At 42.5% G+C, this 72089-nt stretch overlaps 1 protein-coding gene across 1 annotated transcript; it reads right to left on the minus strand.

Moving 5' to 3' along the window:
• Positions 1-2100: 2100 nt before the first annotated feature.
• On the minus strand, positions 2101-33615 carry NUDT12 (nudix hydrolase 12). Its single transcript, XM_088477663.1, has 7 exons — positions 33547-33615; positions 30625-30820; positions 28706-29295; positions 15486-15653; positions 9696-9809; positions 6419-6618; positions 2101-2894 (listed from the first exon to the last, which is right to left on the minus strand). The coding sequence occupies exons 2-7, from the start codon at positions 30816-30818 to the stop codon at positions 2784-2786; spliced, it is 1377 nt and encodes a 458-aa protein (XP_088333789.1). The 5' UTR covers positions 30819-30820; positions 33547-33615; the 3' UTR covers positions 2101-2783.
• Positions 33616-72089: the final 38474 nt, after the last annotated feature.

The following is a 72089-nucleotide window of genomic DNA, read 5'->3' on the forward strand; positions in this document are numbered from 1 at the left end:
TAAATGTATTATTTAGATGTGATTTGCGCCATTTTGAGGGAAAGCTATTGTGTATAATGTCATAATGTCGAGGTTGCAGGACAAGATCATGAGAAATTTTCTGCCTTTATTAATATAATTGGTAGTTATAGTAAAATCCCGTTAACATATATATGCTGCAGCAAATCATTTCAGGCTACCTGACCCTTTCCTAGCCATTCCATAAGAACAAGTCAGAAGGCTTGATGAAACCGGGATGTGAATACCTGGAGAAACGCGTCAAGGTTTGCAGACGCTCAAGCTCGCAGCACTCCATCCATACTTTACTTCTATTTTCTGCTGCTCAGCCGAATATTATTAGAGACTGGTTGTATGGAAACCAGTGCTCCTGCCGCACAGCAGAGGCAGGACGTCTCACACAGCTGCGTACACACAGAGAGAAGTGCCCCGGCAACAGCCACACTAGCGCATCCGCAGCGGGCAGGATCCGAACGCACAGAAACTAGTGCACCGGCACCCGCTCCATGTGTATGTATGCACTGTACCCTGTGGCTGGGTATAACAGCAGCCCCAGATTAGATGTATTAGAATTCTGGGGATTGATTACCTATGAGATGGATTCTTACCTACATACCCACAACATAAAGGTTGTTTTTAAGTGTACCGGTATACTTTGAATACACAGTGATCGGCACCTGGATACAGGGAGGAGATCCTGCGGATGGTTTGTATATATTGATTGGCACCTGGACAGTGATCTATTACAGTATTAAGGACAATTGCTGCTACAAAGTAATATATGGGAGAAAGATTTTCTGGAGGTACTGTATCACATGCCCATACGTCAGATGACTATAGCAGTGCTTGAGTAATAGTGATCTTAAACTTCTGATTTAACTTTGTTGCTGAGCTTTGAGAAAACTATTGCACCAATTCTGAATATTAATTTTTTTCATTTTTTGTGTATAGTGATGTTATTAAATATTTTTTTAGATTTTATATTGTGTTCATTGCTTCAAACAAGCGTTCCATCTATTCAAATTGGATTGTGTCTTTTTAGCAGGTAGCAGACCCTGCTGGTGGAGCTGCCAGTTTGATTAAGCATTTATACTGAGTGGTTGATAAGAGCACCTGTCTTTTGTATGGTTTCATAACGTCGATATATTGAACAGGTTGGCATTTTGTCAGTGTAGACATTATAGTGGCGGCATAGTGAATATACCGCACCCCTTACATACCACACCCCTAAGCCAATAAGCCTTTACCACAGAGCTGTCTGATTGGCCAGCACATCTAGATCAGCATTACCACTTAATAATCAGTGTACTTTGTAGCTTTGTAACCTGACACATCAGCATTTTATTATGTTTGCATTAAACAACAATTTTATTTTCATTTGTTATGACAAGATGTAGTCAAAAGGTCAACGACGGCAATGTCATCATTTATCATATCGACACTACAATGTTGACAGTTATGATGTCGACATTGTTAAAATGTCAGCAGGCAATGTGTCAACAGGTGATATAAATATTCATAACACATGTGCAATGTCCATACGTAGAAAAAAGAAGAATTAAATCATGATTAAACAGAAGGTTTAAGATCTTACTTGCAAATAAACTCATTAAGCTTCATTGTATTTAAGTCTTATCTTATCGAACAAGCTTTAAGTAGTTTTAATCTATTGAGGCAATGTCTTCTTGTCCTATGCCTTTAATAGCAGGAACTTTAATTGATGATCAGAATGACATATTTCAAAAGAAACTGGATAAGCTGGGAGCTTCCTCTTGCAGTTTAAATTCATACCCTAGGTTTCCACAGGTATGAAAACTGTACCTCTGCTAGATGCAGGCTGCAGCAAAAGTAAAAATTGCACAGAATTCTTTTAAAAACTAATCTTTATCTCTCAGCACTATAGTCTTTACAGATTATTTTTTTTAACAGATATGACTGTGCCTCCATCATTCCCCAGGCCCGGGAAGAGCCATTCCGGGGCTCTTTACGGGCCTCGGGGCATAGCCTAATAGCGGGAGGTGTGGCCACGCCCCCCCCCCCCCCTCTCTTGGAAGGAAAAGTAAAAACATCCATCAGTGTGATCGCTCCCCCCCCCCCGCCCGCACAGGCAGAGGAGACTGCTGCTGCTGCTCACAGGTAAGAGGAAACGGGCCAGTGGCAGACATAGGCGCCTCCAACAAGCCTGGGTAGTTAGCACCCACTCCCGTCTCTGCTCCCCTGTCCTTATCTACCTACTATATTCAATGCCAGCTACAATACAAAGTGATACAGTAGAGTGAGCACAGGACTTTTACTTCTCATCAGCCTAACAAGAGACTTGCATCTGCTTTTCCTACCTCCATATTGTATGTTATATTTAGTATTTGGTGTACTAGCACATAATATAGAGGAAGGGAGAGTCAAGTGAATGATAGAGTTGTGAGTGTCTGCATCCAGTATATGGAAGATGAGGCCTGCTCATGTATTCCCTTCTGCAATGTTACGTCAAGGCCAGTGCTGAACAGGATACACAGGGAAGGTTTGGGGTACACGTGTCACAAAATACTATAACAGCCTTTGTAACACTGTGGAGTATTAGAACAGATAAGAAACTGTGCGTTGCAACTTGGGGAGCCAAAGCTGTACAGGCAGAGGATGACACAGTTGGGCTTAACATACAAGATGAGTGTAGTTGAAGTCATAGGCCATTTGCTTTGGACAATTTTCCGGATTCTTATTTTGCATGATTGATAATCAAAAGGTAATTATTCTAATATATATTAAAAGAACCCTCAGCTTTGATGATGCTATAAATTTGAATTCATTCCAATCCAATGCTTTATTAACTGGTGAGCGATAGCATGCCTTGGTGGCACAACCAGAGATTGCTGATTTCCTTGGATCAAAGCTTCTATGATCTAAAATAAAGAAAACAATATTAAAAAGGGTTTACAATGTAACTGTTGTATCCCTAAATCTGTCTCTGAAGGATAACTAGAGGTTCCAGTTTACTTATACTAAAGTCCCTATTACACTCTTTAGGTAGAATGGTAGCAGTACCAGAAACCAGTGTCATTCCCCAATTACTTGTCCTATTGGCACTTCTGATTGCTGTAGAAATAAGTGATCATGAGCGAGAAGTTATCGATGGCAGCTGATTGGAAAATATAGGCTAGTGTTGTGCTATCAGTGTTTGTAGGAGGATCCTTATTACTGCTTCTCCAGGGGTCTTTTAGTAATATGCAAAAGATGACTACATCTGCCTGACAGCACATCATTTGGCAAAATCACCAGATAGTGGACACATGACCAATAAGAAGAAAGACTGCGTGCATCTTCACCCCTCTATATTCTCAGACTGCTAGTGTGTGTTCTATATATTTACAAGGCTTTAGGATGGAGGACTATTATTGAATTAAGAACAAGAAACCAGCGCTCAAAGAACCTTAGTAAAAATAAAAAAAAAGTTAAAATGCATCTTGTTTTATTAAAGTAAATCTATATGAAAGAGATAGTAACTTACAGATGTGTCTTCATAAACCTAGCTTCAATACACGAGATGGCACGAGATGCTGGGCACAAGAGAGTGTGACTCTGCTAGCGTGGGACGGCTTTTTTGCTGATAAATGCATCTTAGTTGCAATGTGATGTGACCAGGATGCATCAGAACACTGGGCCTGATTCAGACCCGGTCGCAAGCGCTGAGCGCCCGCAACCGGGTCGATTGTGGCCCAGAGCGCATGCGCACGACGGAGCCGGCTCCGTCGTGCGCATGTGCGAGACTCGGATAGCGTCGGGCAATCCGTCGCTCCGGGTCTCGCACCAAAGGGTGCGTGCTGTCGATGTTGAGTGACAGCATACCCCCTTTGGTGGGCGGGCCGGGGGGTGGCTGCCCAGACGGAGGCGTTCCCATGAGAAAACCTACCGACTGCGGGCGGCCCCACTGACATCACAAGTGATGTCAGTGGTAGAGCTTTCGGCCACGAGACCCTACCACAAGGGTCTCGTCGCAAGCGCGATGGTCGCGATGGTCTTGACCATCGCGACCATCATCCTGGCCGCTCGCATTAGCTGTGGGTGGCAACCCACAGCAATGCGAGCGGCCAGGAGGCCGCTCCATAAAAAAAAAAAAAAGACGCCCTCAGAGCGTCCGGCTCTGAATCAGGGCCACTGTGCTGACTATAGAAAGCAAATGGAACTTGGTGTGGAAAAAGCAGCGCCCACTGCATAGTAGCACTTCGTATACAGATTCAGAGACTCAGTCGCACACAGATATACAAGTGTCCCATATCAAATAAGCACAGTCTCCTTGTGCATCCTAGTCAAATTACATTGCGACTTAAGGTGCGTATCCACTAGCAGAGAGTGGAACGACAGCACGATTACAACATTGTAATTGTACAGTCGTTCCTCTTCCCCTGCAGTGCCAACACTGAACACTATGTCGCTCAGTGCAGGCACCCGCCCTCATCCCTGAGCATGGTCAATCTGTCAGCAGAATGACCGGCATGTTCAGGCGATGAATGATGTCGGAAATGACCAGCGGGAGCGTACATCGCTGATCATTTCCGCCATTTTCATTCCCGATTGTGCATGATAATATCGTTATCGTTCAATTGCTCATTTTAATCGACAAGTGGATACACGCCTTAAGACATATTTTCGGGCGAAAAAGAAGTGAAAAGACACCCGGCGCTAACATAGTTGCACGGGACCTGGCGTGCCAAGAGCGGCAGTTTGGTGCGGCTGCAGCAAGAATGTATGAGGACACATCTGTAGCAATTTACGCTAGTGTCAGACATTTTAGCTATTGGCTTGTGTATTCATATGTTGAGCACATGTACAGAGATGCGCAGGCCATGCTAACAATGAATTCCCAGTGATAAACCTGACCTGATTACACATACAGTAATGGTGAGTTACCGCAGTCTTAACAAATGACTGGTCACTATGACAGGATATATCATGTTTAGCAAGTTGATTGCGATATATACTGTTCTTACTCACATGCATACCAGCGATTTTTAATGCCACTGCACCTGAATACTTACCTGCCAGGACAGCTCTTCTGATATAAAGCTAACAAGTAAAAAAAGTGACTTCCGGGTTTATGACCCGGAAGTCCTAATGCGCGTGCGCTGCCATCTGCCAGCTCATGCGCAAGAGGGAGAAGGATCCTCCACATCCCACTCTGGGGGTTTTTGTGGAAAGAAGCCAATAGGCGTCTATAGGCAACGCCAACTATTCAGCTTGCCGGCGCTTGCTATATATGGGAACATTGCAGCCCTATAGAATTCCATATGTAATGCGGTAAACCTAAAAGGCAGTTTTCTGAGGTTTTACCGTTTTTCCATGTTTGATACATCTCATCCTATTACTGCAATAGTGAGCTGAAGAAATCCAACCCATGTAACTGTCTTATTGGTCAGTGTAATAGTGGCGCGCAAGCAGTTCTGCAAATGCTGAGCGTATGCAACTCTGAGCAACTACGGGCGATTCACAGCCGTACGCAATTCAGTCTCATCAGCACTTGCAGTTGAGAGGGTGTAAGTGGGCATTCGCACCTAGGCTATGTCTTCTGAGGCCATGCTGTGGGCGTTTGGGCAGAATTGCGGGCTGTGCTGAGTTGATAGTATGCGGAGACCCACTTGATTTCAGATGGATCTCTTGTACCAGATGTAGGACAAATGGAGGGTGACTACTTCAAGCGATTGGAATGGGACAAAACAGACGTGTGCAACCCTGCAAATGGGCGAATATCCGCAGACAAAGCAGCCAATTACCTCCTATCTGTCATTTTTCTAGCAGTCTTTGAAATGACAGTTAGAAGCTGATTGAAGAAGTTGCCCAAGGCAAACCCCTTTATCTCTCTCCAAGATTTGAAACCTTTCCCCCCCTCTATGTGCTATAAAGGCTATATAGTTACAAATATAATATGTAACTAGCTGAGAAAAACTACAGAGATAAAAACTGCAGCTCCGCCATGTTTGGACATATATGCAATAAGTAAAACCATACATCGGCGCCTTTCGTACACATCTTCTTTTAAGCAACATTGAAACAAGCATTGATCAGACACCATTTTGTCGGAAGTGTTGAAGCAGTCACCAGATGAACAAAACATTGCCCACAGCCAAGCTTTCATTAAACTGACCTAGCATGTCTTGGCTTTGCGGTCCTGCTGTAATATTTCAGTTTACAAATACAAAGGGGGTTTTACACACTCCATCTAATCTCAAGAGCTTGCTTAGAAATAGATATGATTCCGATAAAGCCAATCTTCTCTTGGAAGCATACATTTTATGATTATAGTCATTTCAATGTATTTCAGTTATGGAATCTAAACATGGTCCCACAAGGCAAAGAAAGGCTGCGGTATTCCTGCACAACCAGAGTAATCAGGAAAGAATCAATACAAGGAGGAAATTAAATTGAACTTTACCTGTTCCCTAGTGAACCAACGAGCCTCCTCTATTTCAATCTTGTCGACTGCAATTTCTGTGGATATTGCGACGCCTAAGCAACCAATCATTAGGGAGGAGGGCATGGGCCAAGGCTGGCATGAAACATACTGAACATGCCCAACTTTAACTCCACTCTCCTCTTTCACTTCTCTCCGAACAGCGTCTTCTATTGTTTCCCCTTGGGAGAAGAGAGAGGTAACAGTGCCAGCTATCACATTTAGCAAAGTCAAAATATAACATGATTATGATCAGTTTTCATTAAAATAAAAAAAAAACAACCTAGAGCTGAAAAGCAGAATGTAACTAGTTAAATAAAACATTGGAGACAGAAAAAAAACCCAGCCTGCAGCCATTTTTTATTAAAATGAGTGAAATTTGTTTTCCGCTATTACATGAAACACTTCACACGGAAGGATGAGAATTGATGCAGTGACAGTTGTCATAGAGGAGCTGCAGACAAAGGATTTATGTTGCAGAGGAAGTAAAACCAAGTGAAATTTACCAAAATGCTATTAGGTTTCCCTGTGTATTATAACCAAGCATTGGGTATGCCTTGCGGTTATCACTGCCAGTGTGCTCTATTTTAATTTATTACATAGTACACTCCAGCACTTCCAGTTTTTGGGTAAATAAATATGTATGGATGATTACTCAGCATATATCTCTAGTCAATCAGCACTGAATATCTGGAACAAAACAGATTTGTATTGGGAAAAGAGCAAGGCAGGAATACAGTAGCTTCAAAAACATGCTGTGTGTTCCCATACTATGGATTAGCCTGGTGCTGTTTATTGGAAAATAGGGGGAACCCGACAAAGTTTTTCCCAATAATTTCCAATACCAGACCAGGCTCAGAAGTCCAGGGCTGTTTATTGGTTTGGGGGGGACCCCAAACATTTTTTTTATTTTATTCAACTAACCATTTTATCTCTTTGAAACACATCAAGTAACAGGGACATAGACATGGGTGCACAGGGAGCTGTTGCTAGGGCATGTATGGTAACGCAATCCGATCCTTTCACTTGATCCTGGTCATCTGGTCGGCTCCAATGGTTTTTAAACATGCTTAAAAACCAGGAGACCCAACGGCCAACCAGCCTACCAATATTGATCTCCGGGCCAGGCAGCTCAATACACCATCTGCATCACCTTTCAAGGGAACATGCCAGTTTCAGTTGCACTACCCAGAAGCCAGAGAGTTCATAGCTACTGCAATTGGGTGTGGAGGTGGGGCAGGATCTGGAGGGATCCCGTCACCGTTCACCGATGTGGCGGGACCCGGCAGAAACTGCAGGCATGGATCCTGGAGGATCCAGTCCCCGTCAGTCATTACTGCAGAGTTCGGCAGCGGGCGTAGTGCACAATGGCGGCATATTTCATTTTAAAAATAGCACCAAGAGCCGCGACTGTCTTGCTTGCGCCTCCGCTTTTAAAGTCGAATATAGCCACGGTGAGCCAATGGCGGCTCACTGCATCATCACCCACTTGAGCTGGCTAATATTAGCCAGCACGAGGCAGCGAATGGCAGAACGATGTCATGGAAGGAGCAGGCAATAGCTCTAGAACACATAAGATGCAGAAAGTCCTGGGGTGGAAAGGTCATGCAAAATAGCAGCTTAAAGGCTGTCGCCCACCAGGTAAAGGTGCTGGTCAATAAATTACTACAACAATCAGTTTTGGTAGTGAGTGATTGTCCAGAGAATCTGACACACATTTTATCAGCCAAATCTGGGGCATATATACCTCCCATCAACAACTTCCCCAGTGCTTTTTGTCACACAATATAGACAGATATAAATAATAACACAGCTTGGCAAGGCTAAGGCAACTTGGTATTAATGGATTACTGGATGGCTGCAGAGGGTATAATCACATATCATGGCAGTACACTGTAGGCACACTTGAAAGTAGCAGCCGTCTGAAGCACTAATACTTCAGCCTAGACCATAATGGAGGTGGTCTGTAGAGATATGGTCAGGAGGCTAGGTATGGCAGGTTCCGAAAATAATAGGACACTTTGGCAAGTCTAAAGCATTCCCCTTGGCCACCAGCTATATATACTATTAAACGGCTTAGTTCAGTCTGTGATGGATGTTTAGCTGTGACTGAGAGAGGTGGACAGCCGCAGAGGGCACCGTTTATGACACCACCGTTGCTCCTGAACCAAAGAAGGCCTGGTAGGGATGCTTAGTAGTTCACCCGGTTCTTAGCTGGGGCACCAGCAACCTTAAACCGCGTGCAAGCAGGTTGAGTAGTCAGACGGCTATCGCATCCTTCAAGCAGCGCAGGTCTGTCTGAGTAAGGATCTTTCAATAGCTTCAGTCAGGTAGGTGTAGGCATCTCCAAAAAATGGCGCCACAGCGTCTAGAAGCTGAACGGGTCCCCGTCCCCCAGGAGAAGGATTGGGCCGGAGCCGTTGTGGAAGGTTCAACGGGGTCCCTGAAAGCTCAGGCAGCGGATCCAGGTACTGTGAGCTACGCAGTGACCTCAGGCGGCAGATAACAGGACTCCGAAGCCAGTCTCCAACAGAGTTTTAGAAAACAGCATCCGTCATCTTGGGTTTGGAAGCCATTCCCCCTGTACACTTTCTTTTTAAAATACTTTATTTCGCTTTCTGTCTTTACATTTTAAATAACAGAAATAAAAGCTATGTTTTACCTTTCATTTTTAATGTTTCTATTTGCACTTTATTACCCCAATGACTGAACACCCCCAAAAGTTTTATTTTTTTTAAATGGTGACATTTTTACCTTACAACATCAACGGAGGAAATGGGGAAGAGTGATCAATTATCTTTATAGATTACAGAAATATGTAGTGTGTGCGGCGAAATATGCCAGAGGCTGGGCCCAAGTGTACATCTGATCTTCGGGGCATAAGGAACAGATGGGCATCCCGCGCTTGGAGCATTTGGAGGGCTCCAGACTGGGAGACAAGGGAAAACAGATGCTAGAAGATTAAGTCTCTGCTAGCAGGAGGAAACGATCTACAAGAAGACATCTTTCTCAGCTGCACAATCAGTTAGTGGACTGTGAAAGGAAACCAGAGAACCTAGATGAAACCTATGCAAAAAGGTGGAGCACGTACAAACTTTGCACAGATAGTACCCTCGATGGAATTGAACCCATGTCGTTTCACAAACAATGGCTGTTAGCAACATTTATTACTAAATCATAGCATAGTTTTAAGGAATATATATATATATATAGTATATAATGCCGTGAATATATGAGAACAAAATACATACATATTTACCTGGTTCTATAAATCCAGCTAAACAAGAAAACATGCCAGCGGGAAATCTCTTTTGCCTCCCCAACAGGCAGTGGTTTCCATCAGGATGAACTATAAGCATTATTACTACAGGATCTGAAGATGGAAATAAGAAAACAGATGAAGGAACAATAGCTTTATAAATCACTAATCTACTAAACATACCCACGTATGACTAGTATTTATTTAATTTTTTTTTAATTGTACTGTATGTGGGGAATATTTTGTAATTTCAGCAAAAAACTTGATACAAAGTGACTGAAGTGCAGCACAATATCCACTTTGCTCTTGCAGTGCATTTCGATTTGCGCATGTGCCTAATTTTCCGCCAGAGTATGGATTTGAGAAGAAACATGATGAACATTACTCTGCAGTGGCTGGAAGCAGGATTCGGGTGGAGCATGTGAAATAGTATAATATAGTAGACCTGCAAACTATCACAGTCTAAAACATGTTAAACCATGTCCAAAAGGTATGCGATAAGAAAAAAAAAACACACTAGACAGCATAGATCCGGTAGCGCAGGGCTTGCCACATCCCTGTTGCTAGGTCGCCATAGCAAATACAATTTTAGACCTGGCGACTGGATTTTAAGAACTGCGGACCCTCGAGCATATGCACAGTACAATGTTCTTCCCCGCTTGCTGATTGGCAGAAACCGGGTCACCTGCGTAACAGCGCTGCCCCAAGCGGTGGCCAATCAGAGGGCGGTTCTGGTTACACGTGATCCTTGGGGGGTGTATTATGCAATAGCAGCAGCATGTGATAAGAGCGGCAGGTCTGTTAATCGGGGAGGACATGGGTAGAGGATGAGCAAACATCTGGGCTCCACAAACTCCAAAGCTGGTGTAAAAAACGAGAAAAAGAAGAGGAAACAACTTCGCCAAGAGGACCTGGGGTGAGTCAGGAACTGTAGAGCAGGAGGGTCAGTGTTGTTAATATTATACTCATAGCATCTAGTCCCGGGATCAATCATAATGAACAATAGTAACTGCGAATAGTATATGAGCACCCCTGACCTAATTATAGGCAACACCTTCTTGATTAGGACTCAATTTACTTTGCTGCTAGTTGTATCTAAAGTTAATCTGTTTTATATTTGCTTGTATTGTGTAAGTCTAACTTAAAATAAATAATTGAATTGTATTGGAACTTTGTACTAGAAGGGGTCTGATGGGCATATGGGATATGGGGGTCTAATGAGCATGTGGGAGATGGGGGTCTAATGGGCATTTGGGAGATGGGGGTCTAATGGGTATGTGGGAGATGGGGGTCTAATGGGCATGTGGGAGAAGGGGGTTTAATGGGCATGTGGGAGATGAGGTCTGAAAGGCATGTTTGAGATGGGGTCTGATGGGCATGTGGCAGATGGGGTCTGATGGGCATGTGGCAGATGGGGTCTAATGAGCATGTGGGATATGGGGGTCTAATGGGCATGTGGGAGATGGGGTCTGAAAGGCATGTGGCAAGTGGGAGTCTAATGGGCATGTGGGAGATGAGATGGGGTCTGATGGGCATGTGGCAGATGTGGTCTGATGGGCATATGGGAGATGGGGTCTGATCGGCATATGGGAAATGGGGTCTGGTGCATGAGGCCTGATGACATGTACAGGGCCTGATGAACTAGCTTTCCCACAAAGCTCATGTTCTGTGCAAATGTTGCTTTTATGTCATTTTTTATTTTTTTAAAAAAAAGACAGTAATATTTTTTCATGATAATTTGACCACTAGGAGAAGGGGGCCATTAAACGCTTTAAGAGTTAACAAATTTAGTCGATGTTGTGTGTGGTTGGTTGGGGACAATAATCTGGTTCCTAAATTTTTAAGCTGGCTCCTAGATTTTACAAAAAATTGTCAACCCCTGCCGTAGTGAACCCCATTCAAAATGAGTTCACTAAGAAGTGAAGCTTAGCAATACAATGAGAGTACTAAGGCTGCCGCCTATATTGCAGTAAACTCAGTACCAGAGCAACAGGACAGAAGCAGCAGAATTATATCATTTCAAAGTCAAGTACTGTGTGGTCAGCATAGGGCTACATACAGTAGTTACATAGGAGCTATATATGATATGTAAGATGTTGTTATGCAGGTTATGTAATTGCCTATAGCGAGCTTTGAAACTATTTGTTGTGGGCATGGGAGTGTACATACTAGACATTGGGCCTCATTTATCAACAAAATTTACATTCACGAGTGATAAAACTCGTTGCATATGATAAATGGTGCTCCAGCCAATCAGCTCTCAACTGTCTTTTTCAAACAGATGACAGTTAGGAGCTGATTGGCTGGAGCACCATTATCTGTTATTTGTGGCCGCTGCGGTCCTTACCTGCCTGTATTCTGACTGTTTCCTAGCAACTAGGATGCTAAATGCTATGTGCAGCGGTTCACCTGTTTGGAATACCTCGTTACCTGACTCCAGTCTGATAACTCCTGTGATTGGTCTGTCTCCCTGTCATTAGGGATACCTGCATCCTTGAACCCTGCCTCAGTCCTCTGTGTGTAGTCCCTGCCAGTCCTGCTCCTGTGTCCTTCTGGATTCTGCCCTGTATCTGTGTCCTGTGTCCATCCCAGCTCCGTGTCTGTACCCTGCCAAACGTTTGGATGTTTCCTCATTTTACACTTAACTGTATTTTTCCTGTATCATACAATGTGCACTTCAGCATATTTAGGGGGAGATTTATCCAAGTTTGGAGAGAGATAATGTGGAGAGAGATAAAGTACCAACCAATCAGCTCTTCTGTCATTTTTCAAAAACAGCCTGTAAAGTGACAGTTAGGAGATGATTGGTTGGTAGTCTGGGTTCTATGTACTAAGCCTTGAAAATAGGTAAAGTGGATGGAGATCAAAGTACCAACCAATCGGCTCCTACTGTAACTGTGACTTTACAGACTGTGTTTGAAAAATGAGAGTTAGGAGCTGATTTTTTGGTACAATATCTCCGTTCACTTTGTACATAGACCTCTTTATCTTTCTCCACTTTATCTCTCTCCAAGCATTGATAAATCTCCCATTATTGCCTTATTACAGATATAAATTAAGTTTAATTCTAGATTCAGCATATATGCTATTAAATTACCAGCTGAATCTCTAGGAGGTGCTCTGCATGTTTTTGTGTGATGACACCTCCCAAACATACATGCTATGGCATTCACAGCACGAGCCCAATGCTGGTCAGTGCTCAGTATATTTAAGTCTATAATTTCTGTGTGGCATTCATAGCTCAAGCAATTGCAGGACTTTCCACAGCCATCTCCCAATAACTGTCAGCAAGATTAATTGAATACTGAAAGTGATAAGGCAAATTGCAGCAGACAGGGACAGAAGATAAATGCCACAAGCACAACCAGAAAATATATAGTTGAATTATAATTGGGACTCTAGCCCTGAAATATTTTGGGCTATAACAATGCAGTAGCATAAATGTATATGTGCAGAGTATGTGAAATATTTAGCATATAAGCGCTATAAATTTTAAAACATAACAGATATTGAGATTTATATCACCGACTGTACTCTGGCAGATCAAGACAGAATAAGTTATATAGAGCTCTCTGATGTGAAAAAAGTGCACTCTCTACCTTCTATAAATATCACCACCAGCAAGGTAACACAAGCATGAATCACGTCAATACTTTAATCCAATGTGACAAGTAGTCAAAATAATACAATTGATGAATTTTTTGGAACAGTGCTTTCATTTTCCTTATTTAACGCTTGAGCTGTTGGAAGTTAAGAGCTCATATCGATATTTTACATTTTTACTACACATTATATAGTGCTAAATTCGTGAGGTACTGGATGTGAAGAGCGCAGACACAGCTGAATTCTATGCATTGGGCCTGTGTATTGCGTTCATTATCATGTTGGCTGGCATTCAACTACTGGCACATGGATATTGGAATCAAAATGGACTGTATCAAATATAATGGTAAAGCAATGAGGTGCTGTGAAGGTGGCCACACATGGATGTCTAATCACTGGACCACAACACAGTTTGGCCAAATTGTACATATCGTTCACTATGTCTCAGAGAGACTGATTGGACTAATGCCATTTCACAATGGCTGATAATGATCATCTGTCAACCACACGAGGGCCTTATGGTTTTCCTGGAAGTACTGTACATATAGCTATAACCTATGTGGCTAGCCAACCTTATGGAGAACATCAGCTAGTGTGGGAAGCTAATATCAAATTGGTTGTAGTACATGTGTAATATTATAATACTACATGCACCATTTTATAAATAAGTCCCACTCTGATTGGTTTGTATTAAATTGCAAAAAAATATCAATGTCTTCTCACCAATACAATCAAATGTATATGAGCAAAAAGATTGATAACCCAATTTATCTCTTATGAAAATGTTTAACCCTAGTGCAGATCACATTCATTATTGTTAAAGTGTGAAGATTGTAATAGAGAAATTAAAGCCTAAAGGTGTGTACACACTAAGTGATATATCGTTCTGACACAGATAGGAACAATATATTGGCCACTTCGCTCAGTGTATACGTGTGTCGTTCGTCGCATCATATGATCTGCTGTGCATGCACGGTAGATCATAAAATCTGGCGGCCAACACCATACCTCTGGATGCGGCGGGCGAACGATATATTGGGCGGTCGTACACCAGATCTTGCAGTGTGTACGGACCGCCCGATATCTTGTGCCGTCGTACCTCCCGTCGTTGAGTACACACATCGTCTAGTGTGTATCCAGCATAACATATCTACAACTGTTCCGCACCAGGCATGAGCTGCGAATGCACGCAGCAAACAGCCTAACTTTTCCAAGCTGTATTTAATTAATATCAATCCGATTGGAAATGGATATTATAACACACCTGCTCCAATTGTATGTGGCTGTGTATGCGGATGTAGCAGTACACCATAAAACGTGCGGCCGGCTTTATTGTTGCCAATGCATGCAGCTTAACTTTAGATAAGGCCAATTGGAAATGATAAAGAAGGACTGTGACCGCGGACCAATTATTTTCTTTATTTCTTTTCATGGAAATAGGACTGTGAGGGAAGTTTCATGCACATGAAACTAACTTAATAGCAAAGACAAAACCAATAGAAAGAAAGGAGGAGGAGAAAGGAAGGAGGTAGAAAAGAAGGAGGTATCTCAATTATACCATGGAGATGGTTGTCTAGGGACATCTGAGCAGAAAGGCAAACTCTAGAACAGGGTAGAACAGGGTATCAAGCCCTTTTAACATTGAAGTCTATTCTTATTGTAATATATAGTTATCAGGGCCACATAGGGTCTGCAGCCTCGTACAAAGAGCATACAGCAAAACAGGGTTATAACAGAATATTACATACTGGCCTACAGGTTATTCAGCTCTTTCAACACCATTCATTTTGATACTTTTAAGCATTTGTTTTTTTCAACAAGAACTCACGTCGCGTTACATGAGCACCACATTCCATGTGTGATCATTATACATACAAACAGTGATTCTGTCTGACAATACTAATGCCCAGCACGTTCCCTGGTATTACATAGCAAGCTGTGCCACCAGAACTCAGCCCAGGCTACTGCTTCCAGCGCTTCTTACATCTGTTTCTCTTGCAATCATTTCTGTTATTGCATAAATGGGATAAGCTCTGACTTGTATAGGCACAAAATACACTTAACTGTGCTGACTGTTATATCCAAATTGGATTTTAATGAATTCATCAATTATGTTCTCTTTCTGTGTAATCAGACAACAATAAGTCATTATTCAGTTTTAAATTTTTTTGTTCACTAAGCACTCACCTACTCTTGGATATGATGTGTTATGGATACCTTTTAAACTGGGACAACCTCCTTTTAAACAGGTCCGCTTGTACCCACCTTCTTCAATTACTGTCTCACCACTACAGGTTGGGCAGAACTTGTACCGGTTGTGCCAGGCTAGTATAGAACGTGCTTGTGCTAAAATGCCTGGGAACAGAAAGATAGCCATGTTTATTACATGTTCTGAAAATTATATATCCTAGCTGTCAGATGCATGGTAAAACAAGTGCAGTAATGTGGTTCCCAGACAGATATGTGCACTGTCAACTTCAAAGTGATTGCAACAAACTGTATGTATAAAACCTATTAACTGATTGCCTGTCGTGGCCGCTTCATTTGCGACCACGCCAGGCTGTACGTTACCTGATACGGTCGCAAACAGCTGCCGGAATATAATCTCCTGGCCTCTCTACAGTGTCTGCTTTGCTGCCTATCACTGCTGATCGGGCAGCCCAGCAGGACTCCCCACCTGGTGGCTGCAGAGAGCAGCAGCCGCTGGTGAAATATAAATTCAGCAGCCCTCGGTCCCCTAGTGCACAGGTTCTCAAACTTGGTCCTCAGGACCCCCAACAGTGCACGTTTTCCAGGTCTCCTCACAGAATCACAAGTGAATTAATTAGCTCCACCTGTGGATCTTTTAAAATGTGTCAGAGAGTAATGAGTACACCTGTGCCTCTGCTGGGTGACCTGGAAAACCTGACCTGTGTGGGGTCCTGTGGACCGAGTTTGAGAACCACTGCCCTAGTGTATACCTTGTGGCTGCTCAGAGGAGTAGCCGCCGGGGAGATGTAAAGTCGAGATGATCCGATCATCAATAGTCCAATATATCGACGACTGATATGTTAAAAAAAAATTATATTACTGTTATGTGTTTAAAAAAATATATTTTTTCTTTAGTAAAATTTTCGTTATAAGTTATAAATTGATGTTCTTAACCTAATTCAACCATCAAAAAACCCTGCCAATTTTTGAGCGGTTTTTGGAAAAATGTTAGCCAGTTAAGTGGTTCATAACACACCTAATTAGAGGCATGTGTGTGCCTACAGCTTGCAACATTATATTATTTGCATTCGGGTACTGCAGTGCTTTTACCTGATGGTACTCTTTTTGTTTGTTTTTTTCTGGTATGTTCACTTCATATAACTAGTTCCGGAAGCAGGAAGAAATCAGTGAAACGTTTCAAAAATGAACAAAATAAGCAGCTGGAGACTTGTCCACTGTATGGAAACTGTTACAAGTTATCACAAAGAGGTACTGCCTTTTTATTCAAGATTATTCAGTTATACTGTCCCATTTGAGTTTATGGCTGATATGTTATTATATCATGGACTGGCAACTGGAGACTTTGAAATATTAAAGGTCCTACCCAAAGTCAATAATATGAAATAGGGGACTTGTAAAGAGTCATTAAATATAAACATAAACAGCAAAATTAGAACTGAAATATGCACAAAATGTTGGTCAAAAAAATGAAAGTGATTATAAAAATGCGGTCTTCACACGATGGCACAAAATAATTTCAATTCTGCAAAAGTGAATATAAAAAGTGTGGCTTCTGGAGTAGCTGGCAGCAGTAATGATGGCAATGAAACAGCCGCATTGTGTCTCTCAAGCGCTGTTCTCCAATGTTTTTTACATTAATGAACTATTTGACTCTTTTTCTTTAACATACAAAAGTTTTAGAACATCCCCATTAATCCAGTTTTAATTAAAATGTAAGCAATACAAGTCCATTGAATAACATGAAATGGTATAAAGATAAACAGCTAAAGGTTAAAAAATAAGTTTAGTTTAGCAAAAACTGGAAAATTATGTATATTTCAGTTTTAAAAAAGTAATTAAGAGAAGTAATGGCCTTAGAACAAGTAATATTCTGTAGTAATGAAAATAGAATTCTTGGTACTCACAGTTAAACCTTTTCTCTTCATCAATATGGGGGATACTAGTCACCATGTGATGTGTAGAGGGTGCTGTGTGGAGCTGTGTACATCAAACTACACTTGTTTGTAAGCTAATCTATACCTCTCCCCTCTACATCCCATAAGCCCCACCAAAGCTAACAGGAATCAGTCAAACTTTATGAAGTCCTAAAGAGACCCCATTTAGCAAACTGTCATGCATACAACATATCCCCAAAGAGTTAAGAAACATGTAGTAGACAACAATAACAAGGGGAGGGAACGCAGTGTACCCAGATGTATCGAGAGAAACAGATTTAAGGATGAGTACCAAAAATCCTATTTTCTCTTACAAATCTAGGGGACATTGCTCACCATGGGGACAATCCAAACCTGCCCCTATGGCATGGGACGCCCAGCCACAGCAGTGCATACAAGCTTGCACCCGAAACTGGCGTCCATAGCCACAAACACATTGAATTTATAAAACTTTGTTAATGTATGACCTGATGACCAGTTTACAGATATGCCCAGCTATATCCTTGCCGCTGGCGCGAGATGCGCGCCCACTAGCGGGCACGTGCACTACGTACGTGGACGTGCCTCCATAGGAATGTATGGTGCGATCGCAGTGCGCGCCATAGTGTACCATACCGCATGCAGGTGTGGGGAATCGCATGCCGCATTTTGTGGCACGAACAGCCACAATGAAACTGGGAGCATCTGTATCTAGACATTGTCAACCTTTTTAGGGTCTATCTTTTATACCATAACGAGCCGAAAACTGAACTTTTAACTAAGCCTATTTTAAGCCTTTTTCTAGTCCAGTCTGCAAAAAGGACAAAATGTGTGGTAAATTAAATGCCAAAGTAACCTGCTTCTCTTCGCACCAAGCAATATATATTTTTCAAACCTTATGATAGTTTGTGTTTGGTATAAAAGATCTACAGTACATGAAAAAGATAAACAATGTCTAGTTAGAGCCCACATGGTAGACAGTCGATAGGTCGACAGGGACAAAAGGTTGAAACGCAAAAGTTCGATATGGATGAAGATTCACAGGTACAAAAGGTTAACAGGGTCAAAAGGTCGACACAAATGGTCAACACATTTTTTTTTCTAACCCTACTCTTCACCCTAACCCTCCCTCCTGGTGCCTAGCCCTAACCATGAGGGCAAATGTCTAACCCTAACCGTCCTCCCTAGTGCCTAACCCTGACTATCAAGGTAAATGTCTTCCCCTAACCATCCCTCCAAGAGCCTAACCCTCTGGTAAGTGCCTAACACTAACAAAACAAACCAAACATGCATCGACCATTCCAGGGTCGACCTTATGAAGCTGTCTATCTTCATCCATGTCGACCTTTTGTGCTTGTCAACCTACTGACTGTCTACCATGTGGTGTCTATCTAGACATCGTCAACCTTTTTAATGTAGATCTATTGACTGGAACAGTTTTTTTGGTCCTGATCATCATCTGACCCTGTCAAAAAAACACTTAGCCCGGAGAATCATGGCTTCAACAGCCACGCCGTTAAAGCCAACTGAGCTCAGTGTGCTGCAGGACAGAATCTTGGCTGAGTATGTCTCCCTGTACAGGAATTTGCCACAGAGATTCTGCTGCCAGCAGGAGGACATACCAAGCCCTCCTAGGCTAATACGGAACTACCAGAATGTCAAGAGTCTTTTCTGCCTTGATTTTCTTGAGAACCCAGTGAATCAGAGAAATTGGTGGGAAGAGATACGCCAACTGGAAAAGCCAAGGTGCTGTTAAGGAATCCACCAGATCCACCTGAGGATCCCTGGTCCAAACCCCATACCTCTGCAATTTGTGGTTTAGACGAAAAGCCATTTAGGCCCGTATTCAATTTGAGCCGAGCCGCGTTAACTTAACGCGGCCTGGACTTAACGCCGACTTCGCCTGTTTTCCAGGCATTAAAGTATCACGCGCGTGCCCGCGTATCCCCGTATTCAATTTGAAAGTAGGCGAAAACTGGACCCGGCGATACTTGGATCGGCGGTAAAAAAACGGGAATTTTCGGGAAATAATCCTAGGTCTCCCCTAAAGATGTCCAGACATGGGGGATCACTATGGGTAGCCCCGTTTTTGGCTGCAAAAGAAAATGGGGTTTTTAAATATCTGTGGCAGGTGTTTTTTTCCCCGACTTTGAAGAAGTGATGCAGAAGAGTATTTAGCTTATTTTTTTCGTTTTTAAAAATGGTCCCATCAAATTTGGGGTACATGAAAATGGGTACTAGCGTATTTTTAAGTCCCAAAACGCATTTTTTTTTAATTCTGCAAAAATGCACCTGCCACGGCTATTTGAAACCCTGACTTCCTTCAGTAGTTAAAAATGGAGGTACCCATAGTGATCCCCCATGTCTACACATCTTTAGGGCGGTCCCTAGAATATTTCACGAAAATTTCCATTGTGTTGTACCTGTAAAAGAAAAGTAGTAAAAATTTACAAAAAAAATGACATAAGGCCCCTCCCCCCCCTAAAAGCCAAACCAGCCCCTGGCTTGCCAGCCAGTGGTGGTTTCTAAATATATGGGGAACAAAAAGTGTAGGGTTCCACCATATTTTAGAAACCAACCCAAGGCTGCAGGGACCAGTTCTGGTTTTAAATATAGGGGTAAAAAAACACTTGGGGATCCCCCTATATTTAAGACCAGCACCAGACCCAACCGACCGGGGTGTAATGCCACAGCCCGGAGACCCAAACACCGGAGCTCCAGGTCCAAAGCATTAGCACCCCAAATCGGTCAGCGCAAGCCGGTGATCTCGGGAGAGTCGGGGACCCCCCAAAGAAGGGTCCCCCCCTCCCGAGCACCACAGGCTTACGCTGAAGCCCGGGGCTCTTCCCCATACCCCTGGCTTGGTGGGTATGGAGGTAATGGGGGGGCCAAATAATGTAAAACTATTGTGTTTTGCAGTGGAACTACAAGTGCCAGCATGCCTGCCATTTTGCACTTGTGGAACAACAAGTGCCAGCAGACATGTGGCACCTGTAACTTCACTGTAAATTAAATAGTTAAAAAAAGACAAAACACACACACTGTGACAGTATAACTTTATTACACACACCTACCCATTCACACATACCTATACCAGATGAATCTGTCCCCTTCTCCAGTAGAATATCCGAAAACATGGCACTGCAAAGAAGAATTCATACTCACCTATATCCTGGCGCTGGTCTCCGCAGCATCCCCGGGACTTGGCAAAACAAAAAAACGAGTTTACCCGATCCACGCACTAGCTATCAGTATGTGTGTTGCCACACATACTCATAGCTCCCGAATGCCAGCTTCCGGAATATGCACGGAGCTGGCAGTCCCGAGAGCCAATCAGCGGCCGTGCTGACTGTAGAGTGGCCGTTAATTGGCTCCGGCAACTGACAGTTCCCAAGTGGTGTGACTCGAAATGTTGCACCCCAAAACCCCAATTCTGCACTTTTTTAACGCCTGCCATTCATAGGCGATACTTTACCGCCTATTACATTGCATTGACTTAACGCCAATGCAAATTGAATACGGGGTAAAACTAAAACAGGCGATAATGACGTCATCAACGGTAAATTACCGCGAATCCGCACTTAACGCCTCAAATTGAATACGGCCCTAAGTCCACTTTAAGTAGACACCAGCTGTTATGCAGAGACCATTCCCCTGCGTGAACGGCATCTTTGTCGAGGTAATCGGCCTCCCAGTTCTCCATTCCTGGGATGAACACTGCGGATATTGCTGGAACAAACTTCTCTGACCAGCTGAAAATTCTGGCAGTTTCTGCCATTGCCAACGCACTGTATGTTTACATATGCCACACCATGGCATTTTTTTAACTACATTTGCAAGTGCTTGCCCTGAAGAGAGCTCTGAGCTGCAAACAGAGATTTGGAAAATTGCCTGGAGCTCAAGGATATTTATAGGAAGTCCTGTCTCAGTTCTGTACCAAAGATCCTAAAACCGAAGATCCAATTAGACTGCTCCCCAACCGAGAGACTGGCATCCATGGTTACTAAAGTCCATGCTTCTAGTGAAAGGAGCCACCCCTGACTGAGATGACTGCTGACCAGCCACCAAAGTAGGAACTGGCGAGTCACTGAGGACAGTTTGAAGTCTCCAGAATGGAATTTGACCTTGACCACTGGGCCAGCAGATGAGCCTGAAAAGTCTGAGAATGGAATTGCATATAACCGTTATCCCTTTTGACCATAGAAGGGCTGCCATTACCACTATGATCTTGGTAAAGACCTGGTGCACTGTGGTCAAGCCAAAGGGCAGTGCTCTGAACTGAAAATGGTCCTCCCCTGCTGCAAACCTAAACAGGCTGTGATGACCTTCCCAAATGAGGACATGCAAGTAAGTGTTTTTGATATCTATAGACACCAGAACCTCATCCCCCTCTATTGCACCAATCACAGACCGAAGGGATTCCATGCAGAATGTTGGAACTCTCATGTATTGATTCATAGACTTTAGATTCAGAATAGGCCGAAAAAAAACAGATCTGGCTTCTGAAGCATATTTGAGTAACAGCTCAGGCCTTTTTGTTCCTCTGGTACTGGAACAATAACATCTGACTAAAGTAATCTTTGAATGACTCCCTACAGAGCCAGATGCATGACCCTGTCCTTTGGAAGGGGAGTTTCAAAGAAGAGACTGGGAGGAGGACATGGAAGGTCTAAAATATAGCCTCTTACCACAATATCGCATATCCACTGGTCTGAGAAAACTGTCAGCCATTGGTTCCAGAAATTGAGCAGACGGAGCCCCACCACAAGAAACAACAAAAAGTATTCCCCCAGCACTCAGAATGAAATCAGCAATAAGATTTGAAAAACCACAGACTGGTCCTTAAGGGGATGGGTCCACATTAGGACCGGCAGTTTGTCAGCAGCCTGAGACCCAGGGCGTCTACTACACTCTGACTGCCTACCCCTTTGGTAACTTCCACAGGAACCACCAGAATATGTTCTGGAAGTGTCTCCTCTGGATCACCTGGAGATCCAATAGGACCAAAACGGCGGACTGGGTGGTTTGGACGCTCTCACTGGAAGGAAGGCCTTCTTTCTGGTAACCAGATCTGCTAAAATGGAGTCCAAGTGTGAACCAAACAAAATGGAGTCCAAGTGTGAACCAAACAACACTGAACCTTCAAATGGCAATGTTTTGTTAAACTTCATATCAGCCTCCCAACTCCTGAGCCAAATAATATGTCTGGCATCTATAGACAAGACTGAAATACAGAAGAGACCAAGGGTGGCATCTATCAGTGAATCCCCCATATAAGACAGAATATTCTTAAAATGATTCACTAGTGGCTTGAGATCGGATCGTGCAGCTTTTTCCTGCAATCCATCATCCAACTGTGATATCCATTTTTCCGCTGCCGTGTTAGCCAAAGCAGCCACTAGCACCGGCAGCAAGGAAGACCCAGCAATCAAGAAAATAGACTTAACTGACCCTTTAAACTAGCAATCTGAAGCATCCTTCAGGATTGAAGAATCCGGAATTGGGATAGTAGTTGCTTGTACAAACCTAGCAATTGAAGCATCCACTCTGCGAACAGTTTTCTATAACAACAGCACCTGATACCTCTTGCCAGTTTTCTGCCATGGCTCCCCTAAAAAATCCTTTAATTGGGAAATGGAAGGAAAGAAGACAGTCTGCTTCTTTGACTTTTTACGTGAAGAACCCACAGACCACAGGTTCCATTGGTTCGTCAAAAAGGTCTGCTGGATTAAACAAATAAAATCTTCCACATCTGGGCCACTGGGAGACGCTTCTTCCCACTGTCCAACATCCTACAGATCTGACTCTCTCTGAACCTCACCGTCCTCCACTAATGACAAGTCTGAATCAGACTCCACCTGAAAGCATACCAACAGAGCCAACTGACGTGTGTGGGGGCCTGGACCATGGAAAGACTTGGGAGCAGGGAGTGGGGAAGGAAAGAGCACAGTTCTAATTATACAGTTAAAGATACAGTTCTAAATTACGAAGAAGAAGCAAGTTGACTTACACACTCTGATGCTCTGACCTATGTTCGCAATGGACTTTACCAGCATGCCCAGCCAGACAGTTTCTGCCATCTTAGCCACCTCCCCTCCAGAGGTACACAGATCCAGGTTCCAGGCAAAGCAACTTACACAACAGCCAACAAGGTCCTGACAGAGTTGAGGTCATTTAGAATGGCATTTGTCCCCAGCTGCTTTGGCCTTGGAACATTATTCAGACATAATGAAAGAAAAACAGAAACACAAAAATTCTGCCTAACACAATCCAACACAATAAGAGTGACACATTAGAGCCCAAATTCTAACTGGCAAATACAGAATGTAGGAAAACAAAAACCATTCAAACTGACAGGACAGAGAGCGCTAAAGGCTCCAGACACAGAAAAATAATGCTGTGCTCAATCACAGACAGGAGAACACCAGCAAACTCACAGCTTAAATATATTATCAGCCCCTGTGCCCTCTTCATAAAGACATGAAATAAAGAAACACTAAATTAGCTGATATATGCAGCTTCCTAAAACATTAGCAGCAGTAATATTAGCAGTGTTATTCCTGCATTCAGCACTCAATAGCTGCCTGTAGAAACAAGAAGCAGGGAGGCTAATTAGTATAACTACCAGTCCCTGTGCATATTCCCCTCAGAGAGAGGACTTGCAACCAGGCTCCTTCCCCTGCCAGCATGCTGCAGGGACTGACCGGAACAGGAGTCAAACACAGTGTAGGATCCCCCTCTGTCCTCCTCTTCGGCTCCTTCAATTATTTAAACTGCACTGTAAGGGGAGATCGTTGCATTCCCGTCTCAATCACTGTGAGAGAGACGGGGCTGCGCTTTGGAGGCCAGCTGCGAGTTCCCTTGCGCTGCCTTAGGCTCTGCTGCATCTGGACGGAGGTGCCTGGTCCTTAAAAATCAAATAAGATTGGCAAAACTGCACGCCAGGAACCTGTGGAATACGGGAGCAGAACAGCACTCATACCTACCCCCCTCCACCTAAGTTCTTATTAAGAACTCCCAATACAAAAAACAGCAGCACTTAAGCATAAAAATAAAACTCACAAAGCTGCTCCTGCAGCAAGCCGATATTGGTACCTACTCCACAGGCACATAAAGTAGACTGGTTCCTGTTAGCTCCGGTGGGGCTTATGGCATGTAGAGGGGAGGAGTGAACTTACTTTACAAACAAGTGCAGTTTGATGGGACTCCTCACACAGCACCCTCTACACCCCATGGTGAGCAGTCTCCCCTAGATTGGATATAAGAGAAAGAGAGGTTTGCCTGGGCCACTGGACTACTGAAGACTGGAAGAAGGTCTTATGGACCAATTAAATCTTTGCTTCATCATGCAGGGTTTTGTACACTATCGAGCAGGCGAAAGGATGGTTCCTTAGAGTGTGGGGTATAAAAATTCAAAGAAAAGAACAACACAATAGGTTTCAAAGCAAGGAATGGCCAGCACAGTTACACCCCAATGAGCTGGTTTAGGATGAACTGAACAGAAAGGTGAAAGCAAAGCAATTTACAAGTGTGGGAACTTCTGCATCAATGTTGGGAAGAACTTCCCAAACAATATTTGATTTTCTGTACACAGAATGCCACGAGTGTGTTCAGCGATTATATCTGCAAAAGGTGGCTACTATGATGAGCCAAAAATTTAGATTGCATTTTGTGTAAACAAAATTATTCTACGATTTCTTTTCAATCTTCAATTGTTTATTTGTTCTATTCTTTAATTTCAGAATACCGTATATTGAAACTTTAAATGGTGTAAAAAAACTGTAGGGGTCTAAAACATTTGACCGGTAGTGTATAAGTGTATACACTTTCTCTTTTTGCTAGTGTGATTTAGAATTTTGATATCCATATTATTACAGGCGCCACTTCCTAATTTATTTAGTATTTAGAAGAAAACTAAATATTTGTAACTAACTTTTTTGAGTACAGATGTGTCCTTACACATCTTTGCTGCAGTCATACCTTGAGACTCTGCTGGCATCGGGTGTCTTTTTTGAGTCTTTTTCTGGCAAAAATGTGTCTAAGTCGCAATGACTGTGCCGACTGTGCCGATTAATTTGATATGTGACACTTGTATATTTGTGTGTGAATTAATTTCTGAATCTGTATACGAAGTGCTACAATGTAGAAGAAGCAGCTTTTTTCATTCCAAATCTCGTGGTGCTTCATATACAGACTCAGGAGCACACAGATATACCAGTGTCACAGATCAAATTAATCGCATTGCCACTTAGGACCATTTTCAGCATGCCTGGCGGCTAACTCATACCAGGCAAGTCGCTCTGTGTGGCGTATTGAGGCTGGATGTATGAGGACGCATCTGTATAAAATGAAAACGTTAATAAACCGATTAAACAGAAGACTTATATACAGGTATGAAATCTGGTATTCATAACTCATCATCCAGAGCCCTAAAACCAGAAAGGTCAAAAGAAAATAACCGCTGCAGCTTGGTGATTTTTTCATTCACACAGATGAGATAACCAAGTGTAGTTTCCAATGCCACAGAGACTGAAAACATTAGTGAGGAGGGAATGTATATCTTTCTGGATAATTGGGAACTCTAGAATGTCAGCTCTTGTGGGCAAGGCCACTGCTTCCTCGGATCTTCCTGTCTAGCCATTTCTGTCCACCTAAAATGGGTTTTACACTGTACTGCAATGTGGACTTTGGTGGTGCCTTAGAAATAAATTATAATAAAATTGATCCTATACCTGTAAAAAATGTTTTTCAATATCTTTATTATGTCACTCTCTCACTATTATCAATTATATTTGCATTGATAATGTATACAGACTGTATGGAAATACACCATTTTGTAGTCAGTGTAATCCATTATATATTCTTTTTTTTAGATCAATTTCCCTAACACTTTTTTCATTCATCATCTCTCATTGTTCCTCTGCTGATTATACATACTGACTCTCTAAGAGTGAGGTTATGTTATTGTATGATGCATATTGCACTTGGCTTGGCTTGGGTCTTCACACCACCAGATAGTTAATTGGAAATGAGTATTTCAAATATTGAGACAACCAGAATAAGAGTACTGCACTGCTTTAGGGACGCTTATTAATATCCTCGGTGTTCAAGTGCTTTCCGAGAGGTGCTTGATCATAATTTATCCTTGCTTTGCATATTACTTGTGTGTCCACTAATGGTATCAAGTTTGCTACAATAAAGTCTATTACTGAATAGTGTGACATGGCACAGAATGGATTTTGTAATTAACCTGAATGTCGCATGCTATCCATAGCTTAAGTAATCAGAGATCTATCACAAGGTGAGGCTTTAGCTGGGTACACCCAATATACGATTTTACCCAACGATGCTAACGTCTAGATTTGTCGTATATATTCAAAACTGGCCAGAAAATCCTAAATAGAATCTCTCCAGCTTCAATAGTTAATATGCCACAGTGTTAATTTTGACAAGGATTTAAAATTTAGTATTAGACTTAGTAGCTTATTTAAAATTGTAGTTGGTTTAAACTCACATATTAGTCTTTTGTTTTAGTCAATATTTAGTAAGTAGACCTCCGTTTTCATTTTAGTCTAATTTTAGTCAATGTTTAGTCATAATTTTTGCAAACAGTTTAATGATACTGTAAATGATTTTAGTAAAGAACTTTTCTCTAAAATTCCCTTGAGAACTTGAAGTCAGCATACCTTTACCTATGTGTTTAGTAATCTAGGCTCAGTAGGTTGAGTGAGAATGTGTTACATACTGATTTACCATAGTACTCCTCCCATATATCATATACAAATGAATGCCTTAAGTTTGTTAGAAGTGCAGTGAGTCGGAGGATCAACTGTCACACTGCACCTGCACTGACAGTTACTCATTTCCTCCAAGAACAATTGCCATGGTCTCCAATGTAAAAAATGAAGGCTGCAGATGTACTTCAAGGTCCTTTCTTCTAACCTGGGCAATGCTGGGTATCCCAACTAGTTTAAAATAACCCTACTTCAAAAATAAAAAGTAATGTATATAGTATGTACATAAATGATAAGACTGTAAAAAAGACAATATTACAAAAAAATATAAATTGACTGATTACAGCCAAATTGCTGAAACTGCAAATAATCTGGAGTTAATTTGTGATTTTCCTGATCTACAGTTTACTAATCTCTGTTTTTTTTTTTTTGTCAGGTCCCCTGTCTAACACTAAACACCCGCTTGGCAAAAGCATGTGATGCAAGCATTCTCATTTGTAAGCAAATCTAGGGACAGAGCAGTGTTCATTTTGACAAGGATTTTAAATTTAGTCTAAAGGAGAGTATCCACTAGACGATAAAGTTGAACGATTGAACGATAATGATAAAATCGTTCGAACATCGTTTGAACATCGTTTGCAAATCGTGCAGTAATTGTTTCTAACGATGTACGATGCGCGCTCCCGCTGGTCGTTTGATCGTCTCCTCCATCGACTGAACATGCAGGTCAATTTCACTTGATTGCTTACAAATCGTTTACACATCGTTTACACATCGTTCACGCTGAACGATCAAACGATGAACCACTATCTGCCCACTATAGCTGAAAGCTCTCAATCACAGATTAAAACAACATAGTTTATTGTTAGATCTTTTGCAAATCGTTTGCATATCTTTTGCAAATCTTTTGCAAATTGTTCAGAGTGGAAGATCATATTTCAAGGGAAACTTCAAGGGAAAATCGTTAAGAGGTTGGACAGGAATAAAATTGTCTAGTGGATGCCCCCCATTAGTCAGTTGCCTATTTAAAATTAAACACCGATTTTGTCGGAATTTTCGTTATTAAAACGTTTATATTATCGTTACAACTTAGGCCTCAAAAAAAAAAATTACGCAGATGATTACGTTTAGTAAAAATTTTCGGAGACAAAATTAACATTGATGTGCCATAAACAATGCAATTCGTATAATTACATGACGCCAAGGTATATTCAACGTGTTGAACAAGCTTGATTTCCCAGCATGCTCTGCCACAGTTTTAGCATTCCCTAATAGCAAAACTGAGGCAGGGCATGCTGGTACTTGTAGTTTCACAACAGCTGAAGAGCCACAGGTTGGCCAGGCCTTCTATAGAGGAAAGAGGCTACTATACTATTTTATTATTAAGGCTTAATATAGCAAGAGCCGAAGACTCATTGGGTCATCATCTTAAAAAAAAACATATGACACAGAGTTAATAAAACAAACTGCACATTTTCAAAAACAGACAGGCTAACACTAATACGCGTTGGGTTTGCATATATAAACATAAAATAAAATGGCACAATACCTGCTTCTGTGCTGATCAGCTGCAAAAAGGCCGGCATTGGGGGTTGGAGAAAATAGCAGCCTTCATGTTTCCCTTCATACTGATCTGCAGATAAATTGTCTACATTAAGGGCAAACCAGGCTACCAGGGCATCATCCTGCTCTGCCACAGGCTTCCGTGCTCCTGCAGAGCATGGATTATTTAATTGTTTTTCCACTCCAAGAAAAATTAATGAGACCTCATTGGGCTTTGACAAGTGTTCCTTCACATCATCGTGCTGAAGCCTGCAGATCTTGATTTCTGGTTCTTGTGCGTTATCTTTTGTTCCAATTAAAGACACCAATGGACACAGGTTGGAGAAAATGATGTATACAGAGGTGTCCTGTGTCTGTTTTGATTTCAGCCAGTTAGCATCGGTCCGTTTGTCACTCCTTCTGTCTAGAAACGTACTGCTGAAATAATTTTCATGCTCTTCGTCCGCATTTTCTAAAAAATTTGGCTTCAGGCCACCTTTGGAGTGGGTGAGCAAATTAACTATGTGTTTGTGACCCCAAAATTTGGCAATGTCTAAAGCAGTCTGTCTGGACTTGTTCGCTAATGACTTGTCGCACCTGAAAAGGAATATTAAATAAGATTTATTTTAGATTGCAATTTTTTATAGAACAAAGAAGTTATTTAACTGGCAAATTTTTTCCCCGAAAACCGCTCCGAAATTGTTTTTTATGATTGAATTAGGTCAAGAGCATCTATTTAATACTTATCCAACACAATTTTCTTAAAAAAAAAATAATATTTTTTTTGAAAAAAGCACCTATTAGCAGAGAAAATTTTTCGGATGCAAAAAAAAGGGTGTTTTTCAACGATTTGAGTGTTTTTTTGTCCTGTGGTATGCAATTAAACCCCGTTTTTTACGTCCAAAAACTTTCAGTTTTTCTCATGAAAACACTTAGGATCCTCGAAAAGTCGTGGTCCTATATATTTTCACTGCCACGGGAAAAAGGACTTCTTATCACACCTGAGGCCAGGGAAACAAAATCCTAGATAAGTGCTGGCGTCGGGCTAATTGAACAGCCCCGGACGAGGTAATTAGCTCGCTAACCCCAACCTCTCCCTGGGGGTGTCTAACCCTTCCTCCTAGGGGTGCCTAACCCTAATCTCCCCCCCCAAACCTAACCCTAACCACGCTAGACTCCCTAATCCTGCCCCCCCGCGACGAACGCTAAGGGCGCCCCGTACTTACCTTCGTTCGGAATGGCGTCCTCGGCATTCCACTGTCGGAATTGTGATATAACTACATCCCCCTCTGAGCGGCTGCAAGGACATACAGGGGGGCTGAGGGGTATTCATTTACATTTCCTCGGCAGCTTGTCCTTCTGCAGCCACCACGTGGGGGGTCCTGCCGTGCTGACCGATCAGCGGTGATTGATAGCACGGCAGATACTTGGGGTGGGTGCAGGGATGCAGAGGGGTTGGGATTATCTTGCGGCAACCACCCTCTATGCACTTCAGACTGGTTGCATCGTTTGCATGGCACCTTTGGGTACAGCAGGGCACTTGCACAGGTGCCACGTATTGGTGGTCCATGAATGAATCATAATATTTATGGTCCATGTGATTGGCAAAACCAAAGCTGGTGGCTAAATCACAAAATATGTGGACAAATAGAAGTGCAACCTTGTCCTCCAGCACATAACTGACCCTAAGGATGACAAGTGAACACAATTGACTTAATTTTCTATTTTTTGTTGAATTTCTCAATAAGAAACTTGGTCTAGGGGTGCCGTGATTTAAGAAAGTTTGGGAAAGACTGATCTAAACTATTCGGCATAAATCAGGACTGCGAAGCTGCAAGCTGTGTAGGAGAAGAGGCTAAAATCTTAGAGCATTTCATTAAATAAACCTGCATTAAACAAATGAAAAATAAGGAAAGGTGGAATTACCCTTTCTCCAGCAGCATCTTCACTACATCAAAGTGGCCGTTCCTAGCTGCGTACATAAGAGCACTCCATCCATTTTCAGCGGTTTCATTAATGATTGAGGATGAATGATTCAGAAGAGCAAACAGCTTAGTAGTATCGCCCAGAGCACATAAGTTGTGCAGCTGATGAACCATTTCTTTCCTGGGATTCTGCATTTCTAAAACACATTAATACACAGACATTATTACTAACAACAACTTAAGGTCTATAATTACAGGGTTAATCTGAACAACATAACGTTATATAAATGTAGTTAACAAATGTTAATTGGGGCATATATCTTTTTAAACTGTGTTTGACCAAAGTCCGGTCACCTTATTGTCTTCAGTCACCGACTACTGCTAGTCTGGGATGTCCTCAGTCTTGAATCGGGCAGAAATAAACAACCACTGAACCATAGTGTGCCGATACTGTATACTGCCGGGTGCCGTCGCATACCAGGTAGGTACACACTAGACTGAAAGTCCTCCAACAGCATCGAGCAGTGGTGTGAGTATCCTGTCACACTGATTTGGAAAGACTGTGGTGTCAAACACATTTTATATTAACTTTATACGTCCAATCTGTTTAGTGTGGAATTATGGTCACATCCGATACCTGCCTCAGCTATATGCACTATCCACGTAAAAGGTATCTGGAGAGGGGGCAGGTATTAAAGTTCTCCTTTTACATGACTCTAATATTGATGATGGTCAGAGTGATGGCAGACCTTCGTATATTCACGTACATGGAAGCCACAGCAAAGGTAGACTTCAAAGTGTGGAACTAGTGAATCATGACAAATATGAGTGTGCTTTGGAGAGCCAGCATTTTGCCAAATGTGACTCTGATATTTTACATCAAACCACCCATCAGTGTTATTGGTTTCATGCACAGTAATCATTAATAAGTCATCAATGACCGCTAATTTCCTAGGACAGTTCCATTACTTAAACTAGGTACACACTTATCGATATATCATTTGCTCGATCGCCGGACAATATATCACAAGTACATCAGCGTGTGAGCACACTCGATAAGTCTGGGAACGATGTTGTTCACAAACATATTAGGTCGGCCCTGCAGCATATAGATATATCGGTACGTCTAGCTGTGCAGGTATATTGCTAAGTCTGGCTGCATGTACGGGCGACCTGATGAGCACCCGTACACTGCTGCAGGGACCGCCGATACGGACATCACAATTGGGTGGGCAAATTTAAATGTCCGCCCAGTTGTGATTACAGGCCAGATATATCAAGTGGCCAATTGCTAAGAGTGTATAGCTTACTAATCGGCCACTCTGACAGCTGACCAATCGGTCGTTAGAGTGTAAACCAGCATTAAAAATGTGTTCCTATAAATGTCTCTATTTTCCTGTTGAGCAGCAAAATGTCTTAGAATTGAATTAAAAATTACAGCAACTATGCTGTACGGCTCCAATACGCCCAAACATTCTTATGCCAGTCCCAGTTTTTGTCAGTGAAAACTTTGAAGTTACAATTCTTCAGTTCCTACTTTTGTACAATTCAGAATTGGGAGTTTTTAATTAACAAGTTGTTATTTTGTAAAACCGCAGCTTTTTAAAGGCAAAATCAATATACAGTATATATCATCGCATATCAGCGTTTTTATAAAATCGCATCAACCTCACTAAATAAACACCCTGGATTGATCAATCTTCATGTCATATGGACGTCACAATTTAATGGAAGTCCTAATTACAGTACTGAAACATGAACTGTGGAAACTGCACTGAAACTAATCACAAGAGTCTTTGGGCCTGATTCAGAGCCGTTCGCTATTTGTGGTCGTTCGTTCAAAAACAAGGGGTGGCTATTCAAATGATCCGTTCGCAAATTGCAGTCTGTTCCCACCTCTAAGTCTGAACGAGCGAGCAAAACATACGCTCGTTTATTTGATAAAAACGCCCCCTGGCCGCACGCACCATACGTCATGTCCGCTATTTATTAGATTAATCGAGTACATCGTACAGCGTATGAACTGCTCGCTATTCTTGTGGTTGGTGTTTTCAACCGCTATTTTGCGAGCAGTTCTGAGTTAAAAAAAACCAAGTGACGTGGTCAATGACGCTGCTGTATTAATTATGCACTCCCTTAAAACGCCCGTTTTGACCTTTAAGCACGCCTGCGTTCGGATCTCCACTCCCCGTTTTCAAGCACCTTCCCCTGTTACCACCCACATACGCCTCATTCTGTCACTCAAAATAGCAGGCCCTCGCTATATTGCGTACCAACGATTTTCGGCCGCACTGACTGGTTCGCGCATGCGTACTAAAAACCGTACGCATGCGCAGATGTGCGAACATCGCTCGGAACGAGCGTACTGCCGCTAGCGAGTGGCTCTGAATGAGGGCCTTTATCTCCTAACATAGCTTAGTAAATAGACCAATGACTATTTACCGTAGCACAATTATAAAACGCCAATTCACATTTTATGTACTGTTGGACTTCGCATTCTCACATTACATAATTAAGCAATATTTTATTACTTATGTCATACAATAGGCTTTATATTGTGTAAAAATAATCAGGAATAAATAATATTTAAATACTCTACATGGAGCTAGTTGCAATGCTGATTTCTACCTCTGAAGTGGCTATACAATTACTGCTATTATTTGTTTACCGAATATATATTTATGTTCCCAGAGTAGTTTATAAAAATAATATTTTCAACCTGTTGCCCTTTACTTATATACCATATATGTGTTTACCAGTTGTTCTAAACTACAAGTCCCAGCATGCTATGAGAGGCTCTGACTGTTAATCGTGCTCTGATGCAGCTATTTCAGTGTATTTGTGCTGATCAGGGATAATGTCTATTTATACAGTTTAATAAGCCGATACAGTCTGGTTTTATGCTGATTCATGTCCATAATACCTGCGGATTGATCAGGCGCGCTGAGAGAGTAAAGGGCTGCTGGTGGAATGGAACACTGGGAACAACAACACTGACACTTCCTACTACCGCGCAGTGTCTAAAAGCTGCGCACTTGCCCTCTCTGTCAGCCTCGGTGTGGTAATACAGGATTGTTTAAACTGTGAGATGCATGTGAAAAGCTGCTTTAGGTCTTGTATTGTTTTGTTTCTCCTGTAATGATTTCATAAATATTGGAATTAGTGAGTGAGTGAAATAGGTTATATATTTGTCATTAAATATAGGTAAGTTTTGTAGTTTATATAATACGAGTAATGCACCTATTTGTTCGACTAGCACGTTTCAAGGTGCAGGTCTACTTATGGCCTTTGAAAACAACAGGTAAAATGAACCTGCTTCTAATCTGACACATACTCAAGAAATTGTGCATGGTGTAAACCAAGAGTTCTCATCCACTATCCTCAAGTACAACTAGAAGGTGATGTATGGTGGATCTCTGGAGAGATGCTTACTAAGCCAGCAAAATAGAATAACTCACCTGTGCATGATTAAAGAAATCACCAAAACGTGACATGTTGGTGGTACTTCAGGACTGGAGTTGAGAACCCCTGGTGTAAACAATAATATTGAGATACAAGTCTTGGCAATGTGCCGCCACCATGTGTGGCTGTGCACATTACCTTATATTCCTGTAGGCCAGTGGTTTTCAACCTTTTTCAACTCGAGGCACACTACACAAGATTTTAAAATTGCCAAGGCACACTATCAGGCGATGCGGCGTGCATGACAAATGAATAAACATACACATAGGCTCCCACATAAAAAAATACACACTACATTGGTCTCCACAGGAATAAAACACACTACATTGGCCTCCACAGGAATAAAACACACTACATTGGCCTCCACAGGAATAAAACCCACTACATTGGCCTCCACAGGAATAAAACACGCTACATTGGCTTCCACAGGAATAAAACACGCTACATTGGCCTCCACAGGAATAAAACACGCTACATTGGCTTCCACAGGAATAAAACACGCTACATTGGCCTCCACAGGAATAAAACACGCTACATTGGCCTCCACAGGAATAAAACACGCTACATTGGCTTCCACAGGAATAAAACACGCTACATTGGCCTCCACAGGAATAAAATAAACTACATTGGCCTCCACAGGAATAAACACGCTACATTGGCCTCCACAGGAATAAAACACGCTACATTGGCCTCCACAGGAATAAAGCACACTACATTGGCCTCCACAGGAATAAAACACGCTACATTGGCCTCCACAGGAATAAAACACGCTACATTGGCCTCCACAGGAATAAAACACGCTACATTGGCCTCCACAAGAATAAAACACTCTACATTGGTCTCCACAGGAATAAAACACGCTACATTGGCCTCCACAGGAATAAAACACACTACATTGGTCTCCTCAGGAATAAAACACACTACATTGGCCTCCACAGGAATAAAACACGCTACATTGACCTCCACAGGAATAAAACACACTACATTGGCTTCTTCAGGAGAAAAACACACTACAGTACAAGTGCGCTGAGCTGAGCGCCGTGGCACACTTGACAACCGCTTGCGGCACACTAGTGTGCCACGGCACAGTAGTTGAATAATGCTGCTGTAGGCAAACATCGTAAATTTGCCTGCGCACCTCTACAGAGTACAAGCAACAATTAGTGATGTTATTGGTCACAAAATGTCTCAGACCTTTCAACATGACCCGTTCCACCTGGTACAAATTGCTGTGCTCCCGGACTTCGCACCTAATTAATGATTGTAGTCACTTGTGTTGAACTAGTTAATTGATGAGAAAAGTGTTTCAACACAGGTGGCTTCAATCATAAATTAGTTGGGAAGTCCAGGACCAGAGCATTTTGTTGTTGGTGGAAAGGGTCATGTTGGAGGGTCTGTGACCCCTTCCGCCAGGTACAAAATGCTCTAATAATGGACTTCCAAAGTAATATCACGTTGCATTCACCCGTGTTGAACTAATTAACTACTTAACTGGCGCAGTCCATGAGATATGACTACAGCTAGATGAGCTTTCTCTGACATGGTTACAGCCCATGCAACAGTGCCTGTCTCCTCTGTCACTCTATATTTTTCCTCATCAAGCTACGTCTATGATATATAATGGTCTCTGACCGCCAACATCACATGCCGAGAATCAAACCGGACACAGACTCAAGACCCTGAGATCTGATTATGGTAAAAAAATACCTAAACAGAGATGAATGTATTATAGAGCAACAATTGACTATTGCCTATACTATTGACCAAAACAGTGTCAGCAAAGCATACACTAGTGGAGAAGGCAAAATGTATGCTGAAGGATGCAGGCCAAGACAAGCAGTTTTGGACTGCAGCCGTGTCCACAGCAGTTTATCTCAAGAAGTGTTCTCCTACAGTTGCCCTAAAGGACATAACACCTATTGACACATAAAAGAGATAAAAGTCCCAGCTGCTACTGCATTAGTCTCCACCTGTGACTCAGGGCCTGATTCAGAGCCGCTCGTAAGCGGCCGCTCGTTCGCTCCGAGCGATGTTCGCACATCTGCGCATGCATATGGGTCATAATGCGCATGCGCCAACCAGTCATTGCGGTCGGAAATCGAGCACTCGCAAAATAGTGAGTGCCTGCCAATTTGAGTGACAGGATGAGGCGTTTGTGGGTGGTAACAGGGGAAGGTGCTTGAAAACGGGGAGTGGTGATCCGAACGCAGGCGTGCCAAACGGTCAAAACGGGCGTTTTAAGGGTGTGCATAATTAACAAAGCAGCGTCATCGACCACGTCACTTGGTTGTTTCTTAGCCTGAACTGTTCGCATGATTGCGGTAGGATAAACCTACCACAAGCACTGCGAGCAGTTCAGATGCCTTTCGATGTACTCGATTAATCAAATAAATAGCGGAGATGACGTATGATGCGAGCGGCCAGGGGGCGTCTTTACAAAATAGCGAGCGCATGTTTCGTTCGCTTGCTCAGACATAGAGGCGTCAACAGACCGCAAAGAGCGAACGCTCAATTTAAATAGCCGGCCCCTTTTTCGGAACGAGCGAGCGCAAATAGCATCCGGCTCTGAATCAGGCCCTCAGTCACAGTCAATATCTCACTGACATGTCGTGTTAGATAAAATGTTTGCACACAATATGTTTCATATTAAAATGAAGACATATACATTTTCTAAATATACTTACTTATTAATCATTTATCATTATCAATATTTTCAACTTCTGTATAATAGGTAGCTGCCAGAATAACAGCACTGAGCTGACATTGTAGTTATCTCAGCTGCTCTAATTCTGTCCTCGATATGGGAATGGGGACCTGCTGCACCTTCCATATGCAATTTCCATCACCTCTTTTTAGAAAACTGTTAGGGGCCACAAAAAGAAAAAAAAATCTGAGTAGTACACAGAGAAAATATCCCTCTGGTTTTGATTGCAAGTGCGTTTGGAAATGTCATCACATAGCGCTAAACTGTATGTGACATGAAAATTTCAGAACTGTGTCGTCAGTGTTTAATGCTGAAAGCCTATTGTCCCAGGGAATGGTTCTTGAGAACAGAACTTTTGGACAAATATTTCAGATAACTTTTCAAAGTAACTAAGGGAGTTTGTTCATGTCCAGGTCTGACACAGCAGAGCACTGACAGCAATAAACAGAAACAGAAATGTGCTTTCTATCAGAGCATTGAAGGGCATTTTCCCAGGTCTCTGTATGGTAAATGACAGACATGTCACCCCTTTAATTCTCATGTGCTCCTGAGGCGACAGGTCCAGCTGTCTTCACATATGTCCCATTTCATAAATAACGTTAAATAACTTTACATATTGCAAAGTTAGCAAAATATGTGCCCTTATTCATAGAGGGCACTAGCACATATTCAGTAACAATCCTATCTTCTGTATAATCACTGAGTGTCATGTTAGACATTTTTCCAAACAATTATAAATAAATTCTATAAGGATGTTTTTTGTATTTGTAGATGATGTTAATTATTAAAAAAAAACAAACAAGAAACAAAACAAATATATAGCAAGGTAAAGTATGTATTGAATGTAGCATATATTTATGTAGAGTATGTATCGATTTAGCAATGTTTAATACTTCTTATAGCTGTCTTTATAAGCATCTCATTTATTTATTTTTAAATACCAAGGCTGTATGGCCAAACCCTCTAATAGAACCATACTTACCGACTTTGCTGCACCCTCCATGAGGTGGCAGCCAGGTCGACACAGGGGGTGCGTGGCAGCTGGAAAGGTGGGCTATGCAGGGAGTATGGCGGCATGATCGCATTATCGTGGGTCTGCCCCCCGGTATTCGGTGCAGAAAAAAAAGGCATTGTATATCGGGGGCGGGGCTACAAGGATGCTCTGTAAGTGGGCGGCCGTGGGATGGTGCAAATGGGATGGAGGGGGATGCGGGAGACTTGCTCACTTTTCCGGGTGGCCAGGAGCGCCACACGATTTTTGGGAGCCTCCCAGCCATTCCGGGTGAGTAGGCGAGTATGAACTGAACCTTTTTGTCTGTTTCTCTTTAAGAAAAATGTGTACCTTGAACTTTACGGTCGTAACCACAAATTGTAAACATTTTCCTTATCCATTGTTTATCTGTTACTATTATTGTACCGGTGTATTGCTGGAATTAGTCACATACCTTACTGGGTTAATGTTTTCTCTTCTCTACTATTGTATTTGCAATATCTCATTGTTATATATATATTTTATTTTTGTGTATTGTAATGCTTCAAATAAAAGTTTTACATAGAAAAATACAATTAGCATGTGCATAAAATATATTTAACTACTAAAAACAGTTGTCATAAAAGTCACTACAATAGGTTTTTGCAGTGAAGGTTGCAGCTTTACAAAAATATCATATTATAAAACTAGCGACCCGCCCTGGCTTCGCACGGGAGCATTTTCATCTCACCAAAACCCCCTGCATCTCATAACAACCTACGCCATGTCACCATAGTCCCCTGCATCTCACCACAACACCCTGCTTCTCGCTCCTGCCCCCTGCATCTCACCAGTGTCACCACAACCCCCACTGCTGCTGCCATGCAGCTGGCTGGGGCCCAGCTACTGGTATGTGCTGGGAAGGGCAGGAGGATCATGGATGAGAAATTTGTATTGCAGCTACCGTAAGCATTATCAGCAGCATGTCCCCAGGTCTGGGACACCTGTGCATATTTCTGTTTTGTCCATGCAAAACCCTCCCCAGCTGACAAACATGGCGATGAACAATGTCCTTTTTGCACAATGTACCCTGTATTTCCTGGGCTTCCTGTTTAGCATCCTCGCTGTGGTGTCCCTGCCTGAGAACAGTGCTGGCTTCCATTGGAGGTGCCTCCTATTCACAGAGTACATTTGGCTGAGCGGGAACATCACTCTGGAGAGGGAGCACTTCAGGTTCAGCGTAGGAATGGACATCGGAATCCGATAGCTGCTAACCATCAATGTTTTTGTTCCGATGGTAGTGTTTTTACCATTTGATGGTGGCAGTCCGATTTTGCCACCATTGATGGTTGTCACCATCAAATGGAAATAATTAGATGGTGGTCCAATGGTTGTGTTTTTTTTAAAAATTCCCAATAGTTATGCCTTCCCTGGCTCCTTCCTGGCTACTGTGTCTGCATCAGGATATCTTCATGGTTTTGTTGGAGGCTGTCTCTCACTTTCTGTCTGTATCGTGACCCTGCTCAGTCTCTGACTCCCTCCCCTTTCTAGGCTGCTGCTAAGCAACAGGGCACATAAACTCTCTGATTAGATCTCACAGTCTCAGAGAGCCAATTACAGCATAGCCCTTGGGCCTGCAGCAGCAGTCAGTCACTCACAGAGCACAACAGTTCTTTTCTATTACTTACTTCATTCCAAGACTCAGTATCAGATGCTCTGTTGCTATTTTAGCAAACGTGCCAGCTCCTATACAGTAGTTTGGTACAAGATTTTTTTCTGTGACTTTGCTTCACTAAAATCATCACTGCTCGGCTCCCTTTTGTCACAGATGAATAGTTGATACACTTAACCCTTCCTTGACCAATGTTGAATAGAACAGTGAAAAATACATCACAATCTGACCAGTAGTTAGCCCAAACGAACAGGCAGACCCCTAAGCTGGGGACTTTATCTTATATATGTAGAGATAATAATAATAATAAAAATAATTGATTAATACTCAATACTGAGATATGGATTATCTGATTATTATTACTTAATTTAGGTGGACCTGATAGCTCTACATAAAACCGTGTTGGTTTATGTAAAACATGAAATATGAATATCTTTATTTTAAGTTAAAACTGGATATTACATGGTACAAACTGTAACTACACAATCAGAATCTGGCTCCTATCCATACTAAAGGGGGTTAATTAGCATAGGAAGCAAAGAAGTCAGGTAAACATTTACTTTGTCATACTTGCTAGATTTGTTTCTAAAATGGCCAAATGAACATTTGTGCTAATAAAGCCATTACTTTGTGGCTCAGTTTATGAGATTACGCTATTCTGCTCCATTCTTCAATAGTTACTTAGGTGTAATGGCTTTCTATTTAAGTCAGGGGAAATGGTCAGTTTCGCTCAGGGACCGCTTTGCCATCTCTCAGTCACACAATCAACATCATCAGATCCAAAGGCAACAAAGCAACAGAACAATTTTCTTTTGCACACTTGCCATGGGACCATGATCGAAGTCCCACATTCTTCTCCATAATGCTGGGATAAAATGAAGCGATTCTAAAAGATGATGCACATCAGCATGTTGTACATCTTGCCCATGGAGAACCATCTGAGACAGCCATCTTGGGTGCACTGCGTAGGTTGTTGCTGGCAGAGGGTACAACTAGAAGAGGTATAGCATACAGTGGGGATTACAGGAAGAAAATATAAGAGAAGAGCAGAACCCATAGGCATAAAAGACAGTATTGAAGCAGTGGAGAGGACAGAATTAAAAATGAGTCCAACAGTGCAAAAATCATATACTTCAAGTTATCATAGTGGAAGCTGATGTGCTGAGGGGGTGAAACCTATTAGCCCATGAGGGCAAGATGACAGCAGTCAGGAGAGGTCCTGGACTCCTGGTGCTTTCGTAGCAGAGTTGACAGTGGAGATAGCAGAGAAGGAGGACCATCAGGAGCGGCATCAGATCCCAAGGTGAGTACCGGCAGCCGGGAAGGTCGAGTGGGAGGACACAGCAGGCAGACCCTGCTGTAGCAGCAGCATTCTGAGCCCCCACAACCCGGAGGAGCAGTGAGAGGATGTAGCCTGAGATCACAGGGCCAGCCATCTGCTCACCATCTCCTAGCTCTCCATCCGAGCAACAGCAGCAACTGACAGTGTGACCCCCTTGAGTGGGTGGCAGACAGTCTCTCTCAATTCAAACTTTGGGTTCCTTTTTTCTATTCTTTCCTTTGTAGATTTTGAAGTAATTATTGTTTTTTTATGGAAAGGTTTACATACATCTACCTGTAGGTGTTAGTGGTGTTGGGTAAACATAGGTTAGTTTCTTTTTTGATGTGTGAGTTAGATAGTTTCTTTATACTTGGGTTGTGGTTCTAAATCCTTGCTTAGTTTTCCGTTGTAGGGGGAGGATTGTATATAGGTGGTAGGATAGGTTAATGTCTGTGTATTAGGATAGGATAAGGAATAATATGAAATAATATTGTGTCCATTTGTATTGAGTTTCTTTGATCTTATGTAATTATTTATTAAAATTTTATGTATTTATTTTTATTATACTTGTTGCAAGTTTTAATAAAACGAAGCATGCTCTCACACATCGGGCAGCTCGAGCATGGTAATGAGGGGAGAGTCACATCACCCAGCGGCAGCAGCAGTAGCGTTTCCATCCAGACTGGGAGGGTGACCCTGGCCAGCAGTACTGTGACCCCATTTTGTGCCCTTGAACCTTGGGGCCCGGGATGGGAGTACCCTTTGTACTCCCCTGTCGCTGGGCCTGTCTGCCCATTGACATAGATTCTGTTTTAAAGTTCCTTCATTTTTTTAATCAGATATTTGTCTCCTGCCAATTCCAAGCTTTTATGATGCCTACAACATGCTGTTTTTGGAAAACGTGCCACCATAAAATTTTACATGCCAAAACTGCAATGTATTTGTAAAGATATGCATTTGTTATGTTAGTTTGTTTTCCATTCTAAGGGGTCAATCCAATTATACGTGGGTGCGAGTCATCACGACAACGGCCTCAGTTACCGGCAGCCTGAACATGCTCAAAACTGTGCCATAGGGCTGCGTACAAAATTGAACAAGTTCAGCCTGAAAGAAGGCCCCGAGGGTTGCGAGATGTGGTGCCGTTGCCGATGTTTGAATGCCGTGGCATTGGCATTCAAACACACCCGATTTGCACCCCTCACGGCTAATTGGATTGCCCCATAAATGCTGCAACTATGTTAAGAACTGTGAAATTGAACTGCAAGTTTCATGTTAACCAGCAGATGGCAGCATTGACAAATTAAATGTGCTTTTTCATTTTAAAAAAATAAATAAAAAAATCTCAAACTGCAGAAAAAAGTCAATCATTTATCATCTGCAGTAAAAGCTTTACAAACATACCACAACACTTACTACACTGCCTGTTAAATAAGAGCAATACCTGATCACTGGGCCCTGTTTGATTTATGGTAAGTGAAATCAGTTCAATAGTCTATCATCGCTGAACCTTTGTTAATAATGAATTAAGCAGGAAAAGGTTCTTTCAAATGACAAAGATAAAAAGGTTTTAAAAATGTATCGCTGGGCAGCAATAATACAAACGTGTGTTATAGACATAGATGAAGTTCTGCAATTAGAAATCATTGCACATCTTCTAGTTTAAATACCAGAAAGCAAAGATTTTAAATTTAATATAGAATTAATACAATTATTGGTCATTATAGTGCAATGTAAAGTAAAAGAAGATGGTATGCCTGCACTGGTAATTAAAGGAAAGACTGATAGGAAACAGGCTTATTACTAAGGAAAGCCATTAGCCATTTGAGCACATATGACAACAAGTGCAAAAACAGCCAAAGCATGAAAGATGAGATTTTGTGACTTCTGATATCTATGTTTATAGTGTCTTCAAGATCTGTGTAGGTAGTACATTTTGTATCTCCTGAAGTGAAGAGCTAATGTAGCCAGTGGAATCGGTATGTAATGCTGGTTATCGGGATGCCTCCTGTCAAAATACCAACAGCGGCATCCCGATGGTTGGTATCACGACAGAGGTCGAGTAAGTATACTTACCCTCTACCTTCTCCCCCTAATTCTCCCTTCTTGTAGCCTAACCTTAACCCTTCCCATCACACACCCTAACACTCTCAGTTAGTGCCTAAACCTAAGTCTACCCCCTTTGTGCCTAAACCTAACCCTCCCCCTTTAGTGCCTAACCCTAACCCCCCCCAGTGGTGCCTAGCCCTAAAGCCCCCTAGGGGTGCCCAACCCTAAGCCAGGGCTGGCTCTAGAGGTGTTCGACCAGTGTGGTCGAACAGGGGCGCCATCCATAGAGGGTGCACCTCTCCCCAACATCCCGAATTCGGCTGAAGTGGCCTGTGGGTGGTCTAATCGGGAGGTTGGGGACCCCCACTGCAGCTGTGTGGTGGTTCTGGACCCCGGAGTCTGAATGGATGCTGTGCACATGAGCGCGCATCCATTCAGTGACGGGAGAGGGGCTGAAGGATGCCCAGTTAGTGAGGCTCCCATCAGCCTGACGTTATTTGGAGGCGTGACCTAACCCCCCAAGCTAAGACGCCCAGGACTTACCTGGTTCGGGCTGGTGTCTGTCTGTGTTCAGGGTCAGGATTAAGATAGGTGTCAGTATTTCAACGCCTATCTTAAGTCCCATGTCAGACTTCCAGCATTGGGATTCAGACCGGCGGCATGCCGTCCGCCGGTCTGCTAACTACAACCTATAGCCAGCAACCTGCTCAATTCCTTCCCTGAACACTCTGGCTCCTTCTCTTTATTTGATCAACAAATGAAGAGGTATCGCTACACTTCTCACATCTTCCTACTCTAATACCTATCCTCTTAATCATATATCCTTACAAATCAGTAGAGCTCTGTCTCCTGGCAGGGCCGTAACTTTATACCAGGTACCCAGAGGCAAAATAGATGGTGGTGTGTCCCCTCCATCCGCCTCCCTAAAGGCTCTGGCTTGTGCATGTGTCGACATCTGTTGGTGCACGAGCAGTAGCACAGCTGAGGGGGTAAAGAAGTAAGTAATGTGCAAGTAATCTTGCCAGTTGTGAATAATATCCAGCCACTTCCCCACAGTTTTTTTCAGCCTCATCTCCCCTTGTGTCTTTCCAGCCTCATTCATTCACCCAGTGTTTGTGCAGCTCCAGTCCTCCAGTGTCTCTCCAGCTCCAGCCAGCCCCCTTTTGTCTCTCCAGCTGCAACCAGCCCCCTTCTGTCTCTCCATACTTCCAGTGCCCTTATGTCTCTCCAGCCCCCCAGTCCTCCAGTGTTGATCCAGCCCCCAGTATCACTCCAACTCAGCCAGCCCCCTTCTATCTTTCCAGCTCCAGTCAGTTCACTTCTGTCTCTCCAGCCCCACAGTGTTTGTACAACTCCAGCAAGCCCCCTTTTGTCTCTCCAGCTGCAGCCAGCCCCCTTCTGTCTCTGTATCCTTCCAGTGTCTCTCTAGCTCTAGCCAGCACCCTTATATCTCTCCAGTCTTCCAGTGTCAATTCTGCCCCCAGTATCTCTCTAACTCCAGCCAGCCCCCCTCTGTCTTTCCAGCTCCAGTCAGATCCCTTCTGTCTCACCAGCCTCACAGTATTTGTACAGCTCCAGAAATCCCCCTTCTGTCTCTCCAGCCCACCCGTCTCTCTCCAGCTCCAGCCAACCCCTTCTGTCTCTCCAGCTCCATCCAGCCCACTTCTGTCTCTCCAAACCCCCAGTGTCTCTCAAGCTCCAGCCAGCCCTGCAGTGTTGCTCCAGTGCCCGCATTCATCCAGCTTCAGCTCCCAGACACCTTCTGGGTTTTCTGGCTACTCCTCTTTGAACTCAATGGAGAGCTGCAGGGTAACTAAAGTTTATCCTGCGGTTCCCATCATTGAGTTCAATGGAGGGAGTCGTTCATTGGCTGAGAGGCGGGATCTGACCTCTCTCAGCCAATGAACGCTCAGACACGGACCTTCAAAGGAGGAAGCCGCGTCTGAGCACTTTATTCAGGAAGTAATAACCATCCTGGTTAGGATGAATATTGCTTAGTGCGAGGGTCAGGTTTTTCATGTTGTTATTTTAAGAAGACCCATGGATGCCTACTGGACAAGGGGACCACTCGAGGTAATATAGGTGAGTATTATTTGAGTGTGTATGTATGTATGTATTAAACTTATACTGCGTAAGGTGTGTGTGTTTCTTTCAACATTTCTTTACAGGTGAACTACAGGACCCACTGGGCCCTTAATGCCCCGCATGCTGGTACTTTGGTTCTCCAAGTACCAGAATGCGGGGGAGGCTTGCTGGGACCTGCGGTTCTACTGTAAACACAATGCTTTTATTCTTCTATTTTTACACTACACCACCACAATCAACCCACCACCCACCGCCCAGGGGTGGCGGGGATAGCCCCGGGCTATCAGCCTAGACTAGGGGTGCCCTGGAGAGGGAGACCCCTTTATTGGAGGGGTCTCCATCTCCCCAGGGATCCCTGGTCTGGGCTGACTAGCGGTCAGGGCTGATGCTGCGGCTGAGGGGCCTGGTGATAGGGCTGTGGCGTCAGTCCCACATTAGAAAGGGTTCAGGGCTGGTTCTGTAAATTACAGGGAATTACGTACATTTTTCCCTGTAATTCCAGAACCAGCATTGATTCCCATAGCCCAGTGCTTAGTCAACCAGACCTGGGTTTGAACAGTCCGGGGCTGGTTATGTTTTTCGGGGGGACCTTACGTCATTTTTTTTTACTTTTAACTCTTTATTTACTTTTTACAGTCAGATACATGCAGGCATCTCACTGATGTCTGCATGTATCTGTGTGATAACGAACTGCTCATTCTGAAAGTGAAAGCATGAAGCAGTTCTATGCTGTTGGGGATTTGCAGTTCGGCTTGAAGTGTGATTTGCCGTTCGATTCATACATGAACATGTCAAATCGAACAACAAATCACTTTCTCAAATCGACCTAAACCGACTTCGATTTGCAAATCGAACTCAAAAACTAACTATAGTAAGTCTGGCAAAATCACTGTTTTTTCAACATTCGATTTGAGTCAGTTTGAGAAGAGCTAAATCACTCTTCAAATCGACCATCAAATCGACCTTTGATAAATTTACCCCCATGTCTCTTGGCAAATATATCAGCTCTTTTGGATTTCAGTATAATTTGTATGCAAATGATACTCAAATCTACCTATCCTCCCCAGATTTTTCACCTCCTTTGTTGCCCCGCGCTACTGAATGTCTTTCTGCCATTTCAACTTGGATGTTATCTCGCCACCTCAAACTTAATCTTTCCAAAACAGAATTTATAGTATTTCCACTGGCCAATAGTAGTTACCAACCTGATATTTCTATCACTGTTGACAATAAACCCTACCCCTCAAGCTCACTGCCTAGGTGTCCTCCTCGATTTTGAACTGTCCTTTGTTCCCCACATTTCATCTGTTTCCAAATCCTTTTACATATGTCTAAAAAAACATATCCAGAATTTTCCATGTATTACACAAGAAACTGCAAAAACTGTAATTCATGCACTCATTATCTCCCGCATTGTTTATTGCAATAATCTCCTTACTGGTCTTCCCCAATACATACTTTCACTACTACAATCTATTTGAATGTACTGTAGCTGTGAGGCTAATCTTCCTCGCTAAACATTCATCGCTTCTGCTTCACTTTGTCAGTTCCTCCATTGGTCATGTCACGTTCCTATTAAGGAGATCTCCTATTGAGGAGCTGGAAGTCAAGGTCCCGGGTTGGGAAATGAACCCGCAGGCGAGGGATATACGTCCTACTCATCCACAAGTACTGGATGATGGTGAGACCTGACAAAAGGCGCGGAGTCTAACCTGACGGGAGATGTTCACCGCTGGCCCCTCCAATTGGGATTTGGGTTTTTGTTGCACCCAGCAGGCAGGTCACGGCCCTTTGGTCAAGTATCCGGTACCAGTGGGAATAGAGGATGCAATCGCAGACACTGAGAAATGGTATCCCGGGATGTACGGGATGAAAGTACTGAGTACACACACTGTGGCTGCAGTCGCAATACAGACAGTGAGAAATGCTATCACAAGATGTACTTGATGATGGTACAGAGGTCCTGATTCAGAGCTGGATGCTCTGACAGAGCGCTTGCTCTGAATCAGGGCCGTCCCTCTGTGTTTTTTGAGCGGCCTCCTGGCCACTCGTATAGCTGTGGGTGACCACCCACAGCTATAGCGAGCGGCCAAAAATATGGTCGCGATGGTCAAGACCATCGCAACCATCGGGCTTGCGACGAGACCCTTGTGGTAGGGTCTTGTCTGCCGCAAGCCCTGGAGTGCTTTCGGCTCTATCAGAGCCGAGAGCACTCCCACTGACATCACTTGTGATGTCAGTGGGACCGGCCCCAGATGGTAGGCGTTCCCATGGGAATGCCTCCGTCTGGCCAGCCACATCCCTGGCACGCCCACCAAAGGGGGCGCGCTGTCACTCACCATCGACAGCACGCCCCCTTTGTAGCGAGACCGGGAGCGATGGCTTGGCCGTCGCTATCTGGGTCTCGAGCATGTGCATGACGTTGCCAGCTCCCTTGTGCGCATGCGCACTGGGCCAACATCGACCCACTTGCGAGCGCTCAGCGCTCGCGAGTGGGTCTGAATTAGGCCCTGAGTACACACGCTGTAGCTGGAGTCACAGCACAGATGCTGAGGATTGGTATCACAAGATGTACTTGATGGTGGTACAGAGTACATACGTTGCGGCTGGAGTCTCAGCATAGACACTGATGAATGGTATCACGAAATGTACTTGATGGTACTGAGGGCCTGATTCAGCAAGGAACGCAAAGGAGAGAACGTATGCTCTTGGTTGATGTTATTGAACTGCGCATGCATATGCATCGCACTGTGCATGTGTGAACTATTCAGTGTGATAGGGTTATGGTTTGCAGTCTACATGCAGTGTGTATGCAGACCCTTCCGAAATTGATTGACAGGAAGTGCCACTTGTGGGTGGTGATGGGGGGTGGTCAGGCGAACGCAGGCATTATAACTCCATTATAGGGGCGTGCGTAATTAAGGCAGTGCAGTGGCATACGCAGCCATACCGTAAGCTGTACACACGAAGCGGCCAAAATCCTGCGGCAGGTCTGGTCAACCACTATTATGCTAATGGGTCCGATGGTTCTCAATGTTACCGATGTTTACACTACCTTGCGTACTGATCAGGCTGTGAGTAAAGGAAGATGGGTGGCTTAATATGGGGCTGAGCTTCTGCATCTTGTGCTGTGGTCTCCGTGCGTATGCATTGATTAGCATATTCTCACAGCGGACGGGTGCGTGTGTCTGCTAGCATGCGTTCCTTGCTGAATCAGGCCCTGAGTACACATTATGTGGCTGGAGTCGCAGCACAGATGCTGAGAGGAGCTTGGAACCTGGAACGTAGTAGTGTCAAGCATACACAAGAAGAAGCGACGTTGTACAAGTAACTTCCTGCTGTCCAGAGCCAAGTTATATACCCTAAGGTAGCAGTCCATTGGAGGACAGCGTCAGCTGACAGCAACCATGCTATCATTGGGTAAAGGATCAGTCAGGTGATGAAGACTGTCATGGCTGTGCTGTGACTCCCTGGGGATCATGTCACCTCTCATCCCTTGTTCGATAGTTTAGACAAGGGAAAGTAGAAGTTGTGTTACATATCTTTTTCGCTGGGCTTTCCTTACTTCTGTGACCCACTGACTAAATTTTTTTTAATTTTTCATGTGTACATCAAGTGGGCACAATCACTACTAATCATATACTGTTACTTTGCCTGAGGACATATCGTTAGACCTGTAGGTAACTTAAAGGAATTGTGTGTGTTTTTCTCCTTTTTTCTTTTGCATTAAGCACCTTGGTAACCCTGATGCATTTACATATATGTTTACAGATGTAAGCACTCTGGGTAAGCTCATATAGGTCATTAATTTTATATATTTTTGGTATCTGTAACTAAGTGAGCTTAATCATTACCAATCACCCAGTGTCACTCTGCCTCAGGAAACATGGGCCCTCATTCAGAGCCGTTCGCTATTTGCGGTCGTTCGTTCAAAAACAAGGGGTGGCTATTCAAATGATCCGTTCGCAAATTGCAGTCTGTTCACACCTCTAAGTCTGAACGAGCGAGCAAAACATACGCTCGTTTATTTGTTAAAAACGCCCCCTGGCTGCTCGCACCATACGTCATGTCCGCTATTTATTAGATTAATCGAGTACATCGAGCAGCGTATGAACTGCTCGCTATTCTTGTGGTTGGTGTTTGCTACCACAAATTTGCGAGCAGTTCTGGCTATAAAATAACCCAGTGACGTGGTCAATGACGCTGCTGTATTAATTATGCACACCCATAATACGCCCGTTTTGACCTTTAAGCACGCCTGCGTTCAGATCTCCACTCCCCATTTTCAAGCACCTTCCCCTGTTACCACCCACATACGCCTCATTCTGTCACTCAAAATAGCAGGCACTCGCTATATAGCGTACAAACGATTTTTGGCCGCACTGACTGGTTCGCGCATGCGTACTAAAAACCGTACGCATGCGCAGATGTGCAAACATCGCTCGGAACGAGCGTACTGCCGCTAACGAGCGGCTCTGAATGAGGGCCATGGTCAGTTTTGCAATTATCTAAACAAGTATATGTGTTTTACTTTTCTTCTTTTTTGTTTGCTAACTGCACCTTAATATCCTTAATGCATGTATATGTATGTCAACAGTAATTCTGGTTTTTACAACTGTTCAGAGGGACATAGTTATTCTGCTTGGAATTTTTGGATTTTCACTGTCTTTAACAAACATGTCTAAACAATTATAATAATACGACTGCCTAGAATATGATGCTTTTGAATTATAATTGAACAAATTGTTCTATCCTATTTACCATACATCAATGTATCTATGACTTTTCCCTATTGAATAAATGTAGCAATAATTATCTAATCAAGTATAACTGGGGATATGTCAGAGAGTGACAAATTTTCACCATAATTAGAACTATAGAATCATCTTAAATATGACACATCCATAAATATATTTAACTAATTTAACTATTTGGATGTGTACCTACTGATCCTATATAAAATACTTTTCTCCTTTATTTCTTGTGATCGCAAAAGTTAATCTGTAATATACTCCATTTTTATTCATAGGTTATTCATTAAAAGTTAATTATTATGTCTTCATTATTTCATTTATGTTATGATTTTTGAGATATTTCTCAAGAGTGCTCCAGAAAAGACTCTTTTGTTCTTCTGCTTCTTTGCAAACCTCATGATTGGACTCCAGACAGCCACAAGGTTTATGAGGAATTTTTTTGTGAAAAGCTCGAACAAGTTGAGGAGCATGAATGGCAGAGACTTTAATCCATGCCTGTTCTTCAGGTCCGTATCACTTCCAATCTATAAGATATTGAAGACAATTCGACCGATGCCGGGAATCAAGAATTTTCTCAATCTCGAATTCGACTCCCAGGTGAGTCTGAACTTGAGGCTTCTTGGGTGGAGAATGTTGAAATTTATTAAAAATTAATGGACGTAACAGAGAAACATGAAAGATGTTGGAGATTTTCAACTGAAGAAGGAGTTCCAATTTCTATACCACTGGATTAATAACTATGAGAATACGATATGGCTCAATGAACCGTAGAGCAAATTTCATGCTTAGCACTTTCAAACGAATGTTCTTAGATGACAGCCACACCCTGTCTCCAACTCCCAGAAGGGGAACAGTGAGACGTTTCCGATCTGCAAACTTTTTGTAGTTACTGGAAGCCTTTTTCAGAGAGCAGTGAAGATTTTTCCATATATATGCAAATGAATTTACAAGGCTTGTAACGGCATTAATTCGAAGAAGAATTATATCTGAAGTTGTGGGCAAACTCTGCCCAAGGTAATAAATCGACCCAGTCATCTTGAGAGGAGGACACGGAAATTCTGATAAATGTCTCTGGCTCCTGATTCACCCTTTCAGTTTGGCCATTTGTTTGAGGGTGATAAACAGGAGAGAACTTTAACTTAACCCCGCAGAAAGCACAAAAAGCCCTCCAAAACTTCTCCACAAATTGAATACCCCGATCAGACACTATCTCCTTGGGCAACCTATGAAGCCTGAAGATGTCACGAATAAACACTTTAGCCAATTGTGGTGCACAGGGACCAACTAGGGGAATAAAGTGAGACATTTTTAAAAATCGATCTACCACCCAGATAGTATTATGGGCCTGATTCAGGTTGGATCACAAGGCTGCGATTGCACTCAGCCAGCCGATGTTTGCATTCTGCACATGCGTATGACAGTACATGTGCTCAAACCGGCCACTGCGTTCAGGAAGCGATCGCAGTGAGTACGCAGAGTCTTGCCACAGTGATTGACAGGAAGTGACCATTTGAGGGGGGTGACGGGGGTGGTCATAGAAACGCAGGTGTGCCTGGGCGTTTAAATGCCATTACAAGGGTGTGCATAATTAAGCCCCTGCAGTAGCATACGATGGCAGATGTCTAGATGGCAACAGGAAGTTTAGCAGTTTCTGTGGTAGGGTCAGGTTAACCACAGCTGGATGGTTCCGATGTTACTTGATGAAACCGATGTTTCGCTGACTGTCATGGGAAGTGGCGGCTTGGTATAGGCTTGCGATGAGACCCTTGTGGTAGGGTCTCATTGCCGCAAGCCCCAGAGAGATTTCATCTCTAACAGAGCCGGAAACTCTCCACTGACATCACTTGTGATGTCAGTGGGGCCGGCCCCAAACGGTAGGTGTTCACATAGGAACACCTCCGTTTGGGCACTCAACATCGACAGCACGCCCCTTTGGTGCGATACGTGGAGTGACGCATTGCCCGTAGCTATCCGGGTTTCACGCATGCACACGACGGAGCCGGCTCCATCATGCACATGCACTCTGGGCCACCATCGACCTGGTTGCGAGCACTCAGCGCTTTCGACCGGGTCTGAATCAGGCCAAGAGTTTGTTCTGGAACTGGCGGGTTTCGCTCAACTGTGGTTAAACGAAATTTATTGACAAGCATATGGTCATCTTTATTCATTGCAGGAGAGGAAGAGTGTGTATTTGGCAAAAAATGGTCCCTTAAATTATCCTCTCGCCCTCTACTAGAGAGCTACTCTCTGTTGTGCAAATCAGTTTTAATACACAGATAGATTACTTCGGAAAGAGACTCTGGAACATCCCGAGAGGCTAACTCGTCTTTCATCTTTTCAGATAATCTGTGTAGAAAGGCAGCCTTGAGAGCCTCTTCATTCCATTTTAATTCAGAAGCAATTGTTTGGAATTGAACCACATACTGACCTACAGTACGTGTTCCATGTCGAAGGAGATCGGAGGAGGCCGAAGCAGTGCAGCCTGGCTCACCAAAAATTCTTTTGAAGGAAGAAATAAAATTTTCATAATTAGAAACTAAAGGATCTGCCCATTCCCATAAAGGGCAGAACCAATCCAAGGCGGTTCCAGTCAGTAATGAAATTATGTAAGCCACTTTCGACCGAGAAATAGAGAAATTCTGTGGCAAACATTCAAATTCGATCTCGTATTGATTGATGAAACCCTGGCAGCGTCTAGGGTTTCCATCAAAGCGCTCAGGTGTTGCCAACTGAAGATGAAACTTCTGATTCACTGTAGCTGGAGGATTGGAAGAAACAGACACCATGGGAGGAGGTATAGAGTGGCCAAGGTTGACTGACTGGAGAGTAGTTGCCCGGAAAGTTCCTGGAGATATTGAGCCACCTGACGTTGTGTTGCCTCCTGATTCTCCATGCAATAGGCGAGATCTTGCAATACCCCTGCACCCTGAGATCCTGTGGCTTCCATTAGGCCTGTACAAATTGTCACTTTCCTATTAAGGAGCTGGAAGTCAAGGTCCCAGGTTGGGAGCTGAACTGGAGCCCTGGATATAAGTCCTCCTCATCGACAAGTAGCGAATGTTGGTGAGTCCTGACCAAAGGTGCGGAGTCTAACCTGCCGGGAGGTGTTCACCAGTGACCCCTCCAATTGGGATTCAGGTTTTTGCTGCACCCAGCAGGCAGGACATGGCCCTTTGGTCAGGTATCCGGTACCAGTGGGAATAGAGGACGCTATCACAGACACTGAGATTGGTATCCCGGGATGTACGGGATGAAGATACTGAGTATACACACTGTGGTTATAGTCGCAGCATAGACATTGATGAATGGTATCACGAAATGTACATGATGATGGTACAGAGTACACACGCTGTGGCTGGAGTCACAGCACAGACGCTGAGGATTGGTATCACAAGATGTACTTGATGGTGATACAGAGTACATACGCTGTGGCTGGAGTCGCCGTACAGACAGTGAGAATTGGTATCACGAGATGTACTTAATGATGGTACAGAGTACACACGCTGTGGCTGGAGTCGCAGTACAGACAGTGAGAAATTGTATCACGAGATGTACTTGATGATTGTACAGAGTACACACACTGTGGCTGGAGTTGCAATACAGACACTGAGAAATGGTATCACGAGATGTACTTGATGATTGTACAGAGAACACATGCTGTGGTTGGAGTCACAGTACAGACACTGAGGATTGGTATCACGAGATGTACTTAATGATGGTACTGAGGGCCTGATTCAGACCCGGACTCTATTTGCAGACGGTTGTTCCAAAAAAGGGTCCGGCTATTTAAATTGAGCGTTCGCTCTTTGCGGTTTGTTGACGCCTCTATATCTGAGCGAGCAAACGAAAAATGTGCTCGCTATTTTGTAAAGAAGCCCCTTTGCCGTTCGCATCACACGTCATCTCCAGTATTTATTAGATTAATCGGGTACATCGAAAGGCATCTGAACTGCTCGCAGTGCTTGTGGTAGCTTTTTCCTACCGCTATCACTGCGAGCAGTTCAGGCTAAAAGACAACCAAGTGACGTGGTCGATGACGCTCCTTTACTAAATATGCACTCCCGTTAAATGCCCTTTTGACCATTAGGCATGCCTGCGTTCGGATCTCCACTCCCCCATTTTCAAGCACCTTCCCCTGTTACCACCCACAAACGGTACATTCTGTCAATCAAATTAGCAGCCCCTCGCTGTTTTGCTAGCGCACGATTTCCCACCGCAATGACTGTTTTGCGCATGCGCATTACGACCCATATGCATGCGTAGTTGTGTGAACATCGCTCAGAGCGAACGAGCGGCCACTTACGATCAGCTCTGAATCAGGTTCTGAGTACACGCTCTGACTAGAGAGGAGCATGGAGCCTTGAACGTAGTAACGGCAAGCATACACCAGAAGAAATTATGTTGTACAGGGAACTTCCTGCTGTCCAGAGCCCAGTTATATACCCTAAGCTAGCAGTCCATTGGAGCACAGAATTAGTTGACAGCAACCACGCTACCATGGGGTAAAGGATCAGTCAGGTGCTGAAGACTGTCATGGCTGTGCCCATGACGGCAACCGCAACCGCAGTAACCAAGTCACGGGGCGGCAATGGAAGTCCAAGCGGTCCTAAGGCATAATCCTCAGCGCGTCACCTGCCACCGCACCTGACGTCTGGCCGCTCGAGAAGTCAGAGGAAGTCGGCGCTGGGGTGAGTAATGGCAGATCCTAGGCCGTAACCTGACAGGTCATCTGTATTCTACAGAACGCAATATAAAATACTTACATATAAGGCTATTAACCAAACTACATCAACACACATCTCATCTCTATTATCAAAATATCTCCCAGCTCAAGCCCTCATCCCTGCACATGATTTGCATATCTCATGCTTTTTTCAGGCTGCACCGACTCTGTGGAATGCTCTCTAATGCAATAAGACTTTTCTCATCTCTCCAAACCTTTAAGCGTTCCCTAAAAACGCATCTCTTCAGACAAGCTTATCAAATTCTGGAACCACCCATATAACCTCCATATGCTAGCCTACACAATTACATCCCATCCATACAGTCCACATATAACTTTACATAACTTTACATATTTTCTCTTTTTTTACTTTCACATCCTGACTGAATCATACAGACCACCAAGAACTTCTGCAAGCTGGCTGGCCCAATATGTAACAGTGCTTATTGGGCCTGATTCGGCAAGGATCGCTGATGCAATCGTAGCTGCAATCGCTCACACAGGTCTGCTGCGAAAGTATGCTAATGCTTGTATACTTGTACAGACAACATGCAGACGCCCCCTTCCCCTCTCTTACATCAGTAATACCTTGCAAACCTCTTCAAACATCGGAAACATCAAGTACCATCGACCCCTCATGCAGAATTACAGCAGCCTTGACCCTACCTATAAATTGCTAACCTCGTTGCGCTCAGTGAGCACTCAAGTTGCGTATGCAATTGCAGAAGCTAAGTTATGCACACGTTTCTCTGACCACCCCCACATCACCACCTCCAAATGCTCACTGCCTGTCAATCATTCTGAGATGGCTCTCTGTGGTCTCCGTAATCACAGTGAGATCGCAGTGGAACCTTCGCGCGCGCGCACTATTATGAAGACGCATGCACAGTACGCAACAATCAGCCGTCTGCTTACGCTTTAGCACTAGCAATCCTTGCTGAATCAGGCCCATTTCCCTATAGATTGTAAGCTTGCGAGTAGGGCCCTCTTACATCTTTGTCTGTCCGTTGGTACCCAGTCTTGTTTTATGACTGTTTTGTTTTCCATTGTAAAGCGCAATGTAATATGCTGGCGCTATATAAAGTTATTGTTAGTAAAATTAATAATGGTTTGAGGCTGTTTCTTCTTGAGTGCAGGTTCTTTCACATTCTTGTAGATGATTGACACCAGGGTTTGGCTTATTCATTCATTGGTAGGCTTTTGCTTCTTGCAGGTGTATTTATATGGTCAAATACATTTCTAGGTGCCTGTAAACCAATGCAAGATACATTATAAGAGAAATATGTAAAACAAATACAGCTCTCCTTTCTCCAAATGAAACATGCCAAGCAGTACTGTAGCAGATCAAGTAAAAGTTTAAATAAATGAAGGGGTTGGTTATAAAGTTATAAGATTACTAACCAGGCCATCAAATCCACACAGAACACATACAGATTGATAACCTCATCATCCAGAATGTGGACATGCTGGGTGAATGCTCTATGTTTTGTTTGAAGTGAAAAATAGAAATTACACCTCTAGTGGCATAACTAGGGTATTTGGAGCCCAAGGCAAGATGAAAAATGAAGCCTCTATGTGCGTGTGCCAAAAAGTGGGGCATGGTCTCTGAAATGGGGGGTGTGACCAGTGAAATATGGTCACACCACCATTTCTTGTCACTCTGGGAATATTCCTTTTCATTCCATATGCACCTTAATGTCCCCAGTAGTAGTGCCCCTTATGCTATGCCCCTAATAGTAGTGCCCCTCATGCAATATCCACTGTATTAGTTCCCCTTATGCAATGTTCCCAGTAGCAGTACCCCTTATGCAATGCCCCCTGTAGTAGTGCCCCTCATGCAATGTCCCCTTTAGTAGTGCCCCTTATGCAGTACCCCCAGTAGTAGTGCCCCTTATGCAATGCACCCTGTTGTAGTGCACATTATGCAGTGTCCCCAGTAGTGCCCCTTATGCATTTCCCCCAGTAGTAGTGTCCCTTATGCATTTCCCCCTGTTGTAGTGCCCATTATGCAGTGCTTCCATTAGTGCCCATTATGCAGTGCTTCCATTAGTGCCCATTATACAGTGCCCCCAGTAGAGCCCCTTATGCAGTACCCCAAGTAGTGCCCCTTACGCAGTGTCCCCAGTAGTGCACCTTATATAGTGCCTCCCATAGTGCCCCTATAGTGCCTCCTATGCAGTGTCCAATATACAGTGCCCCAGTAGTGCACCTTATACAGCAACCCCAATAGCAGTGCCTTTGACACATAAAACACACAGGCACAAACACACACACACAATATTACACACCTGAATCCCCGCTCCTGCCAATGTCCACTGCTCCCATCCCGCTCGGCACTATGGGAGAGATGTCATGACGTCTTTCACTTCACCCAGTGCGGGAGCCGGAAGGTGGAGCTCATGAGTGAGCTCCAGCTCAACTCTGGCCCTGGGTGCAACATCCAATAAGAGTCTTCTAACTCTCTTATTGGCTGCAGTGCTAAAACAAACATGCCACCTCTGGCAGCGAGTTTGTTTTAATGTGTAGTGCGGCAGACTGCATGTGCCCTGGACTGCAGGGGGTCCGATGGCGCCCTGGGCACGTGCCCTGCTGAACCCCCACAGACATTACACCACTGCATAGGTGTATAATTTGTAGATCATGTACATTCATAGAAGTATTTTTTCAAGTGCAAAATATACAGGCAACCATATATTTCTGTTTGTGCTAATGTGCCTAATTGTTCCCCTTGTAGATCCTTGTATCTTCCAATTATAGTAAAAAGTACAGTAGGTAGACTGGCAGATAATCCTGTTTATGGAGAACACAGGCTGGCTGCTTTAAATGGGATGCAAATCTACTTTACCTAAATTACGAAGTCTCTCTCTGCAGTAGTTCTTATAATAAGACTTTGGGGCCTATTTATTAAGATATTTTCAGGTGAATACTTTGGCTAGCTGCAATATTTAAGTATTGGGGTAATTTATCCACAGGGTGCCTCCATAGTGAATGACTGCAAAATCAGACACCATAACTGCGAAAATTGCCAATTTATCAAGTTCTGAAAATCTTTGCTTTTTAGACTTTGGCTCCAATAGCTTTAGATGGTGTTAGCCTATGGAGCCTATAAGCTATGTTTTCAGAATTTTTTTTCTTGAAAATGGAACCTTCAGCTCCTTCGCCAGCCTATACTTTAACATGCACGGCCTAATGGGCATTCATACACAATAGGCAAGCAGGAGACTAACCTAGCAATAAAGTGAGAGCAGATGCTATTACTTATTTATGCTTACTTAGAGCCACTGTCCTGGTAAGAGAAATTTGTTAAATAGCTAACGAAAATAATTTCTTTCTGTATTTCCACGATATGCAGCTATAATAAATGATAGTTAATGAGGGACATTTGCGAGTGTAGAAAAAACAGCTCCTTTGAAATGTATTTGTATGATGATGTCATTAAAGATCAATGGAAGAATTTGAAAAGTGCCTTAGATAAGGGAGAAATTCTAACAAATCTATCTTCTGACTGATATCTCTTGTCACATTTATCTTCTTCTTACACAAAGATGATAATGCCTTACTTACGGGCTGTACATTCTTTTACCTACAATGGAGTCACAGCTATGGTCTCTGTTATGCAGTTCTTTGCCTTGTCTCCAAATAAGAGGCAGACCTGTAATGCAGAATAAAATCTAGACTCCTGCTAATCCCTAAATCCAATTTAAAGTTGCTACTAACGCAAAATAAGAGGCGATTGGTAACCACGCAAAAAATCAATACAGAATAACAGGTCAAGAGAAGAACTACATAAATAATATAAACAAATCAATATATACACCAGGTATATCTAAAAAAATATTTTATTTAAATCAATTAAAATTAGGTAATATTGAAAGTTTGTGTAATTGATAAAATGACTTCAGTTCATATGTAATATTATGTACCTAATATGGCTCATTGTAAAGAAAACCATTTAAATTGATTGATGTAAGGTCAATATATAATGTCAATGCTATATAGAAATTTCATTGATCATATATAAAAAACAAAAAGAAAAAGCTCTTAACATATATAGATTGAACTTTATGGTGATCTAAAAAAAATAAACAAAAGTATATTTATAATCAGATTATAATTAAAATTATAATATATTTCATAGAAGGTATTTCCCAGAAGTTACATTTGTATCTAAAGTGACTGGTAATACTAAGCATATTAGTTGTAGATAACCACTCAAATTGTAGCTTCTTAAGAGGTTCATAATGTATACAAACACCATGAAATAATCCAATTTAAAACTGCAATATAAAATGAGAAATTAAAATCTAATATGTGTATTATGATTAACAAAGGTTAAACCTTCATAAACCTGATGCATATGTTTTGGGAGGAAAGGAGATCGGATAGTCAAAATAATTAATTGTTCTAATGAGTTCTAAGGATCCAGATCTAAATAAACAATAATAAATAAAAATATTAGTTGATTATTTTGATTATTTGTTTTATAATGTTTGCATTGTTAATGTCTTATTAAATATTTAATTATCCAAATTATTCATTTTGTAGCATTCGATTTTTGGGAAAAAGTATAAAATATAAATAATTGATGTAATTTGAAATGAATAAATAAAATGTTGAAAGTTCTAGTCTATCAGTCAATGAGCGGTATCCAATTAGCCCCAATATTTTTTCGGGAGTGAAAAAATTTGAGTTTTTGTCGATAATCCACGTTTTTCATAATTTTTTTTTTACCCTATCCTGTTTGTTTTGGGAAAACAAATAGGATAATTTGCCTGAAAACACATAGGATCCATGATAACTTCACAGACCTATGTTTTTTCGCCATTGCACTGGCGAAAAAAAAGGCACTTTTAGTGGATCATGTTTCGGGACACATCAGGTCCCGAAAAAAAAATCCCAGATAAGTGCCGGTGTTGGGCCAGACTTCGGGGCTAATTGGATAGCCACAGGAGATCCATTAGCGCCTGAACAATGTTTGGGGCTAATGGGATACTGCCCTATGTTTTCCATATATTTCGTCTTTTCACTCTTCCATACTGGTGGTGGCGATTCCTTGTTCACTAGCTATAATCCTATATCTGTCAACTAATCTCATTAAGGTTGGAAGAAAAATGATTAGAGATACTTACTGTGATTGAACAAAATTAATACAACTTTTTTTTAAAAGAAAAAACCTTACCCAATGTAAAGGAAGCGAATAACATATTTTCTATTGAAAATAAATCCACGTTATATAACTGGATTATTTACAGTCAAAATTGCTTGACGGTCATCCACAATTATATTGTAGGATAGAATGATCCCCTAATTCATGTTTATGTGATGTAATGCGATATATACGCTGATTAAGGCATGCAGTATTTTGTGCCAAAACATTACATTTTGTGACACCGCTTTGCCTATATTGCATTGAGAAGTGTGTTGGTTATACTATGCTGTGAGCACTGGGCAAGGTGACTAATGAAGGGTGTGCTGAAACCTTTGTGTTATTTTCATTCTGTACAGCATTTTATGGGGCTAATGCAGTTGATGACAAGCTGGATATAATTACACCAACATTGTGTGCATTGGATTAAATGCATATATTAGCCCTAGATCCACTGCCAGGACAATGTTTAGAGACACCTGGATCTGGGCAAGTAGATGCAGGCCATGATTAAGGGTCACATGGGCCTTGGCTGAAAATGATCAAGGGCTTATTGTGAGAAGCGGAGGAGTTGGGACCAGTCCTGTGTGTTTGTGGCCAGTGCTTTGTGTGTATGTACATCACAACAGTGTCAGCCCCAATGCATTGTATACTTTTGTGAGGATAAGAGAAATACAATTGTAATACTTCTGATTTATTTCCCCTTACAGCAGATTTATTACCAGTGATGGGGTTTTTTAAACATCACCATTTGTTTTCTTTCAGCAGATACATATGCAGTACTAAATTATTATTTTTTTTTCTTATTTAATTCAATTCAATTCAATTCAAATACCAGGAATTATATAGTACTGTTGTGCTTCACAAAACTCAGTTAGCAAATTGATCTGACATCAATACTTATATAAAAATCCATGTTAACTTCATGACTCTATCATCCTGTTCATTTCATCTCAAAGGTCATCTCTCCTCATCCATATGAATAACGTAAGGTTGCAATGTTATTTGAAAAGTGTTTTACATTCCTATGTAATCTCCTCAGTTTACAGTCCGGAGTCCAGCAATTTTCCTGTGTGCATTTTATCTTACAACGGAACTTGTTAAATTAATAAAAACAATGGTTTTCTTAATCCTGCTTTCATATCTCGGCGCAGCAGGCTGCAATTGAAGAACTGTGCAGCCCTGCGTACTCCCAATTTTCCTTGCTGTGACAGAATGAGACTTAAGATTTTAAAACAAACATTGCTATTATTTTAAAAGTAGGTAGGGGCAGTTCCTACATCCTTCACTGTGAAGTAATATGCTTCCTCTGAGTTTTGCATATTGTCTTTGATATGGAAAGCTGTTGTACTGTAGCTTGAGTTTAACATGGTCACGAATATATCATCTTTGCTTTAGGAAGTTGTCCTAGTCCCAAATATGTGGCAAAATAATTTGAAACTAAATTAAGTGGTATAAAATCATCTGTGGCTCATTTCATAAAATAAAATAATATACTGTACATAAGGCAGTGCAATTGTCAGAAAGGCTTCGGACAGAGCTTCGGAGCTGTAATGCAAACCTTGAAATGAGATTTCACTCAATATATTATGAGAGAATGCTGCAAAGTAGACATTATGGGGCTAATAATGGATTGAACATACGCAGTTTGTGGAGGGTTCCTTGCATGAATTTACACTGCGTCTGCTCCAGAACTGATTGCACACAAGTGCAGGCAGTGCGGTCTTACATATATTGATTGCTTCTACAATTGGGACAGAAGAGACGTAACAAGGCATTACGGGGGCCGTCTCTTATAGGCAAAGGGCAGAGAGAGTGTGTTGTAACTGTGGGACATACAGAGTTGGATGTAAGCAAACATATGCATGTTTGGAGGTATATATTTTGCATCTAGCATAGTGTACGTGCAAGTGGGCACTGATGATGATGACCACGAGGGACGTGCAATCAGGGTAGGCAGAGCCTCCCCTGTCATACTCCCTCCCCTATCATACTCCCTGTCATGCTCCAGATTTTTTATATAAAAACTGTGTTTTTATACATGTGTGCCTCCCCAGCCATTGACCTCACCGCACTTTAGTGGAGCAAACATAGGGAGCAGCTGCATCACAAGCTGCGTACACCTCCTCATATGGGTGAATATATTACATCTTTTGGAGTAACATTCCTCTGCCCATATATTACATGACCGTATGTAGTATATACACAGGTAATAGCCTATGAAATATATTCAGGATCTAGGCACATGCTGTGGCTGATACTGAGTTGGGAGCAAAGCAAGAACAAGTAACTTTGCACCAGGATAAACCATGTAGCAATGCAAGGGGTGCAAATATTATTTATTTTTTAACATGCAGGGTAAATACTGGCTGCTGTTGCATGAAGTCCACAAATGCTGGACAATTTTGTTTTTACACTGGGAGATTGTACATGCCCCTCTCATATCTAAGGTGCTGACTCCGAGTCGCAGCAATGCTGATGTTCACGTAAATTAGCAATTTTTTTGCAACTCTGCATGCATCATGATAGATCTAAAGCAATCTTCTGTAATTAATCACCAGCCCAAGTTCATTAGTGTATATCAGACCCTTGCATTACTGAAATCTCAGGAGACAGAATCACCACCACCACACTTGGCTTCAAGATTCTCTCTGGCTATATTTGCGTGTAGACAATAATATTAAACACAATGGGCCTGATTCAGACCCACTCGCGAGCAGCTGTCCGCTCGCAAGTGGGTCGATGTTATGGACTGAGCATGCGCACGACGGAGGGAGCTCCGTCGTGTGCATGCGCCAGACGCGACGAGCGAAGGAAAGTCCTTCGCTCGTTGTGTCCGATCAAAGGGGGCGTGCTGTCAATGTTGATTGACAGCACGCCCCCTTTGGTGGGCGTGCCGGGGGCGTGCCTCCCTGACGGGGGCGTTCCCATGGGAACGCCTCCCATCAGAAGCCGGCCCACTGACATCACTAGTGATGTCAGTGGGAGTGATTTTGGCTCTGATAGAGCCAAAATCACTCCGGAGCTTGCGGTTGAAAACCTCAACCGCAGGCTCCGACTCGCAATTTCGAGCGACCCACAGCTATACGAGCGTCCAGGAGGACGCTCCATGAAAATGGAGCCCGGCCCTCATTCAGAGCGTGCGCTTTGCTCAGAGCGTCCGGCTCTGAATGAGGGCCAATGTTCATACAATTGCAACATATCAGAATATTCACATATTATATCTCACTACAGCAGTCTTTGTTAGCATTCATGACATTATTATCTTATACATGTGGGAGTGTTGGGGGGGTTAGGGATGCACAGTCTTATTCATAACGTTATCTGCATGTTTACACATTCCAAGGTTAATTGGCTCAAATCTCTGCAGACATCATTCTTTGTAATATTACACATTTAAAGCTATGAATAACTTAAAGGGACACACCATCTTGTGACAAGATGGAGTCTTACGTGGATAGCTTAATAACAGATTTATAATTTTCCCATCTTTTATTCATAACTTTACTCTATACTATCTACCTAAGAGGAACACGATCTTGCTATACTAAGTATAGGTACATTTATGCACAAGTCCCGTCTACAGGAACCTATATATAGGATTGCGCATTGATCCATTCCCCATAAAGCAAGTCCACGGTCCTCAGTCTCTAATTGTCTTTTATTCAGTCCATCTTGTCATGAATATTCAGGGAAATGATGATAGTCTTGCATTGTCCACATGTTTGCTTGTCATCCTCAATGAGGCTGGTTCCACAAATGGTACAGCTTGGAATGTTGTTTTAGGCATAGATGTTATCATAGACTTGAATCATCATCAAGGCCATTAGTGTATTTTCCTTGGAGAAACAACAGTCAAGTGTAAGTAATTTCTTAATCAGAAAAATAGCAAATTTTATAGCAATCTAAATTATTACAAACAAAGCTAAACCTTTATCAATAATTGAAAGAATTCCTGATATCCATCTACTAAATTCATTAGACCATTTAACTGGGTTTAATTAGGAAAACCATTCATTATCATCAAGATCATACTCTGGATTACCATGTGTTTGTCTAAACTGGTCTTTCAGTTCCTTGATTTTCTTCACGTGTCCATATATCAGGTCAGAAAAGTTATCAGCTATATACATTACAGCAGGCTAGTCTCACTATAAGACACATATCTTACTAAGCAGCTGTAAGGTACTCAAGGATCATTCTAAACTGTCCTATAACCTTTACTTTACTTTGCAGTTCATAAGAGATCATTTTAAGCTCATCAAATATTTAATTTGTAACATTATCAAATAATTTGGCTTAAAGCTTCTATATGGTGAACATACTATACATTGAGTCTAGATATTGTTACTGCTTCATCTCTTGATATAAAACTATATATGCAGTTACTCAGCTTAATACTTGTAATAAAAACTCAAAGTTTTAAAACTAAAATAAAACTTATAACAAAGCAAAGCAAAATATAAATTTCCACAAGCCTTTGTCAGGCTTGGGGCCTAGGACCATGTGTCTATTCACAATATCAAATTACTCCAACTCCCCTCGGACAAAGATTTTGCAATCGGAGACATATATTCAGGTGTCCTTACAATGAAGTTTCATTGAAATACGTGTACTCAAGATTTGGAATAAACTTTCAAATCTGGGCTCAATAACCTTCCTGGTATATTTCCAAATTATCATCCAATCTCCTGGTAGTAAACAGTAGATACCTATATCAAGATAAAGGACTGGAATAGAAGAAAACACCTAACTATGTATTTTAGTTAATTGTTTCTGTAAGATTGATACATAGTACACCATATCTGCAGTTGACCTTAATCATGATTTTCTTAACACACTGGAGAAAATTATTTTCTTAATTATCTTAATTACCTTGGCTTTGCTTCTTTGCTTCTTTACTTTGTCTTTGCTTCTGCCCTCCAACACGTCTACCCTTTGGGCTAGTGACTGATAAGGCTTGTACAAGAGGACATCACATTCGGAACATTTTGGCAGTAGTATAAAATCAATTAGTATCCTCTGTAAGGAACACTGAGTCTGGGGAGCACTTTTCAAAGGGGTGGGGACAGTCTTACCCGGATTGTCCAATGCACATATTAGGCATCCTGTTATTAAGGCCTGTGCTGTCTGTGCAAAACCCAGAGCTATCCAATTACGGTTGGTGATAGCCACCATTGTATCCTTCCCCAAGTGCACCTCACCATGAATTATCTGGGCCATAACTGGATAAAGTGTTTTTGGTAGACCTAAACATTGACCTTCCCCCTGCTCACCGTTTATCTTTAGCTCCTAGCTTTGCTTTTCTCTGCCTCTGGAGCTTGTACCTGGAGCTTTGTGAGGGTACTTAAGTCAATCTTGGGGGCGGGATCTACCACATAAGTGGGTTGCCCTTGGGAGTAGTGACTTATGGCAGCAACACATGTTGCCTGGTCTACCAGTCTATTGTCTTCAGCTTCGGGTGTAGTCTCTCAAGTGTATCCTCATTTTTATCACTAGAAGCCTTTGGGATAACTGGAATGCAGTAGACAGTGCTCTGACGTAGCCAACATATCTTGTGTATGGAACTCCATCTTCAAAAGAATCATTTGAAAAGTTAAATAAGGACAATGATTCCTGCTTCATTAGTTCAATACAATCATGATCAGGAAAAAAAAAGTTTGTATATTTTCAGTGTCCTCCTTGACACTGTCACTATTTACTTGTATATTATCACTATACTCTCCCATCTTTTGAAACCTGCAAAAGTAATGATGACGCAGGGTTTCAACATTGTACCTTTAAGAGTGACATTACTTGTACAACAAAGCTACTTTGTATTTTGTAAGCTTAACAACAGATAAATGCTTTCTTTAAGCTTTAGATTTTATAGCTTCATGTGATACTAGAAGAGTAAAGGGGTGTCATAACACTATGTCAGCACTTAAAAGTGTCTAGGTGACAAGAGTTTCCATGTGATTATTCAATGACTCCCTAAGTATGTGAGTTAGACTCATGACTAAACAGTATAAATGGCTTACTATAATCAGGTAAAACCAATGCTGATGCATTCATAAAATAAATTTCAATTAATTTATATGTTAATGCAAGGGGATCCTGTTGTATCAATCCCTTGTTTGCATTATACAAAAGTTACAATTAATTTACATAAAGTATTCATTCCCTACAATATGTAAATAAGCTCAAAAAGGCTTTAGGCTGTTTGGATATCTGCTTTCTGAATGACACTGATATACAATGTCCTATAAAAAAAATATCAACTTTTTGTCTGTATGGATTGCAATGTATCTTTAAATACTTTATAATTTTGTTTTGCTTGTGCAGAATACTCAGTAATACTATTATTTCATGCAAACAATTTTGCTCTGAATCAACACTGAATCGTCCACATATCGTATAACGATTATGACTGCACTGGCAAACAGCCGCATTTTTATTTTTTTCACATTAAGACTTGCAGCACACCCTTGTGGCAGTTTAGACTAAACATACTGCTTCTTTTGTTAGAGACCAAAGGCAGTAAAACACTATGAGGTGGTTGATATGCCATCCAACAAGGTGTGCAGATTAGGTATCGTTAGTGTATTAAATCTGTAACTTTCTATTAATCTGTCTTAAATTTTGAATTATCTTAAAGGAGGACGATCCATCTGCATTTGAGGTGTTCCATTTAATAAGGAACAAAGGCAAGTTTCAACTGGAACAGCATTCCCTAAATACCCCTACTTTCATGTAACCTTCTACCTATTTGGTTACTTGATCTGATTTTAAAGGGTATTGTTTAATTGGCCACATATGTTAGCTTTAAGTTTGATTTAAATGGGCAGTAGCCTTATATCTATTTTACCCTGTGCCCGTACATATCAGGGACTTTAGCAAACATCTGATCTCAGTATAGACTTTCACCATTGTGGCATTTAATGCTGACAATAGATTTGCCCCTAGCAGATTAAGTGGGTAGTCATCAGAAACTAAAACCTGTGTTTCTAATGTTATACCATAATTTACAGTAACTTGTGATGGTTTTCTTTTTTGTAAATACTGTATTTGATCATCCAGGCCAGTGGCCTGGACTACAGAAGAGATCAAATGATCTGGTGAGATTAATTTGAGCTGAATAACATTTTTAGCAGCCCCAGACGGGTACAATATATTGCGGGACTCTATGACTGGTCATATTGAAAGGTAAATGATTCTGAGGGCTATCTTCCTATGATTGTGTATGTTATTAATGTTATCTTCTCAATAATTGTTACATTTCAACACTTGTTGTAAACACTTCAGTGTTACAATCTAACTTACTCATTATGGGTAACATATATGTAAATAACAATAGCTTAATAAATCCTTGTACATGCTTAAGGAAAAGGTGGACAGCATTACTTACACTGTCCCAGTAATACCATATCCATACAACACCCATACATATTTTTGTAGTATCACTAAAACAAATGTCAATAGCAAAAATAAAAACACTTTTTGCAAAAAAACAAAGGCTCATATTAAAATAAAAACAATTGTGATTTGCTCGCTGGCCTGTGGAATGACAAAACTCAGCATACACGGAGATTTTTCACTGAGTTTTTTGTGAACAATTATGTCATACTTTCAAATATTTGAATATCTTACTAACATCACATTAAAATGTCATTGAATATACACTTTCATTTATGTATTTTTTACGTTCAAATGATCAGACATTTTCATTCTGAAGGTCCTTTGCATTGCCAGCTCTGCACAAACTGCTGAACACTCACTACCCCTCCCTTCAGAATGTCTTAAAGGGAAATTGTCAGATCTCAGACTCACAAGAAGCAAAACTTCAGCATCTGATTTAAAATCAATTTCTTTTAAAACTCAACCATTACATTGTATGGGCCTCCCCAAACACATAGGATTAAACTGAAATATTCTAACACATTACTGAAATCTAACATTTGCAATTTTTATATGCACTCAACTTTACATTTAAAATCATAAACAATTCAGCACTCTTCATGATTTAATTGAGGATGTTCACATTTCTATGTATTTTTCTGGAATCAGTATATGATACCTTCAGTTTACAACCTCTACAATTTACAGCACCACAATATCAAATCATCACATGCTTTACAGTCTATATCAGGGCATAGCTACTTAATTTTTAGCAATATTCTTTACAGAACAATTTAGACATACTGTCCTTACAGATGTTACTTCACAATAATCCTCAAAGTACATACAATTAATTTCTTATTCCCTTTCTTGTGATACTTTCTGTATCACTTTTCTGTATACTTTCTGGTTTATCACTTTTAGCTAATTTAAAGTTACTCTTTATGCAGGAGCCATGTATCTGTTGTAATCTTAATCGGATCAAGTGTGCCATCTCCATTCCTTCTGTCACCCCAGGACCTAACACTATACATATAATATCCATGGGAGTTTGACAGCTTGACAGTAAACATCTTACAGTCCGCATGTGAGATTCTGGTTTTGTTGTGGGCCTGGGGTGGTGATAGGAGCAGACACTGAAGAAGGTTTAAATGAAAATGTGGAACTTTTAATGAGTGGTTTGATAGACATGAATATGACAAAAACTAAAGTCCAGATATAGCACTAAGTGCACTTGGGAGCTGTGGTGAAGTAATGAGAAAAAGTCCAGTTAGTGACAGGCAATAAACAATGGGCCTGATTCAGAGCCACTCATAAGCGGCAGCTCGTTCGCTCCGAGCGATGTTTGCCCAACTGCGCATGCGTACGGATCGTTATATGCATGCGCGAACCAGTCAGTGCGGCCGAAAATAGCGAATGCCTGCTAATTTGAGTGACAGGATGAGGCGTATGTGGGTGGTAACAGGGGAAGGTGCTTGAAAACGGGGAGTGGAGATCCGATCGCAGGCGTGCTTAAAGGTCAAAACGGGCATTTTATGGGTGTGCATATTTAAAACAGCAGCATCATTGACCACGTCACTGGGTTTTTTTTAAGCCAGAACTGCTCGCAAAATTGTGGTTAGATTAGCGAGCAGCTCATACCCTGTTCGATGTACTCGATTAATCTAATAAATAGCGGACATGACGTAGGATGGGAGCGGCCAGGGGGCGTAGTTTCCCAAAAAACGACCGCAAGTTTTGTTCGCTCGTTCAGACCTAGAGGCGTGAACAGACCGCAAACAGCAAACGGTTCATTTGAATAGCCACCCCTATTTTCTGGACGAGCGAGCGCAAATAGCGACCGGCTCTGAATCAGGCCCAATGTCCAGGAAGTGACTGGTTAATAAAGAATGTTCAGATAGTGGCAGACAATGGGAACTCTCCAGGTAGTGACTGGTTAATAGAGAATGTTAAGGTAGTGGCAGACAATGGGAACTGTCCAGGTAGTGACTGGTTAATAGGGAAATGTCCAGTTGATGACAGGCTGGAGAAATTAGGTGTAGTGGCTGAAATGAAGAATGCAGGCTGAGGAAGGATTATCCAGCAGAGTGTCAGTGGAGGCAAGGTGCAGGGTGAACAGCAGGCTCAGGTATTCAGGCAAGGGGAAGGTAATGGAGGATGCATGGTAGTCCAGCGGGGTTGGAGCAGACAGGCAGGCAGGTAGCGTTTCACAGGAACAGGTGGTGAGCACAGGGAACTCTCTCTCAGCTATGCTGAGAAACACGTTGCACTGGCAATGAAGTGAGGCTCTGAACCTCCCTAAATACTAAGTGCTGTGCTGTGACTGGCCAGAGAGAGCATGTGACAAACCAGGATTGGGCGATTAGGTCACGTGACCGGAGGCAAGCTGGCGGCGCCCATGCCGGAGCGGAACGGAAGCACCACCAGGCCTCACCAGCCCAAAGTGACAACATGCCCGCAAAGAACCACGCACAGCCAATGTCCCTCGCCAAACACCAGCGCCACTGCCAGACGCCCCCCGTCATAGTGACTTCACAGGTAATACCCGTCGACCACCATGCCGAGAAACTCTGGTCGTGACACTGCATTACCCATATCTGTGGGTTTCACCAAACCCTTATTTTGTGGGTTTCACCAAACTCCGCTCTGTATGGGTTTACTAAACCCTGCTCTGTGGGTTTTACTAAAACCCTGTCTGTGGGTTTTACAAAAACCCTGTCCCTTCTGTTACTAAAGTGGGTCTCCTTAGTAGTTCTGGGCACACTCTGACCGTACCTTTGGGATATAGATTGATTGGCAAAGTTGTTATAAACAAATTCCAAAATAATTTTACTATAGTCTGGAGATAATCTCCACCAATATGACAATTTACCAACAAACAAAATGTACTTCTATGTCTATTCACTCTGGAAGTATAAAGATCACAAGATGTATCAAAGGACAATACTTAGGATAATCAGGGAAACAAATTATCAGACTGTTAAACACAATAACACATTGACATTTCTCATATATAAATCTATAAGGATTATTATCTGTATACATTTTTAAAGATTCATTGGACATGTCATTTCATAAAACAAAACCCAAAACTTAAAATAAAAAAAAACAAGAGTCTGAGATACAGATTTCTGTACCTGAATCTTTAAAAGAACATAGAAGTTCATGAGACAGAGGACTCTGGCCTTGAGCAGAATACCACTCACCCTGGGATTAAAGTCAGAATCCACTGTCCTGGTCACTCCCGACGTGTCCGCCCTCAGATCATGGAAGGAAATCTCGGTGAAAGGACCTCCAAGTGATAGAGCTAAAGCAATCTTCTGTAATTAATCACCAGCCCAAGTTCATTAGTGTATGTCAGACCCTTGCATTACTGAGATCTCAGGAGACAGAATCACCACCACCACACTTGGCTTCAAGATTCTCTCTGGCTATATTTGTGTGTAGACAATAATATAAAGCACAATGTTCATACAATTGCAACATATCAGAATATTCACATATTATATCTCACTACATCAGTCTTTGGCCCTCATTCAGAGCCGGACGCTCTGAGCAGAGCGCACGCTCTGAATGAGGGCCGTCCTCCATAATTATGGAGCGTCCTCCTGGACGCTCGTATAGCTGTGGGTCACCACCCACAGCCTATACGAGCGTGCAGGTTGATGGCTGCGATGGTCTTGACCATCGCGACGATCGCCACTGCGAGCCGGAGCCTGCGGTTGAGTTTCTCAACCGCAAGGCCCGGAGTGATTTTGGCTCTATCAGAGCCAAAATCACTCCCACTGACATCACTAGTGATGTCAGTGGGCCGGCTTCTGACGGTAGGCGTTCCCTTGGGAACGCCCCCGTCTGGGAGGCACGCCCCCGGCACGCCCACCAAAGGGGGCATGCTGTCAATCAACATCGACAGCACGCCCCCTTTGATCAGACACAACGAGCGAAGGAAAGTCCTTCGCTCGTCACGTCTGGCGCATGCGCACGACGGAGCTCCCGCCGTCGTGCGCATGCGCAGTGCACACCATCGACCCACTTGCGAGCGGACAGCCACTCGCGAGTGGGTCTGAATCAGGGCCTTTGTTAGAATTCATTACATTATTATCTTATACATGTGGGAGTGTTAAGGGGGGTTAGGAATACACAGTCTTATTCAAACGTTATGTGCATGTTTATACAGTCCAAGGTTCTTCGGCTCAAAGCTCTGCAGAAATCATTCTTTGTAATATTAAACAGCTAAAGCTATGAATAACTTAAAGGCACACACCATCTTGTGACAAGATGGAGTCTTATGTGGATAGCTTAATAACAGATTTATCAATCAAAATCTCTAAGAAGTCACATAGAGTATGCGCCCAACGGTGTCTGCGTACAGAGTTGCACTACTGACTAGAATGTATTGGGCGTTCCTGGGAGCGTACATTGGAGGGCATACTCTGATGAAGATTCTGCATCTACTGTAGCATGAGGCTGTTGCAAAACCTGATGGTGCTTCTGATGGCTGTGACTGCAGATGCACAAAGTGGTCGCCCCAGACACACTCTTGTATGCCAGGCTAAGGAAGGTCTTTACTAGCATTTTGACTGTGGCGAAAGACACTAAAGCAGTCACAGCAGCCCCTATATCTCTCTACACATTTTAAATCTGACCAACCTGCAGTGTAACATGGTTTTGCCCAGGTGCAACATTACCCAACTCAGAACCAGCTCCACTCTGTGCAGTTACACATTATTGGGCTGTTCTCAGTCGGACATGGTTGCTGTAGCCGCTGTATCTTTTTGCGTAGCTGCTACTGTGTCTTTATAGTAATGACATTGCGGATGGGCATCCTATTGAGATGCCTACCAGATGCTGTACGAATTTTCCCAATGTGCGTATAAACACGCACTATCGGCGAACCATCTGCCTGGCCATTAGATATTGCACATGCCTATGGCAGGCACAGAATGTTTGACTAATCTTGGCCACCGGTGTCAGTGCAACTGTGTCTTTAGTCACAGTCGCTGACACTAACATGCCTCCGACACGCCCGTGACTTTTTGCCACCCCACTTGTTACCACCAAGACATACCTATCGAAATTGCCTGGATCTCCATGCAATCGTGATCTGCGTCCACTGGCGGAAAACATTAGGATGCATGTGCAGTGAATCTCGGATGCATGCGCGGAGGTAAAACATTGGGCGCTTGCCTCCAACTCAGATTCATCC

This window comes from Taudactylus pleione, unplaced genomic scaffold (genome assembly GCF_031769625.1).
Source record: "Taudactylus pleione unplaced genomic scaffold, aTauple2 ptg000202l, whole genome shotgun sequence".
Taxonomy (NCBI): Eukaryota; Metazoa; Chordata; class Amphibia; order Anura; family Myobatrachidae; genus Taudactylus; species Taudactylus pleione.

Bases quoted from the DNA above. Each gene is read 5' to 3' on its own strand.
- NUDT12 (XM_088477663.1), bottom strand. From the start codon at position 30,818: ATGCAGAATCCCAGGAAAGAAATGGTTCATCAGCTGCACAACTTATGT. The intron at 9,810-15,485 runs GTGAGTGCTTAG...TTCCATCTTCAG, and splicing joins CACATCATATCCAAGAGTAG to ATCCTGTAGTAATAATGCTT. The intron at 2,895-6,418 runs GTAAAGTTCAAT...TCTTTATTTTAG, and splicing joins GTTGGTTCACTAGGGAACAG to ATCATAGAAGCTTTGATCCA.